The following is a 71,156-nucleotide window of genomic DNA, read 5'->3' on the forward strand; positions in this document are numbered from 1 at the left end:
TGACACGGAGTCGCAAGACCCTCAAATACCAGGCATGTGAAGCCGAACAGTTGTGGGTGCGGCGGCAGACGGGGGAAGGCCAGGGCCGGAGTGCTTCTGCGTGGAAGCTCACGAGGCATGTGAGGGGTCGCCCCCACGCCAGTCTCTGGCGGCCACCCGGTGAGACCCTGAGCGGTGTGATCTGGCACCAACACAGATCTCAGCTATCACCCTCGGCCTCTCCCGGCCAACCCAGTCGACTGGCTCCCAGACTCAAAAGCTGTGGAATCCGAACAGGCCCAGTTATACCAGACAGCTGGGGTCGAGCCCCAGGCCCCAAGACCAGTGGAAGTATCTGTCCTGCACTTGACCCCTGAGCTGTGGAGACACCAAGGGGCAGAGGGACCCTTGGCCTCCCTGCCCCCTCCCAGGGAGAATCAGCCAGACGAGCCTGCCGGGGAGGCGGCCGTGGGGTTGGCTGTCCAGTTGGACTCCTCGGGCTGCAGGAGAGAGGGAGCTCTCTGGAGTCCTGGGACTCCTGGTGGGAGGCAGGGCCTGGCGGGAGTCCGGCTGTCGGAGCTACAGGGTCTCTTGTGGCTGGAGCCCGTGGCCAGGAACAGCGCGTGCTTTACCACGGGACTTGCCCACCCTTCCTGGCCTCTCTGTCCTGCATTTTTGGCCCCTGGAGGTCTCAGTATCTGAGGTGGTGTCCTTTCCCTGGGTCCTCACACTGGGTTCCCAGCTGCCCTGGGGGGCTCTGGCAGCTCGCATTCCAGACTCCGATTCTCTGACCGACCCAAGGCAGCTCCTCTGGTAGCTGTCTTCACCAGGACCAGCTTCCAAGTCGTGTGTAATTGTTTTCTTCCGGCATATTGGGGACCCAGGCCGCAGAAGCTGCGCCCGCATCCCCCCACCCCGACCAGGTTCCAGTGTGTGGAAGGCACTTGCTTTGCAAATGTTTGCTGACTGAATGAACGGGCCCCCCCCCAGAGGGAGGCTCCTCGGGGCACTGACCAGATGTGCTGTTGAGTCATAGGCATGGGTGACCAGAGAGAAGGGCCTTTGGCCCCATCCAGGGAGCTGGTCACTACTGGGGCACGTGAAGTGACCCCTCTTTCTCCCTCAAGTTTCTCCCAGTCCCGCCTCCCCCTGACCACCTGGGCCTGCTCTGGAATCTCACAGCCCCTCTGGCTCCGGCCCTGGTCTGCCCCATTCTTCGATGTTCGGGCAGGGAGGGGGGATCTGCTTCACAGTGGTGGCCTCTGTTGAACCCCTAGGGTGTGGGACACCCAACGTAGTGAATTAGATTAAAAACAGACCTGAAGGCACTTCTTAGAAGACCCTTCCAGCCTATGGAGGGCATGTTGTTTAAGAGCTGATGTCTTCTGTGTGCCTGCCCACCAGCTGTCACTCCCAGGTCGCCCCTGCTCCCCTTATTTTTTGCACGGGCTCTGCGGCACCTTGGTCCTCGCGACCGCTCCTGGTCCTGACCGCCAGGTGGCAGCATCTGTAAAGCCCTGGTGCCATTCTTCCGCCACTCTGCCCGCAGGGACCGAAGGTCCCCACCCCTGCGATGTAGGGGAGAGGTGCGTAGGAATGGTGATGCATACTTTGTAAAAGAATAGATGTTTCCTGGAGGCAAGCAGCCAGAGAGGAGGGATGGGGTGATCTGGGCAAGGGGCAACTGGGAACAGGTCACAGCCGGAGCATGGGAGAGAGATGGGGGCTGGGGGCTGCCGATGGCATGGGCAGGGCCCAGCATGGATGTGACGGCAGGGAAAGGCTGTTGGGAGGACAGGAGGTGCTTCTCTGTGGTTTTCAGCTGCATTCCCCACGCTGGGCCGTGCACTAGGTGCTCAGCAAACATTGGCTGAGTGGCGATCACCCCGTGATCACCTCAGCAGTGGTGATTGCCAGCATGATGGCTCTAGAAGTTCCCTGGAGAGTCCCCCTGAGCTGCCGCTGCCCTAAGGGCCCTGTGCCCCAATTGTGCCCCCATCTCAGGACATCTGCGCCTCCTCCTCCGAGTCTTTCAGGAAGAGGGTGCTCGGGGGCCCTCCAGCCTGCTCACGGCTAGGACGAGGGCACAGCATGCCCCTGCAGACCCTCCTGCACACATGACTTGAAGGTAGTGTGAAGCTGAGCACCTCACTGCACAGTGGGCCCTGGCCGTTGTCCGTTCTGGCACATTCCCTCAAAACCTGCAGCCCCGGGCGCCTGGGTGTGAGAACACCACCTTGCCCAGTCCCCGCTTCCCAGCGCAGGGCCCAGGGTTAGTCCAACAGTCTGGGAAGACAGAAACCAGAGGGCTGAAGGCTGTGCTTTTACGACTGGCCCCCTGGCCCCACGCTCAGTATCTGCTCCCGCGTGGGCCACGGGCAGGGGCAGTGGTGCGTTCGTTCCCAAGCAACATCAAGGCACGGGAGTTGGTTTTTCAAGTCTGCTGAGTGGAAAGTCAGGAGTGGCCGGTTTTAGTGGCTCGGAGGGCGTCAGTCTCATCGCGGGCCCACGGAGCGAAGGCTTCCCTTCCCCTTCCTCTTACGGTAGCCAGGCGGAGACCGACCGTGGGGAAGGACCACGGCAGCTCCACGTCTCCTCCAGAAACATCAAGCAGCGTGCGATCTGGAGTCAGATTCCCCGGTACAAGCGTGCGACCCTGTGTGACCGGGGCCAAGCACTTACGGCGCCTGTCTCGGGTCCAGGTCTGCCTGCCAAGCGGAGCCGGGCCAGCTCCGCCCCCTCGCCCGGGAGGACGAAGCCCGAAGGCTGCAGAAGGCACTTAGCTCACCGCAGGGCCCGTTGTAGGACGTGGGGGCCCGTGAGCAGTGGTCACTGTCCTCACCATCATCACAGCTCCATGGTGAAGCCCGGAGAGTGGTTCTCTGAGATGTGGAAATCTCAGCGAGTCCTGGGCCTCACGCTTTGGATCCTGTGGTTGCTCCCCCTGCCATCTGCTGGGAATAGACCTGAAGGTCAAGGGCAGCATTTGGGTGCTGGCCTGAGGGGTGGCCAGGGCTCTGCTCCACCCACTGACTCCGTACGGATTCCCACGTGTAAGAGCAATCTCTGTTTCCGTAGAAAGTTCTAGGAAGAAGGCCCAAGGTTTGGAAGCCCGGAGAGGGGAGCCTCCCTCTTCCTTCTTTCTCGCGTGAAGATTTGACCCTTCTGGGCAAAAGCATCCCAGACCAGGGGCCAGCCATCCGACACCACATTTTCTAAAATGTCTAAAGCTCTTGTAAGCAATATAAGTGCAGGGTGGATGAGTCTGGGGTCCCAGGAAAAGCACGGGACAAACAGGAGGCCCAAAGGAATTGCATGACTGAAAAGTCACCAAAGTTCTCTCTGCTTCACCTACACATGGAGCAGGGAGGATGAGCCTGGCCTCACTTAGCCTGTAACTACCAAGGGTAAAATGGCATGACATGAAGGCACAATGAGAGGACTCAACTGATTCCAACCAGGGCGGGCTGCACAGAGGAGGTGGCGTGTTAGACGGATCTACGTCGATGACTCAGAAGATGATGGGCAGCGAAGAGGAAGAAAGGCCTCACCTGTGGGAAGAGCATGAGCACAGGCTCGGAGTACATCTGTGGCAGAGGGGAATCTGTGGCTGGAGTCCTGGGGCTGGAGCCGTACAGAAGGCCATGGGCTTGGGAAAACAGGCAGGGCCCAGGTGGGGCGTGAGGAGTTGAGACCTGGTTCCTTAGGCTCTGAGAAATCCCCTCAAAACTCTTAAGAGGTAAGGGGTGCACTGAGGCGTGTTTATAGCCCCCCCCAGCTGCAGGGTGGAGGTTGGACGGGGAGGGTAGTTTGGAGGCAAGGAAGTGGGCCGAGATCCTGGGCCAGATCTGGGGGCACAGAGAGCAGGGGCCTGGACTCCAGGGACCCCTTGGAGCCACCTCAGCAGGCAATGGCACTGGGGAGGCCGTGGCTCACGTGGTGGGGTGGGTAAGGTACCCCGCAGAGGGTTAGGGGTTTTACACCTACCGTCCCTGACTTGTCAGAAAGATGACAGGACACGTTAGCTGCCCATAAACCCCAGACTCTCCTCAGAGGCGGGCGGCCGGCCCAGGATCCCCGTTGCTTTTGGGGGACTTGTGATCAGTGTCCCCTGTGTGTCCCCAGAATACAGGGACCATGCAGTGAGGGTGCTGGGGGCCAGGCCCAGCTCCAGTGCAGTGGGCAGGTACAACAGTGACCGGCCCCAACCCACCCCGCCCGGTACACACGGCCCGCACTCACAGCTCGGGGAGCAGAGCCTGCCCGGCTGCACGGGCCAGCTCGGGGCGTCGAGCGATGGAAGATGATGAGAAGCCACATGGTGAAGGACCTTGACGCAAGAAGTCAGAGATGCATGCAGGTCCATCAACTGGAAGATGGCGGGTGCCGGTGGGGGGGGCAAGTCAGAGGGCAGAGCTGCGTTCACCAGGGCATCTGCTCCGCCTTCTTGAGGTTCCCGCCTTCCCGGACATGCTGCGACCCAAGCGTTTTGGAGCCTACGATCCCTCGAACGCACCAAGCAAGTTGCCATCTCAGTTCTCAGATGGCTTCCTCTCTTCACCAGGGCGCTGCCCTTCTCCCTAGTGTAGGCCACTCCCCAACCCCGTCACCCCGTCCTCCTGCCCTGCTCGTGGGCACAGCACTTACCGCCATCCTTGGGCACAGAAACTCAGTGCGTGATCTGCCTCTCTTCCTACACCAGCTCCACGAGGGCGGAAACTTGCTCGCAGCTCCCCAGCACCTACCACTGCCTGCACACCCAGGGCACTCGATGGCTATCTGTCGGGCGGATGGATGGATGGATGGACGGATGGGTGAGTGGCTGGGTGGGAGAATGAATGAATGAATGTCCCAAAAGCATTGTACGCTCTAACTCCATTCTGGGATGCAGTGTACAGTTAGATCAGGCGCTGGGCACCTCTGGGTACAATTGACCTTTGGGGCTGGAACGTTCTTCGCTGTGGGGGCTGCCCTGTCACTGCAGGAGGTTTAAGGCATCTCTGGACGGTAGGCACCCGCCCGAGTTGTGACAACCCAAACTATCTCCAGACATTGCCAAATGTCTTCCCGGGGTGGGGGTGGGGGTGCAAAATGGCCTCCAGCTGAGAACCGCCGAGTTACATATGCACCTCTCCTGTCAATGAGCGACTCCCGCAGCCCCCTCCCCAAGCCCCCACGGGGAGCAGGCCGCTCCCCAGGTGACCTCTCCGCCCTCGGGAGAGCCACGACGAGGAACCGTAGGCTTCGCTGCTGCCGTTTATTGTTTTATCACATATGTACATTCCACAGGAGACCCGTCCTGCGTCCACCAAGGCCTCGAGCTTCTCACTGGCCGACCCCCAGGCACAGGCCCGAGGCCAAAGCCGGGGCCCTGGGGTGTCAGACGTTCAGCAGGAGGGGCCGGTGCTCCTCCTCGGCGGAGTCGCTGGGAGGGATTTCATAAACGACAAACAGGGAGGAGTACAAGCAGCCCAGGAAGGACACCAGGCTAGAGAAATACATGACCCCGTTGGCGCTGCCCACGGCCGAGGTCAGAGGCCCCAGCACCAGGGAGACCAGAATCTGGGCCAAGAAGTACTGGCAGCTCAGCAGGGAGATGTCCACGCCCATGCCCCGCCTGGTGCCGTCCGCACGGGACCCTGCAAACTGATCCAGAAGGAGAAACCCATCAGCGGGACCCCTGGGCCGCAAGGTGACCCAGCCCCACGTTTCCTGCTGGCCCAGGGGCCCCGAGCGGCCCACGCACGGCAGGCTCACATTTTCCAGCGCCGACGACATGTGCAGGGAGTTCAGCCAAGAGTTGAATAATATTTGTGTTCAGAGAGATGAGAGCAATGAAAAGAATCCGTGACTAACGGGGGCAGAAGGGCTGCGTTCCCACAGGCCCTCCGTCCGGCCTGCAGAGCCCCCGGCCTTGTGCTACCTCTCTCCTGAAAGACAGGCAGCTGCCAGGCTGGCTGGCACTCCGCCGCCCGGCTCGTCCCCTTCCCTCACCTCCGCCGGCCCACCTGCCCGTCACACACCCTGAAATCGCCTCTCACAGTCTCCATGCCTGGCCCTTCGGGCCGCTTTTCCGAGGTGCTTGTGACCTCCAGGGTGGACACGCCCCCTTCCCTCCGTGCCAGCCCTGCGCCCCACGGGGGCTTGGTGGTGAAGATGTGCTCTTTGAGCAGCTGCTGCAGGACTGACGCTGGCAGGAGGCGGGGTGGGTCCCCTCGCCCTGCTCCCCAACACAGGCCACCCTCACCCACTGAGGCAGCAGACGGGCGCCACCCCCACGAAGCACAGTGTGTGGACCCCCTGGGGGCCGGCCTCCCCGGCCCCGCATCCAGACGCCGGGGTGGGCCCCTCTGGGATGGTGCCAAGCCCCCGCCCTGGGGACGACTGTGTCCTCGTGGCACCTGCAACGTGCTCCGTGGGTGCGCCCCGGGTGTGTCCTGGGGAGAGTGTGGGCCCCTGTGTCTAACGCACAGTCGGCAAAGCCACTGCGGGGGTTGGGGGGGGGGGGTTGGTCACAGGTGAGCCCTGAGCCTGCAACTGAGCAGAGATTGACAAGAATGTGAGCTTCTGGAAGACTCTACGAGCAAGAGGCCCAAGGCTTCCAGGGGTGCTGACCAAATTCAGTTAGGGTGTCCCGAGGCTCCGGGTGTCCCTTCGCTCAGGGTGGGACAGCCTTCCACCAAGAACTGGCCCGTCTGTTTTCCCCAGTCAAGGCGTCTCTGGGGCTGCAGGGGATGGTGGTCGCGGAGGGGGGGGGTGGCCCCAGCCAGCAGGGGTGACACCACCCCCGTCCCCTCTGCACCTTGGTCCCCGAGATGCTGCAGGCACTCACCCGCCAGCCGTCAGAGCCTCTGTCCCCCCCCCCACCACCACCCCGGGGGGGGGGGGGGGAGGTACGGTCCTTGTGGCCACTACCTGTCTGTGTGGCTGGGAGTCCGGCAGCTGGCAGGGAAGGGGCCGGGAGGGGCGGCCATGGCTACCACCGCAGGCCCGGGGTCTGGCTCACTGTCATGTCTGGGGCTCCAGGCAGATGTGACTTTTCACAAAAAACATCGTGCTCAGAGCTGGCCCCAGCTGGGTTCATCAGACATTCCGAACCCCCTAAAACAACTCGGGACGCCTCCTGGGCCGGGCCTGGGGGAGGTGACGGAAGCCCCAAATTAAAAGGGGGGGGTGCGAGAAACCCAGGTATTGAGGTGATCTTTTAATGCAGTATTTTAAAATCTCCAAGTTACTGCAAAAGAATCTTTGATGGGAGCACTGCTGGCCGCAAGAAGGAAGGAAGCCCTGACACGCGCTACAGCGTGGATGCGCCTTGAAAACATGACGCGAGGGAGAGAAGCCAGACACAAAGGCCACCACACGACACGGTTTCGTTTCCATGACACGTCCCGCGACCGGCAAATGTGGAGAGGCACAAAGTGGCTTCGTGGTAGCGGGCGGAAGGATGGCAGAGGGGGACAGCTCATGGGTATAGGGTTTCTCTGGGGGGCGACGAAGATGTTCTGAACTGATCGTGGTGGCAATGGCCCAACTCTGGGGACACACCCTGGGAAATGGGTGAACTGCGTGGTTCTGTGCGGTGAACCCTAGCTCGGCCAAGCTGTTGGAGGAAAAGCCATGCTGAACAAAACGTCTGAATTGTCTGTAAAGACAGGATCGAGTCTCCTGACTTTTCCTTTTGCCTCGGCCCCTGCCACGGCTTGGCCCAGGGCTGCCGCCTACCCTGTCTTTCAAGTTCTGGTCTTCTGTTCGTGGTGAAGTTTCGGCACCAGTTCTCTCTCTTTTTTAGAAATACTGCGTTAACCTATTGTTGACCTTGATCCCTGAGTTTTTTGTGTCCCAAGTGAGTGCCTCCCTTGCCTTGCCCGAGCCCCCCGTGCTAACAGGTGACCCCGAAACCTGCCCGAAGGGGACACAAAGGGGTGGGCCTCCCCTTCCTCCCTCCCCGCTGCCCAATCCCTCCACCGCCACCCCGCGAACGGGGCGCCTCCCCGGGCAGCTCCCTGCTCAGGTTTATGCTCTGCTGTCACCAGCTGGACTTTCTTAGGTCTGAACGGGCCCCTCGTTTCCTGCGTGGGGCTGCTCCGGGGGCCATGTCTCAGGTGGGCTTTCTCCAGGCCGCTGGGAGGGGCGAGGCCAGGCCTAACCCCGAGGCACTTACCTTTTTGTTCTGGTAGTAATCGCACAGGAGTGAGTAGGGCAGGGTGCACAGGGTGGAAAACAAAATCCCATAGGTTACGCAGAGGGACAGGACCACGTAGAGGTTCCGGGACAGGGTAGCGAGCCCGGTCCCCAGGCCAAAGGCCAGGTAGGCGATGAAGTACAGCGTGCGGGTGCTGAGGCGCTCTTCCAGCTTCTCGAGAACAGCTGCGGCCGGAAAGGAACATGAGCGGCACCACAGGGCCCGGTGGCCCCGCGGACTCCATCTCCCTGCGCCACCTCCCTGGGGCGGGCCCTACCGCGGGCTGGCAGTTCGCCCCAGAGCGGAAGGCCTGGCGGGGGCGGGGGGGGGGGTCGGCTCTGAGGGCACCCGGGCCAGGGTGCTCCAGAGGGGCGGCAGGCCTTGGGGTAAGGGGGCCGCAGGTGAAGGGATCTTGGGCTGAAACGCCGAACAGGCTCGGCGTGCGGGACAGAGAGGCAAAACCAAGCCGGCCGGGAAACGGCTCCTGGGACAAGCCCGGCCCACGGCCTGCCCGGGGGCCTCCTGGGTTTTATATTCTTAGATGGTTTTAAAAAAAAAATCAAAAGGTGGGGCGCCCGGGTGGCTCAGTCAGTTAAGCGCCTGCCGTCGGCTCAGGTCATGACCCCAGGGTCCTGGGATCGAGCCCCGCATTGGGCTCCCTGCTCCGCGGGAAGCCTGCTTCCCCTCTCCCACTCCCCCCCCCTTGTGCCCTTTCTCCCTATCTCTCTCTCTCTCAAATAAATGGATAAAACCTTAAAAAAAAAAAATCAAAGGACACAAGTATTTTGTGACACATGAAAATTACGTGAAATTCCAATTCCCGTCGAACATAATGGAAGTCTTACTGGGACTCGGCCACGCACACTCGTTGGACAGAAGCAGCTCATCCGAGGCGGCTTCCAAGCCACCAGAGTGGTGCCCGGCGGTTCCCCGGAGGCTGTGTGGCCCGCGAGGCCGAAAGCGCCCACCCCCTGGCCCTTGACGGAACCCGGGGGCTGACCCTGAGGTGAAATTTGCTGGTGGCCCCACCAGCACCCAGGATCCCCGCTGGGATGGTAGCCGGCACCCTGCAGGGATCCTGCTCAGCTTCCTGTGTCCCCTGGGCCCCCCACTGCCAACCTCAGGGTCACCTCAGCCTCTGGGCTTGGCTCTCCCCCCGTGCCATCCCACCTGCCCCCCACCCCCGTCCTCGCCCGCCCTCCCACCTCTGGACCAGTTGCCACATGAATCCACGTGGGAAGGATGGGGGGGTGGGGGTTGGCAGCAGCACACCTGCCTGGGGGTGACCTCCATGTTTGTCCCGGGCCCCCCCCCCCTTTGCCCTCCCTCCCGGGCCTGGCCTTTCTGCCCGCTGGCTCTCTCTCGGGTCTGGAGAGACACCCAGTCCCCCCCCAACCCTCCCTCCCCCGGGCCCAGCACCCGGCCAGCCCCAAGAGGTTGTTCACACAGGGAGGCCACACCCTGTGCAGCCTGTGAAGACGCAGACCTCCCTTCATCCACGCCCCCCCTAAAGCCACACTTCCCATGAGGGGACCCCAACCCCGCTTCTCCCGGGGGGGCGGCGGGTACCTGAGTAGAAGGCAGCGCTGAAGGCGTAGATGCACATCCCCCAGCAGCCCATGGTGACTCCGCTGTTGTATTTCTGATATTCCTCCGACGTGTGCGGGGCTTTGGGGTCTCCCTGAAACACCACCTCACCCATGAAGTCCGTGTAGAAGAGCAGCATCCCCTCAAACGAGAGCCACCCTGGGAGGGGGAAAGGGCTGGTGACCGCTGGTGCCGCCGCGACCCCTGCTTTCGCCAACGGGTGCTTCGACCAATGATCAGAGTTATACACGGTTTTCGTGGATTGGGAGCGAAATGAAGAGATGACCTACAGCCTCACCACCCAGAGATCACTTTCCCTCTGTTAAAATTGGGTAGGTTCTTTTTTTTTTCCTTCTTTTTTTTTTTTTTTAAAGCCAATACACATCCTTATAAACACAGGCTCTGTTGCATGAGAGGTCGTGTTTGGCTCTTTCTCCAAACACTGTGGCCACGAGGAAAGCCAAGCGGTCACTCCTCCTGGCTGCCTCGTCCTGCTCTCCGCCAGCCTCTCGGCAAGGGGACAAGAAGATGCCGGTGGAAACACAGCCGCAAGCACGAGGGGATGGCGTGCCACTGAGGGGAACACGCCAGGGGAACACGAAGGGCAAACGTGGCTAGAGGAGCATTCTGCTCCAACGCCGATGAAACCGCAGGGTTCCGTACACTCGACGTCCGTGTCAGTTCCGTCTTCGGTAGAGGAAGGGGGGTGGCATTTGCGGGACCTCTTGAACCCCAATAATTATCATGCACAGTCCCTATGCCATTAAGTCTTCCTCAACGGCCCATTTCAATGGCAGCAAAGCACTGCACAAGGTGGACACGCCTTTCATCAATTTAACCCCTTCTTGCATGGCTGGACATGTACGGCCCCCCCAACCCCGCCCCCCAGCGTCTGGCTATTATACATCATGCTGTGATGAGTACCTGGGACATAGATTCTTGGTTACAGTTCTGATTACGTTCTTGCAAAGAATACCAAGTAGGGTCACTGGAATCAAGGTGATGGGCATTTTTAAGATTCTTGCCTGTTGCCAAATTGCCTTCCAGAAAGACACCCTGATTTACATCCCACAGCGTTTGAGAGCCCTAGAGTACCTCAAGTTGTTAATCATCCTCAGAGGCTCAACAACCCGACAGCAAGGAGATACGGAATGGAATGAAATGTGAGCTCGGGCTTTTCCATGGCAACCCGAGTGCCAAGGGTCGTGGGCTCAAGGCCAGTGCCAGGCACCCGCGGGCACGTGTGAGCGTCTCTCTGTGTGTCTGTCTCGGCTCTAGGAGTAAGACAGCCTGAGGCCCAAACGGGCTTAAGACACAAGACCCACCAACGGCGTCTGTCACTTAACTGTGAGTGGTCTGAAGAGCTTTCGGGAATGGGAATTCGGACTCTGGGGAGACCAGGTGTCCGGCACGGGGGGCGGGGTGTGCCTCCATCCAGAGCACCTGGCTTACTTTGGGGCTGCCTGGAGGAGGCATCTCTCTGGCCCTTCCTGGAGAAAAGCCCTCCGGGGCAGCCCCACCCCACACCCTGCCCTTGGTGGCATCTAGGGGATCTAGATGCACGGGAGATGTCCCCCGGGATGGGACGTGGGGCTCTGGGGCGTCCTGGGAGGCCGGCGGGGGAGGGAGCTCCAGGTCAGGGAGCCCCGTCCCCATCACGGCCTCGTCGCAAAGCGAGACCCAGGCTGGGACGCGGACGCGCAGGGAGGTTTGCCGGGAGCTCACCCAAGAAGTGGTTGATGCAAAGATTGCGAAGGGCCTTGGGCATGTGGCAGATGGTGAAGCAGAGGTGCCTCATGGACAGGGGCTGCCCCGCCGGCTCGCCGGAGCCCGCCAGCTCGCTCTCGTACTTCACGCCGTTCAGTAAGATATTTGCCACCTGGAAAGGAAGCTCACACAAAGCTCCTCGTCAGAGCACCGGCCTCCGGCCCTCGAGGGGACGTGTGGATTTTGCTGCGACGACAAAGTGAATCCGAAACACACACACACACACACACACACACACACACACACACACACACACACACAGAGGCCGTGCAGCGCCACCCTGAACCTGAACGAGAGCCAACGTTAGGTCGTCTCATCACAGACCTGGAGCAGCCGAGAACAGCCCCATTTGGGGGGCGCCCACGCTGTGGCCACGGGACGAGAGATCTGGGCCACAGAGAGTGAGTGGATACCTTGCCAAACGGGAGACACATCTGAAATACGAGAACTACGGGTCGGTTCAAATCCAGATGTTACAAACATCCCTTCTTTTCCGTAAGAGCAGGGTATCAAAGAGACTTCTTGCAAGGTGACCGGGGAATCTGTTCCCAATTCTCTTGGGCCGGTGGGACTCGCACCTCCGCGGAGGCTGGGGCGGCCGACGGAGCAGGTGCCGGGAGCAAGAACACTGACCTCGGCCCTGGGCGCGGGGCTAGGGTTCTTTCTGGGGCCCAGGAGCACCAGTCCGTCGGCAAACCCACTCCCTGATCTGGTTCGCTAACCCTTGCTGGCACGAGAAGGCGTCACTCCTCGGTCGCCCTGCCTGGGTCGCTGGTGCAGACACCAGCCAGGGGAGTTAACCATTGTGCAAGCAGCAAGGGTGAGGAAGGAACGCTGCCCTGGCCCCGTGGGGGAGCCCGCGCTGTTGTCGGCTCCTGGATAAGCCAAGTGGGGAGACCCAGAGGAAGCTAACAGCCCAGGGCTCTGGTCCCACGGGCAGCCATGTCCACGGAGCTTGTCACCACGGCCGCCGGAGGAACTGCTGAATTGACACCTGCGTGCCCACGCGAGGCTACACGTGTTTGCGTGTAGCTCAGGACCTTTACTTTCCTCAAAGAGCTGGCTCATAGGGGCGCCTGGGTGGCTCAGTCGTTAAGCGGCTGCCTTCGGCTCAGGTCATGATGCCAGGGTCCTGGGATCGAGCCCCGCCTCGGGCTCCCCGCTCGGCGGGGAGTCTGTTTCTCCCTCTCCCTCTGCCTCTCCCCCTGCTGGTGCTCGTTCTTCCCCTCTCTCTCTCTCTCTCTAATAAATAAGTAAAATCTTAAAAAAAAAAAAGAGCTGGCTCATAAATGATACTCTACTGAGCAATGGACCTAGAAGAAAGGATTCAAACAAGAGTTTCAACCATAACTAAGGAACTGCATCTCGAAGCCTAGGATGACCCGCTATTGACAAAAGGTCGGGCGAGCGCTCTGATGTCATCAGCGGACGAGGCTAACGCCCTGGAGCCCTTAGAGAAATCTCTTTCTTCCGACGGTAATGGGACTGCCTAACCCTCTAGTGAGTTTTGGTTCTTCAGACCTTTTCCAGACCTGAGCCCAGGAGGTGTCCCGGCCAGAGGACAGTCACTCTCAAGAGACGGTGAAGGCAGCACGGGGATGACCAGCCACCGCGCCCAGAGAAGGGCGCACCAGACACACGGGCGCCCTTGAGGATTCAACCAGAGAGAAAAGGAGCAGCCACCTCAAAATGTGTCTCCAGTCAGCCTCCCCCGAAACCGGGCGTCCGTCAGTCCTGCTGGGCGCCGAGAGGGGGGACGCCTGGCTGAGGAGCAGACCCTCCGCGGCCTGGGTGGCTTCAGGTCTCGGGGAGACGCGGCCACAGGCCGGGTAAGGCAGCAGGCCGCACCTCCGAGCTCCCCGCCGTCCTCGGGCGGCCGTCGGGGCCACACGGTTTTATAGAAACTCCAAGTTCTCCCTGGAACCCTTTCTCACCCTGTGACCCCCCTGAGGGCAGGTGGGCCCCAGAACTGCTCCGTTTGCTTCAAGTGACAACATAGCCTTTCTTTTATTGAAGGTGGCCTCCTCAAGAGAGCGGATTCTGATGGTGGTGAAAGTTCCACATACCAGTTGGTGGCCTTCCAGCCAATCTGACTTACACGAAATACAACGCAAACAGGCTTCCGGAAGTTTCTTCACCTGCACAGACCATGCCTCGTGCTGCCTTTTAGCGGCAGCCTCTGGGACAGCTGGCTGAGGCCAGACACGAAGGCCCAGAAAATCTGCCAGGCCTTCTTGTGGGGTGTCTGTCCCTGGGGGTGACTTAGCTCTGCCGGTGCCACATTCACACCGCCCCAGCGCGCGGTGGGCACGGGGAGAAACACGGGAGAAGGCTGCTCCTGACAAACTCACGCCAGGAACCTCTGGGCCTGAATGAACTACCGGGGGGCAAATGTGGCCGCCTTTCAAAGGAGTGTCCCTCTGATGGTGACCAGCGCGCTAAGCCGCCGAGGGGCCCCCGACAGACCCCCTGAGCGTCGTCCTGGGCGGGCGCAGCCTCTCCCCCCCGCACGCAGGCCTGGTCTGCCCCGGGAGGGGCTCGGGAGGTCTTTCCAGAGCGACAACCCATCTCTCCATCTAACTCATGATGGGGGACAGCACACGATGCCCTCTGACCCCTGCCCCACCCCACCCCCCACCTTCGCTTTTACCTGCTGACTGAAGGTCACGTTCCTCCTCCGGCTGGTTTCGGGACCCCCCGCTCCGGCCGCGTCCGGGATGGCCAAGGTCTGGGGTCTCTTCAGGATCCCGGCCGATCGCGGCTTGGGGGCGTCCAGGGAGCCCACCCTCAGCACGTCCCCGTCGGGGCCCGCGGCCAGGGCCCCCTCCCGCCTGTCCCCGAGGCCGCGGTCCTGGCGGTAGAAGCCGTCGGGGGCCCGCGGGAAGCTGACGCTGATGGCCGGCCGCGGGGCACTGCCCGGGATGGCCAGGTAGGGGGCGGGGCCGCCCGTGAAGCAGTCGATGAGCACGCTGTCGATGCTGGAGGTGGCGAAGGATGAGGCAAACTCATTGATCCCCGTCAGGGAGCCGCCCCTGCTGGTGAAGCTGCCGTACTTGGGCGTGAGGGGGCTGAGCGGCGAGATGGGGCTGGAGAAGCTGGTGTACAGGCTGGTGGCCGGGGGACAGGGGAGGGGCTCGCCGGCCCCTTCCTCGTACAGCAGCGGCGGGGAGGGCGGCAGCGGGAGGCTGGGGCTCTTCATGGTGGCCTTCTTCTCGCCGGGGGGCCGCAGGGGTCTCTCAGGGATGCTGACCAGGGTCAGGACGGTGGTGATACTCAGGGTGACTGTGGTGAAGATGTAGATAACCCTCAGCTGCCCGCCCAGGGCTCTTCCGAAGCTGGTTTTGTCCCAGTGGATGCCCCCGACCACATAGCCGAATCCTCCTCCGAGGCCTGGGGAGAGAAGCGGGGTTAAGTCCCCCCGCCTCCAGCAGGCAGGGGGAGGGGGACGGCCCTCGAGAGTCGTGGTTCTGTGTCTTACTCAGGTGGCCAAATCTGTTGGGGGGGATCCAGATCCGGCATGGGGCCCTCTTAAACCCCAGCAAAAATGCGAAGGAGAATGGGATTCTCAGGGGGCCGCCTCGGGGGCCCCCTCTCCTGCCCGGAGCTGCCGGGCTCCAGAGCAAGTGGCACGGTGCCTGCCCGTCCACGTCTGTCCCACTTACGGCCTTGCTGGACTACTGAATGTCTACACGGGGTCACAGCCCCCTTCGAGGAGCCCCAGGCCCCCAGTGTCAGTGTCGGGCAAATGTGGAAGATCTCATCTCCAACACGTGGACCACACACGTGTGTGTGTGTGTGTGTGTGTGTGTGTGTGTGGGAGGGGGTGGGAGGAATTCTCATGGCCACCCCGGTCTTGCTCGCCTGATGCCCTCATCCTCATGCACGGTCACCACTGGGGGAGTCACCCCCAGTGGTGACCAAGGACGGCCACCCTTGCTCTCCGGGTCGGCAAGCCGGCAGGAAACAACAGGGCTGCCCGGATCCGGCCCTCTGCTCCTGCTCGCTGCATCCCCCGGCCTCGGGGAACAGGTAAATGGCAAACTGATTCATGCAGCACGGTGTAAAAATGAGGGTGGTGCCACGTTGCCCCCAGCCAGCAGCGCCGCGTGCACTTAGCTCCAGAGAGAGTGCTGTTCCCCGCCGCCCGCTCCCACGTCCCCAGCACCCCCGGCCCCCCTCCCTGCTACACCACGGGCCTGCGGCCTTATCTTATTTTGAGTTCAGCTGCATTTCGAGCCCATCTGCTGGTTGGGAGGCGAGTTCTCTCCGTTTACTCCTGCTGTTGCTGTATCCAAACAGCTCATGCGATCTGGCCACCCTCCGCTTCGGGGAGAACCAGCCGCTTTTAAATAGCAACGTCTATGGCAAGGCCTGGGCTCAGACACACGCAGCTCAACCTTCCACGGACCCCTCAAGGTGGCACGTGGCCCTGAATCCACTTACTTAACGGTTTCCCCCTAGAACTCCCTCGTCTGTCCCCGACTGTCCTTACAGGCCTTTGAATTTCATGTCCCCCCCCTTAGTATTCTTAACTTCCCACGTTCCACGCTCCCAGTGAGCTTCCTCACGCCTCTTCTGAAGACACAATTGCTATTTTGTGGCCCTTAAATAAGGTCAGATTTGAGATGACCTTTATTAACCATTTTTTTTAAAAACAGTTACTGAAGCAAATATATTCTCACAGGAAAGAAATGGTACGTCGACTCAGCCTCGAAGAAACAAACAACCTGATTCAAACATGGGCAAAGGACTCACGTATCTATTTAGTGTCTCTTTTTCCCCAAGAAGACATACGGGTGGCCAGGAAGCACACGAAGGGACGGATGCTCAGCATCAGGGAAATGCAAACCCAAACCACAGTGGGATCCCACTTCACACTCATTAGGATGGGTTGTATCAAAAAACGAGACAATACCAAGTGTTGGCGAAGATGTGGGGGAATCAGGGCCTCTGTGCATGGCTGGTGGGGTGTAGAATGGGGCAGCCACCACGGAACACAGTGTGGAGGCTCCTCAGAAAATTTAGACTAGAATTACCGTACGATCCAGTAACTTCACTTCTGGGTTTACAGCCAAAGGAACTGAAAGCAGGGTCTTGAAGAGACATTGGCACACCCAAGTTCATAGCAGCTTGAGTCACACTAGCTGAAATGTGGAAGCCACCTAGTGTCCATCAACAGGTAGAATGGACAAGCAAGACAACCTCTATGCCCGATGGCGTGCTATTCTGCCTTACACGGGAAGGCCATTCTGACACCCGCCACAACAGCGATGAATATTGTCGGAAGTGAAATCAGCCAGTCACACAAAGACAAATATTGCATGAGGCCCCCCATATGAGGGACTCAGAGCTGTCGAAGGTACAGAGACAGAGAGAGTATACGGTGGGAGCCCGGGGGCTGGGCGTGGGGAATGGGGAGTTAGTGTCTAATGGGGACAGAGTTTCAGTTTTACAAGATGAGAAAGTTGTTGGGGGTGGGGGTGGACCAGTGGTGACGGCCCCACCACAATGTGAATGTTGCTTGACGCCACCGAACTGTTCACTTAAAATTGGTGGTAATTTTTTTATTATATGTATTCTAACGCAACAAAAAAAGAAAAGAGGGGCACCTGGGTGGCTCAGTCAGTTGAGCATCTGACTCTTGATTTTGGCTCAGGTCAGGATCTCACGGTGGTGAGATCGAGCCCCAGGTCGGGCTCCGCACTGGGCGTGGAGTCTGCTTGGGATTCTCTCTCTCCTTCGGCCTCTGCCCCTCCCACTAGTGCACCTGTGCGCACTCTCTCTCTCTCTCTCTCTCGCTCTCTCCAAAATAAATAAACCTTTTAAAAAAAGAAAAGAAAAGAAACAATACAGAAGACTATAAGGTAAAAAACGGGGTCCTCCTTGCTACCCTCCACACCCCAGCACTGGCCCGGCCGAGACCCCTGCAGAAATTCCCTGCCCCCCAACCACGCATGTGTGTAAATAGTGACAAGCAGTGGCATGTTCTAGAAGAAGCAACTGGGACTGGACAGACTGGGCAGTTGGCCCAGGGGCACACACTGAACAGGAGGAAAAGCCCAGACCAATTCTGGCCTCCCGCCTGTCCGTCCAGGGCCTGCAGACGCCAGGCTTGTTACGTCCTTCCCTTGACCCTTTAGAAACACTTCCTGATGCTATTTGAAATGGGGTTGTTTGATTCCATCTTATTTTGCACAAGGTACATGTTTTGTGTAAGAAAGCTGAAAGTACTGATTTTTCGAGACTACTTGGATAAGCAAGCATCATCCTGAATTCTCGTCCTGTGCCGCAGTCAGTTCTCTGGAAGTGTTCGAGTGCGTGCTCACTGAGGATCATCCTCACGCTCCACACCTCTCCCCTCTGCTCATCGCACAGGCTCTGTGGCTCTGCGGTCGTTCCTGCCTCGTGTCTCAGCTCCATAGGCACGTTTCTCCCGTTTGCAGCAAGCACGACTCGAGCGTGTGTGTGCGCGTGGCACGCATGTGTGTGACTCCTCATCATATGCAGACTCTGTATGTGCCCATTTACCTGTTCGCTAAAATGTGTCTGTGACCCCAGTCAATACGCACTCCACCCGCAGTCACACTCAGCTATGTGCAGAAGAGCAAGCACTTGGAGTTGCCCGACGCACTAGGCCCCAGCTGAGGCCAAACAAGGCGATGCCCTGCCTTCTTATTTCAACCCTCAAGACTGTGGACAGCCAACTTTTTTGTCATCTATATGATGCCACATTTCTGCAGGCTTTTTGCCTTTTTTTCTCCGCGGCGGGGGGGTGGGGGGGATGGGGGGGGCTGACATCACCGTTTAAAACGGTGTAGAGCTGATGCCCCGCTGTCTCTTGTTTGGAGGTCCCAGGAGGCTGTGCCGTGTCTTATAAAGAAAACACGTGTATCAGATAAGCTTTGCTCAGGCACGTGCCATGCATTGGCCACACGTTCCATATTAGTGAACCCATGATATACTTTCGAAGGTGTCTTTAATCAGAAACACATAAAACAAGTTTAGGGGCTGATGGGGTTGATGAAAATGGGACCAGAGGTTCACAGGACCCTAACCCTGTCCTTTTCCCAGGGGCGGTGACTGAGCTCTGGCCAATTCAGGGTTCGTGGTGACTTGGTAGAAAGTAACTCCTCGAACTATGAGAATAAGGCGCACGCAGAATCATACACACGGAGACTTACACATGCACACAGGTACCTATCCCTACAGTTCGTACACGTGTGTGCACAGATCAACACTACATAGTGCTGCTGAACTACATCGTCTGAAATATATATTTTCAATCACGTCAGTGTTCACCCCTATAGTTGAGGGTTTTTTTTTTAAAGATTGTATTTATTTATTTGACACACACACACAGAGAGCTAGCTTGCACAAGCAAGGGGAGCAGCAGAGCGAGAGGGAGAAGCAGGCTTCCCACTGAGCAGGGAGCCCGACGGGGGGGCTCCATCCCGCGACCCCGGGATCATGACCTGAGCTGAAGGCAGACGCTCAACGTCTGAGCCACCCAAGCGCCCCCGTGTATTTGAGTTTTATAACTCGGGTTCTGCATCAGGGCGATCAGAAGCGCCCACAGTGGGACGCGCAGCCCCCCACAGCCGCGGCGGCGGGGGGACCTACCTGCCAGCAGCGCGTGGATGTTGAGGCCGCGGTCCTGGTCGGCGGGGCTGCACACGTCCATCATGTAGGCGTGGCTGGGGTTGTCCGCAGAGTCAGCGCTGAAGTCCATGAGCACCACCCCACACACAGTGAGGAGGAGGCCCCACTTGTGGTTGTCGGCCGAGTCGGCCAGCGCCGTGCCCAGGTCCCTGCCGTTGAGCAGGAGCGAGAGGCCCAGCAATACCCCTGTGGACAGAGCAAAAGTCACGCCAAGGAAACGCGGAGCAGCTCTGTCCCCCGCCCAGCTGGCCGCTTCAGTCTAGAACCTTTAGGGCCCTGAGAATTCCTTTTTAACCAAACTTCAAGCACGGCCCATTGGAAAAGTCACCTGCAGACTCACCATGGTTTTTTGTTTTTGTTTTTGTTTTTTTTGCTTGGATCAGGGTTTTTATTTTGTCAAGCAGGGCAGGAATGACATACGCTTTATTAACCCGTTCTGAAAAAATCAAAGGGATAGACTGTCACAGCTAACTCAGGCCGGGTTACGGGGTGCTCCCTGCCACCATGCCCGTGAAATTATCTGCGTCACTGCTTTGGTCAACACTCTTTTAGATTTTGCTAAGAGGAAGCAGTTGGGGCCTTTTTTTCTTTTCTTTACTTTTTTTTTTTTTCCACTTTATTTCAGTTCCAAAACAACAGACCTATAGCCAGGACAAGAATGAAAGGGCGTCTCCTTCCAAACCTTGAGGTACATCGGTCACTCCAAGCACCCAACAGTGGCTGCAGTAGGAATCCTGAAACAGAGCAGGCCAGTGGTCACTGCTGGGGTCCCCTCACCCTACCCCGTACCCCGCGTTGGACAGAGACAGCCTCGTCACAGCCCTCAAACACCTGCACCCAAACGTCCCAGGGCGTCAAGCGAATAAATGATGAAACTCGGAGTACGCAACCCTGAGGTAGAAAAACAAAAGACGGACTCTTGGAATAGCTCAGCTTCTGCCCACATTTTCTACTTAGGCCCCTATAAGGCACTTAAGCAGCCATGACCTTCCTTGGGGAATCCAAGAAATTCCAGGACCTCCCAGACCCAAAACACATCAAGCGTTATTGCTTGGATCCTCCAGTGATAGCTCCATATCAGATGGCGGGAATCCTTGGGGGTCGGTGAAATGCCTCTCGTGTGGTCTGGTTTAGATAAAGTCACTTAAAATACGGGGTGTGGAGACCCTACCTGTGTTCTCCCACAGCTCCAAACTAATGAGCAAAACTTAACTCTTGCTCCTCCCTTGTCCCCTTGGGACCCCCTAGCCGCTTCAACTCAGGCTTCTGGAAGCTTCCAGAGGTTTCTGGAGGCCATTGGCCATCGGGGCTGAGCTGGGGCTCACCAAGGATGGGGCTGATGAACCACACCAGACTGTAGAGCTGGTCGGGCAAGCCCATCTGTAGGAGCACTGGGGTCACGTACGCGGTCTCCATGGCATAGCTGAACTCGATGCCAAAGAGAATACAGCCGTTGAAGAGCAGCTCCCGGAAGGACCTCTGGGGGTGCACGTCCCCAAAGTCCACCAGCTCGATCGGACATGGGGTGTTGGGGGGTGGGGGTGGGGAGGGGCGAATGCACTTCCTCCTCTTGGGGTGTCGTTTGAAGTTGTTGGCCCGGTGGCTGATATGCCGGGTCACGGACCCCGAGTAGCCCGAGATCTGAGACCTCCAGAAGTCCTGAGGAGCCAAACTGGGGAACAGGGCCTCTCCTGGAGGGGTGCTGCTCGCCGGGGGGATCATCGTAGGGGGGGCCGGTGGGTGTTCCTGTGGGGAAAGCCCGTTCAGGGGCGACAGTCACTCACCAGGGCCTCCACCATCAGAGTTCGTTTTTCCAGGTGGCCCCCCCCCGCCCCCCGCCTGACTGGCAACTGCTCATCCTTGTCATATGAGAAGGGATGAGTTCTCAGAGTCTAACGCTGCCCCCCAGAGTAGAGGCTCCTACTGCTTGTGGATGTGGCTCAGCCGGCGCTCTGTCCCTGCTCTGGGGGACAACCCCAGTCCTCAGGTCCCTGCACTAAAACTCAAGGGGACCAACCCCTAAAGAGGCTCCACGAGGACGGCCAGGCAGGGAACCTCCTGGAAGGTGGGAGCAGCTAGGCTCCCCATGGCTCCGAAGGGTGCCAGGATATTTTAGGACTTGCAGCCCATTTTCGGGATGAATTTTGCCCCAGGGGAGCAGAGAGGTGGGGAGACCAGACTTGGGGCAGGACCCACCTACAGGCACCCTGAGCACCTGTGCCTGGTCAGGGGACAGCCCTTCCTTCATGGGACAGAAAGTCACAGCGGTCACCCTGCCTATCACTATATCGCCTCCTCCCGGGAGGCTGGGGCCCTTGCCTAAAAGCAGATGCACGAGTTTAATTCCAGGCCTTTCCTTACAGCCCCCGTGGATGAGTGAATTTTTAGTCAAGTCAGGAGAACTGAGACTTTGATCGTGTTTGGAAATGCTCTCTTTAAAGAAATAAACCAAACACCCTGAATCCCACATGTCAATGATGACACCCTGAATAGGCATACTGTTTACCGCCCCAAAAAAGCGGGGGACAAAAAGAACCAGGGAGGGTGAGAAATAGACATCTTGCCTGAGAAGTAGGCCCCAAACCCAAGATGACATTCCCAACACTGATAGGTTTCCTAATGTTACAGGCTTTTTTTTTTTTTTTCAAAATTACATTTAAGCTTTAAAAATGAGGCCCTTATTTCTGATGCTAACTCATCACCTTCCATCACATTATCACTAGTCCATAAGTTCTTTATGAAGCATTCCGAAATGCCTCATCGCTCCAGATTTGTGTCCTAAACTGCCCCCCACCCCCACCCCCGCAACCACCACCCTATCTACTCGGGGACTGTCTTCCTTCTGTTGGGAAGACACCAGTGGTGGAAGTGATTTTCTTTCGAGACGCCCCAGCAGGATTCAGAGCACTGTGTTAACCCACCAACCCATCCATCTCTCCATTCCTTCTGCCTTCCCCCGACCCATCCATCCATCCCCATCCATACCACACGTCCACCCACTCCTCTTCTGATCTAGCCACCCACCCTTCCACCCTTCCAAACACCCATGCATCCACCCATCCATCCACTCACCTACACACCCATCCTCCCATCTGGCTGAGTACTAAGTACCAAGACACCAAGGTCACAGAGATAAAGGAAAGACAAAGTTTTTGCCCCCGAGTTGGGTGGAAAGTGGAGGGAAGGAGTTCTAAGCAGTGGGAAGCACCTGTGTAAAGGAGATGTATATGCAACAGTCGGGCGCCATGTCAGTGGGGTGAGAGATGAAGCCCTTGGGAAGGGATTAGCTGACTACGAAGGGTCTTGTGGCCCTGCTGAGAGATAGGATTTTTGTTTTGTTTTTAAGATTTTATTTATTTACTTGAGAGAGAGAGAGAGAACACAGAGGCAGAGGGAGAAGCAGACGCCACGCTGAGCGCGGAGCCCAACTCAGGGCTCAATCCCAGGACCCTGAGATCATGACCTGAGCAAGAAGGCAGATGCTTAACCACCTGAGCCTTCCAGGCCCCACTGCTAAGAGATGGATTTCATACCGAGAGGCCAGGGATGGACACACCCAGAGACCCAGTCTACTCTTACTTCTTGGACAGGTGGGGATAAGATGGCTTATCTTGTGACCTTAGAAAAATCCCACGCTATCTCTAAAAGAAGAACAGGTATACCTGAGAACTGTGTAGGCAAAGTATACTTCATTAAAAACGTAACTAGGGGCGCCTGCGTGGCTCAGGCAGTTAAGCGTCCGACCCTGGATTCAGCTCAGGTCGTGATCTCAGGGCCGTGAGATTGAGCCTCGTGTCAGGCTCCGTGCTCAGCAGGGGGTCTGCTTGCGATTCTCTCTCTCTCCCTCTCCCTCTGCCCTCCTCCCTCCCACCACACACACACACACACACGCTCTCTAACCTAAATAATAAATACTTTTTTAAAAACCCATAATTCATTTATGAAGATGAAGTCAAACTTAAATTTTTTTAAAAAAGCTAAACTTCTTGGTTCTGTTCCTCCTGTTCTAGCTCAGCCCATAGTAAACACTCCAGAAAAATCTTTCTTTGGCCAGTCTTGCCTTCAAAAACCCAGGAGGCTGTTAGCATTCCCTGGAGCTTCGCTCATTCATTAAAACCACAGAAACAAAGTGCCCATTGGAAGACCACATAATAAGACCACCCCCTTAAAAGTGAGAAGGAAGACCTTTAGCACAGGTGTGTGGGAGAGCTTGACCTGACCCCGCCTGTCTGGTCACGGCCCTACCCCCACCGCAGGGGCTACTCCCTCTCGGCCTCTCTACCTGCCCCTCGCCCCTTCTGCACAGGGCACTGCTCTTTCCTATCAGCATTCTATCCCCATAAAGTGAACTTAAGGGCAGGGCATTAGAAACCTTGCCTTTCGTTTTAGAATGAAGAACCATGGCCCACTTTGGAAGAATTTCAGATTTAAACAGCATACGGTGGGAGCATACTTTTGCAAAGGGGAACCTTTTTGGCCCTACTTAAAATGAACTATGTGGTTAACCCATGTCTCCACTGTGATGCGACCACTTCACCATCACCTGCCCACCACCCCCGGCTTTCAAACACAGCCTTCATCCTGCCCTCGCAAAAGGGAGACCACCACACCCCTGCCTTACCACCCAGCATCTAAACCAGAAACGAAACCTGGACTTCAGAAAGGCTTCCCAGAGGGTTCATTTTCAACTTGGGGGATCAGTGTTACTATTTTCATTTCAAGAATACATTTATTAAAAGCTGTCCATGAAAGTTTACTCTAAGAAGAATGTTTAAAATTCATTTTTGAATGTTATAAAAAATGAAAGTGAAATTTAAAATAATGAAATAGCATTTTAATACACAAAAACAAATATTTACCAGACCATCCTGCCATCCGGATCACACTCTGTGAGTATTAATTCAGTCCAAAAAAAAAAAAAAAAATGTATGTATGTGGCTGGACCCACAAAGTTTCTATGCTGTGCCCACTGTGTTTCTCGAATACAGAGGATGTTTCACGTAACAAATCCCTCAAAGTGGTATGGGAAGTTTAAGCCGCAAATGATTAATAAAAATAAACAATGCCCGTGTAATTTGGGGTCCCACGGGGCTACATCCCTTCCCCACTCTCCCTTCCAACAATTCCCAAAGTTAATATTTCAAGAAAACCTTCTTGAAGGTCCACTCCAGCAAAGGGCTGCGTGGACCCGAAGGGGTGTATTTAATGCGCTGGTTACTGAATCGGGGCCCATTCCTCACTTCTGCTCTCCAGAATCCCGCCTCTCTCCCTGACAACCAATTGATCCCAAAGACCCTGGCCAGGTGCACATTGAACTTGGGTTTCCTTAGCACCTGACTCTACTTCCCCATAAAAGCTGAAAAACATAAACAGTATGATAACCTCAGAAATAATTTGAGAAGTTATTTGTTGATGAGATCAGAATGAACTGAATTGCCATCAGCCTCCTGTTTCAACCGTGTCAAGAGAGCAGAAACCCTGGGCCATAAACTCATCCTAAACTTAATCCTGGGATGCTGACAGAGATGCCATCAGGAGGGTCCAGCCTCAGGCAGGAGGCGAACCGGAAGCTGATGACACCTGCCCAGGTGACCCGGGATCAGGCCTCCGGCGCCAAGAAGCACAGCGAAAGCCTGGGGCAAATTCCAGTGTGTGCTCTCCCTCCCAGCCAGGGTGAAATTAATCCGTCACCCAGCCACTACCTCCTCTGGGCCGAGGGTTCCGCACTCAGGGGGCGACACCGGGGGCTCCATTTACAGGTCAATTAGTTAGACATCAAGGAAGAACAAAGGTCTCCGTGCCAACCTCCCGTCCCGATCCTGGCACTCTGGTTACCCGGGGGCCTACGCCGAGTCGCTCCAGCGCGAAGCTGGGCAGCTGTGCCGAGGGCGCGGGAGGAAACGGGGGTACCTGTGGGTCGAGACAGGAGGCATCCCTCTCCGAGGCCGGGCTCCTGCCTGGCCCGCGCGCAGCTCGGGTCCCCGCCCGGCAGCCCCCGGCCCGCCGCTGCTGCTGCTGCAGCATCACCCCGCGGGGCGGGGCCGTGACGTCACGCTGCATCCCGCGCAGCCGGCGGCCGGTACCCGCAGAGCATCCTTAAAGCGGCACCGCCCCGCCGCGGCCCGCACCCCTCCCGCCGCTGGGGGTCTGCCACGAAAGCCCCAGAAACAGGCCCACCGTTGACTTCCAGCGGACCCTAGGCACTCCCCCCGCCACCCGAAAGGTTACAGTTTTCGTTTACGAATGTGTTGGTTAGGGACGACTATGGTAACACTATGTATTCAAATATTTTCCGCGGCCTAAGAGTTCTCATCCCCACCCCCACCCCCACACCGATTTTAAAAGAAATGCACTCATTCTTGGCAATTCCTAAAAGCACTGAAAGCTCCAGGCACTGTGCCCGCTATACAGAACGGGTAAGTTGGCCCAACCTAGAACTATTAGACTGCATTCACATATTCCCCTAATGTGTATCAGGGCCTGCTCTATGCTAGACACTGATCTAGGGACCGGGGATATAGCAATGAACAAAACACACAAAAATTCCCTCCCCTGTGGCACCACATTGTAGAGGGGGAGAGACACATTAAACAAGACAAATAACATGAATTAGTGACGTGCCTGAAGATAGTAACTCCCCAGAGAAGGAGCTAGAGTGTGGGGCTGGAGAGGGGGTGGCATTGCAGTTTTAAGTAAGATTGTTCATGAGTCCTTATGGAGAAGGTGACATGTGAAGAAAGACTAGGAGGCGGCCAGGGGGCTAGCCGTTCTGATATCTGGGGGAAGGTCATGCCAGCAGAGGAAAGAGCAAGTGCAAAGGGTCTGGGGTAGAAGTGAGGTGGGTTGAATCAAATAATGATACAGCAAATAGATATCCCGTAGTGAAATTATAACCACAGAAAATGTTACAAGGGGAAGCATGTGGCCCTGTGAAAGTTTATAATAGGGAGAATTTGATCTCATTGGGAGGGTCGGGTGCTCCTTGAGGACAAGGGACACATGGAAGCACACTAAAGCTGAGTAAGGAGGGCAGTGCGTTCCAGGCAGAGGGGTCAGCATGGGCTGAGCTCTTGTGACAGGAGAGGGCATGGCGAGTGCAGGACTGAGGAACCAGTGGGGCTGGGATGCAGAGGCCGGGGTGAGTGGGGGCTGCGGAGGCTGGAGAGGCAGACCGGGCCCAGCCAGCAGGCCTCATGGGCTGCTGTCATATTTTAAGAACAAGAAGAAGCTTAGAAGTGTTTGATGCAGGGAAGTGGATGGCATTAAACCGGATTCATATTTTGCAAAGATCGTAGAGCTCAGAGTGGAAAATGGGTTGGGGGGGACCAGGAGACCAGGTGAGTGCACCAGGTAGGAGCTTAGAGAATGGTCCAGGTGGGAGAGGATGGCGGTGGGGGGGGGCGGGGGCGGCAGAGGGATGAGGTGTGGATTGGTTAGGCATCTAGGAGGTAAAAGCAACAGGACTTGATAGATTGAGGGTAAGGGGTGTGGGAAGGAGGGAGGGAGGTGCCAAGTTTTCAGCTAGAGCACCTGGATGAAGGAAGGTTGACTCACTGGGCAAAGAGCAGGTTGGCTGGTGGGGTGATAGTCGCAGGTTGGCTTTGGGACAGAATGTGTGTGAGGCATCCAGGCCACTAGAGATCAGGGTCTGGAGCTCAGAGATGGTCCTTGGGAGAATCAGCACACAGGGGCAAACTGCAGGCACACCTTGGAAGGTGGGCAGGGAGAGACGGAGGGGAACCCGGGCAGGGAGAGATGGTGGGGAGAGGGTCCCCGCTGAAGCCTGGAGGAGTCTCAGCGGTAGTCTCTGGCCAGGTGGAGGAGAATGAGCCATCTGATAACTGGTTCTACCTTATTTTTCCCTCCAAACAGGAGAAATGGTTTGGAAAAATACCAATGTGCTTTTCTATTTTGCATTTACACCCAAATGACTGGCTCTTCAGTTAGCAGAAAGCTCACAGCTGTAACTGAAAACCCTCAGCATCTCAGGGGCTTCATGCAATCAATGCTTCTCTGGGACTCCAGTGAAGTCCAAAGGGGTGTTCCTGCTGGGTGGGGGGCCTCCACGCAGTCATTCAGGGACCCAGGCTCCTTCCACCGTGGCTCTGCCCAAGACAGGCTTGCAAGAGGTCCACATTCCACTCACTCACATGCCATTGTCTACAACTCAGGGACAAGACACACCCAGCAGCAAGGGAGGCCAGGATGTGTGGCCACTGCCTGGGATGCGGAGGAAGTGGGTGTGGGGAGTAGCCGGTGCAGCTGCTTCTCTAGCTTGTATCAGCTTGGGGGGGCGGGGGAGAGGAGGGGGGAGGAGGGGGGAGGGGAGGGAGGGGCTGGTAAGCGAACAAAAGCTAATAGCTCATTTCTGGTGTTCAAAATAGGATTTTGCAGCAAGAGAAAAGGCTTTCTGAAATCTAGGCATTGTGGAGAAAGAAAATACTTTAAAAAGGCTCCTTTGACCATTTTTAACCTTCCAAAGTTAGAACTTTCCAAGATTAGAAGCCTCCTTTCTTAACCCTCTGGGGGCTTCAGGGAGGATAGGGTTTCTCCCTTTGTGTGGGTGAGATCTCCCCCTCTGGTCAGCAGGTCGAGGCAGGAGGCCCCAGGTGGAAGGAGAGGGACAGACCTTTGGAGGAAGCACCAGAGAAGCCCACCCCGCTGGTCCCTGGGCAGAGCCAGGCGGTCTTGTGTCCAGGGGACCACGATCTGCCCCCCCCCACCCCCCCCCCCGCAGGGTCAAGCCTGGGCCCCACCCCGTGCTGGGAGGAGTATGTTCTGGACTCAGCTGCCCCACATCAGTGTGGTGAGAGGCATGGGGGCTCGAGTTGCCCTGCTCAGAGCCAAGCTGCAGCACCCCCACGGAGGGGGCCGGCCCTTCATCTGGGTGTGCAAAGACTGCCCCCGCCCCCCCCAGCAGGCGAGTGAAGACTGCCAGAGACACCCAGGGGGATCCACAGGCCCAGGCAGGGCACCTGCCGACTTCAGAGCAGAACCTGGGAAATCCGGGGTCCCTGGGTGACCAGTCTGTGGCCAGGAGCCCCTCCCAGGATCCCAGGAGGTCACGTGAGCCCCGCCCATTCCCGAGCGGCCTCCCAGACAGGATTAGGAAGAACCCCAAAGGCTGTTAGTACCCTAAAGAGACCAAGTCAGACACGAGGGACTGTTCAGATGAGCCCATCGGACTCAGCGTTACCCCAGGTGTGACCGAGTTGGTGCGTCCCTGATAACCCCCGCGGGGCACAGTCGGCGATGGCTTTTGAAAAAGCTCCGATCAGGAACAAATAAGTAAACCCCAGTTCGTCCGCACCCCCTCCTCCCCCAGTGCGGTGAGCTGAGCAAACCTGCGGGTCAGCCAATAAAGGAGGCTCATGAGCCGACCTCAGGCGGCGGCGAGGGCCCGCGGCGCACCTGCCATCCCGGGGTGACCACCAGGTGGTGGAAGAGCCCCACCTTTGCGGGCCTGAGCGCGGCCGGGAGCGCACGCCTCGCCGGGGGGCGCGGAGCCCCTGCGTGTAAATCCAGCGCTCCTCCCGCGCAAGGGAGAAGAGGAGATGGCTCTTTTTAAGCATGTTCTGACTTTGCAAGGATTTGTGGTTCCAAGACTGAACTGTTCTTTTTATTTATTTATTTTAAGATTTTTATTTTTTTATTTGGGAGAGAGGCAGAGGGAGAGGGAGAAGCAGCCTCCCCGCCGAGCAGGGAGCCCGATGCGGGACTGGGTCCCAGGACGCTGGGATCATGACCTGAGCCGAAGGCAGAGGCTTACCCACTGAGCCACCCAGGCGCCCCTTTTCTTACTTTGTGAACGCATTTTCCCTGCAAAGCACACAGCCCCGTGGATTTTATGAATAACATTATTTTTAATAACAGATCTTGTGCCGGGCCCTGCGTTAAGGCTTTTATGTACTTTAAACCTCATTTACTTATCCTAACTTTATGAAATGGGTATTCTCGCCGCCGTGCGTTTCTGATCCGAAAGCCTGGGGCTCCCTGAAAAGGCAAGGCCTCACCGCAGTCAGGGTGGGAGCAGGGACGGAAACCCCAGACTTCAGGACCCAGGCGCACGCCTTCCACAGCAGGGGCAGAAGGCCACGGCTTCGGTGTTTGCGGTCCGGCTGGGGGGCCTTCCTGCCGGCTTGCCCTGGTTGGTGCGTTTGGCACCTGCTTTCCACCCGCGCAGGGCTGGAGGCATGTGCCCGATCCACGCAACCAGCCCGAGACCCCACGGCTTGCCTCCGTCCTCCTTCTGCATCCCCCAGGGCTATGGCTTCGGTCCTCTCCGACCAGCCCTGCCTGCCCATCCGCAGATGACTTGTCAGGAGAGCTGCTTTCTGGCTCCTGGTTCCAGAGATGAAGGTACTACAGAGCCTCAAGTGTTTGTGCTTGCGTGAGGACGCATGTGAGTGAAAGCGTGTGCTTACACAAATGTTGTAGAGAAAAGTGCCTTAATTTACGTGGACTTAACGAGTTCCTTTTTTTTTTTTTTAAGATTTTTATTTATTTATTTGACAGAGAGAGACACACAGCGAGAGAGGGAACACAAGCAGGGGGCGTGGGAGAGGGAGAAGCAGGCTTCCTGCGGAGCAGGGAGCCCGATGCGGGGCTCACCTGAGCCGAAGGCAGACGCTTAACGACTGAGCCACCCAGGCGCCCCGACTTAATGAGTTATTGATGTCATCTGGTCAGTATTGCTTTTCACTCTTCAGGGAAGCCTCTACTGATGTGAGGTGCCCTACACACCCACACACACATATACACAGGAACGTGCCTACGTGCCTGCACATAAGCACGTGCACACCTCCCCAGTTGGCACGCATGCACACTCATGTACACACGTGCGTGTGCACACACAATTCCCATTGCCAGAGCTCCTCCTGCTGGGGAAGCAACAGCCACCCCAAGACTCCGCACTTGAACCCAGAAGGTACGTTTCCATAAAGAAAAAGTCCCAAAATTAACGGTCCTCTAATTACAATGTATAGCGAACACCAGGAACACGGGACAACCCAATTCTTTTTTGTCCCTTCCGTCAACACGAGGCAAAGGGCCACACAGACTTGCAAATGCATTTATGTGATCTACATACAGCGGGACCTGTTGCAGGTGTGCGGTTGAACTTGTGTCCGCACAGGTATGTTGTGGGTTAAAACAAACAGATTGTGACGGGCTGGCTTGGGAACTTGATCATACTGTTTCTGCAGTGAAATGAATTCTGATTTCTAAACACGTGCCCTCCTTATACAGCCTGGGGAACCAAACCCTGCATTCGGGACTGTCCAAATTGCAGGACAAAGGGGTATTAGAACTACAGGGTTGTAGTTAGAGTCTGAGCTGAGCCAGAGCAAGAACCCAGGGTCTGGATACCAGGAAGTGCCAAAGCCAAAGGGTGTCAGACTCAGGCTCCAGAACCAAGACCAAGGCAGCCATACCCAGGGTGGCTGTGGACTCCTCCTCGTCTGTGAGCCTCATCTGGACACAGGGTTGCCAGAGAAAATGCAGGATGCCCAGTTAAATTTGAATTTCAGATAAAGTGAATAATTTTTACATATAAATATGTCCCAGGTGGTATTTGGCATCCTGTACTCTAACGTGCTCCATCCACAGCCCTGTTGGGACAGCTCCCGGAACCTGGCAGGAGAAACTGCCTCTGGGAGCCCGAGGCCCAAGCCGATGACGCTGCCAGGTGGTCAGGACCCTGAGCTCTGGCTGATTTCTGCGCCTGCAAGCCTCCCTCTGCCAAGCTCAACTTGGATTTGCTGTTCCCCTGAGAGAAGAGTGAGCCCAGCCTTCCTAGAGAAGTCCCCGCCAGCCTCTGGGTGGGTCTTGAGAGAAGAAACTTCTGGATAGGACATCTCTGGGATCTTTAACGTTCCAATGGCTTTTGTGCTTTTTTATCTCTTTATCGAGTTGTTCACTGTATTAAAATTCTGTATCTCCTGAATAGAGATTTCTAACATTTAACCATATATATATATATATATATATATATATACACACACACACACACAACTAATACATGTAAAACATGAACATTTCAAATTATTTTACTCTTTTCTTAAGAATGCCCATGAATTAATAAACTTCTATACAGTAAACTTTATCATGAAATCTAACAGAACAGTGCATGAGACAAAATGAACAGCTCAAGCATTTATCGCGCGCGGCTAGGTCTGGAGCGGACTATTTGCGGGCTCTCTAGAAACCCTTCCCGTGCCATCGCTGTGACTTGCCTTCCTCCTCTCCACCCTGCCAGGAGGGAAGCCGCATTTTGATTTTCATGTTCATTGCTTTCTGGCTTATTTCTGTAGCTGTAACCTCTACACATGAGTCTGTTTCGGTCCCCCCAAAAGCTGGTCTTATATTGGGAAGGTGGTCCCCGGAAGCAGGAATGAGAGGGGGAGGAGAGAAAAGCTAATAACAAAGATGTAAATGACCAGGTAGGTCACCCACGTTGGGGCCTCAGAGAAGCCCTATGATTGTCCTACTGGAGGATGGGAGCTGGGACATTTATTTACCCACTCCCTGCCCCCCACTGGCTGAGGGATGCTCTGGTTTGGAGGCATTCACTGCCCTGCACTGTGGCTGTGCAGCTTTGGAGGAAGAGCAAATCCTCAGGGTGCTGGAGAAATCCCAGCAGCTCGGGCTGGGAACTGTCTGTTGTGCTCCAAGCGAACGCAGGTGAGCCAAGGAGATGCACGGCAGGGCTGCTCAGTGTCCGGCCGCTGCAAGATGCAGCGCTGGCCCCAGGCTTAAAGCCATGCACTGCTTCCTCATCTGGGTATCTTACTACCGAGAAAAAAAAAAAAAAAGGCAACTGAACTAAACAGTGCATTTGGTGGCACTCTGCTTCGAGCTCCTTGGCCCCGGGGGGATGGGGAGCAGCTTGCAGAGTGGTGCCCCTGAGTAGCTCCGTGCTGCAGGGTGCATTCCTGGAAGCTACGGTTCTGTGTCGCCTTCTTGTTTTGTGTGTTGGAATCGGAAGTACATGCTCATTTGTGTCTGGGCTTTTCTGTTCATTTTGGTTTTGAGAGTTGTCCAGGCTGTTGTGTGTGGTCTGGACACACCCTCAGTATCCATCCTTCTGCTGACGTGTGGGCTGGTTCTCTTTTAGGGCCGTTATGATCGGGCTACTACGGGCATTGTAATGCACGTCCTTGGTACACATATGTACACATTTCTGTTGAGTATATATCCAGAAGTGGCATCTGGGGGGAAATATATGTTTGCCTTCAGTAGATGATTTTAAACAGTTTTCCAAAAGGTTGTAAGCGTACCCTCCTCACAGCAGTGTGTATTGTTCAGCCAGTTGGGTACTATTTATCTTTTGCTTTTTGCCATCTGGTAGAAGTACACTGGTGTATTAGTGGTAGCTATGATTCACATTTCCCTATGGCTAATGAGCTTGGGCATCTCTTTGTAGGTCCACTGGTCATCTCAGGATCTCCTTCGTAAGGTGAAGGTGCCCCAAGACGTTTCCCCATGTTTCTATCGGGTCATCTGTCTCTCTTCTTGCAATCCACTTAGATTGTCCGTGTGTTGGCTGTTCCTCTTTCCCAGTGGAAGCAAGCATTCAAAGTTACACGTTTCCCCGTGAGCATGACTTTAGATGCATCCCACACACTTTGACATGCCGTTTTTTTTTTTTTTCCATTATTTGAGTTAGACCTTTTGGCAAGACATCCAAGTGACAAAATATGGCTCAGAGTTAGACACATGGGCTGGGGCTTCTCCACGCTTGGAGATGGGTCTTGAGCGAGGGAACAGACACACTTCCCGGTCCCAGTCTCCTGCTCTTAGTGGGGCTGGAGCAGGGGAGGCTGATGGGGTCCCTTGATGCCCAAGTGCCATTTAACGACTGTGTGTCCACCAGGGAGCCTCCTGTTGTACCTCCCTGTTCTCTAGCCCATACCCCCTGCCTACGTCATCGCTCCGCTCAGACGCACACCTAAATAGGCTCCTCAAACTCGCCAAGTCCGTAACCCAAACCCTTGACTTCCTCCCCCAGATCGGCTACCATGGAAAACTTAGACAGCATTTAGGAACCCGCTGTGATTTGGGATATAAGTATTACTTGCTTCTGCAGGAGCCCCTAAGGTAGAAGAAGATCTATTCTCCACAGCACAGATGGGCTGACACTTTTAAATACCTCTGGCCATTTCCCACATCGTGAAGCCTGAACTTTCAGCCTAATTTTCAAGGGCCCTCCATCATCTGCTTCCCTCATCCCTCTCCTCGACCTGCACACTCTTCACCCCGGCCCACACTTGTGGGCAAAATATCCTCTGCTCTTTCCCAGCTCCGGGTCCGTTCCTGGTGATGTGTTCAAATCCTCCCAATCCTTGATGTTTGGCCTTTTCCCCTCACTCTCATCTGTCTCCTCGGATTTGTGTGTCTACCGCATGTGACCTAGTACCTAAAAACACAATGGGGCGCCTGGGTGGCTCAGTCGCTAAGCATCTGCCTTCTGCTCAGGTCATGATCCCAGGGTCCCGAGATTGAGCCCCACATCGGGCTCCCTTCTCTGCAGGAAGCCTGTTTCTCCTTCTTCTACTCCCCCTGCTTGTGTTCCCTCTCTCACTGTGTCTCTCTCTGCCAAATAAATAAATAAATAAATAAAATCTTTAAAAACAAACAAACAAACAAACAAAAAAAACCCACAATGGCTTCCGCTGCTCAGCATTCTTTCAGTTGTGTTTGTCTTTTGTCCCTGAGCAAATCTTTTGGCCCCGTGCTTAGCACACTCTCATTCTCGGTCAATACTCTCCACTTGTTAAATGACGGACTGATTTACGACATCAAAGAACGAGTTATTCTAGCTTCACAAAACCTCCTCTCCTCTGCAGGGCAGTGGCGGGGGGGAGGGGGGGGTCGTGGCGGCTCGCTCCTGCATTTGATTTCTGTACACACACCGTGGCTGGCCAAGGCCAGGAGACCTTCCCATCTTTTGGCTTCCATGTCTTCTTGGCCACAGGGTTGCCTGAAATAAGCCCCAGGGAACAAAGACAGGCTTCTGTCTTCTTCTCATGGTCTTGGACAGAGGTTCTCACACTTCGATGTGACTCGGTTCCACCTGGGGTGCCCTTAGAAGTGCTTGTTAGGATTCCCCCAGAGATTCTATAGGCCTGGGATGGCAAGTTGAACAAACATCCTGCTGCTTCTGGGCAGGTGGCACGGTGACCACACCTGAAACACGAAGCTCCTGCGAGCTTTGGATGGGTTTAACAAGTGAATGCTCTTTGGCTCTTGGAACTTCTTTTTATACACAGTCTCTCCTGTCCTGGCTTTCAATGAACTCGCTGTGCTACATTTCCTTGTAGGTGTCCCTCAAAGATCATCAAAAGCTTGCGCTGGTTTGGAACAACCACCTCTGGGCTCCTGGGTATGCCCTACAGAGGCAAGTTCAAGCCTACGACCCAGGTCTACCTGGGCTCCTAATACCGTTTACGCTTCCTTTCAGTGACTGATCCAGCTACGGGATTCCAACCAGGTCGGGGTCTTGGCTATCCAGACTTGATGACTTCAACAGCTCTGGGGCTGAAAAGGAGTTAAAAGACGGCTCCAACTCCAGTGGTTGGCATTTGGCATGGTGCTTTCTCCCTGAGAGAAAACCTTCTGGTTTAGATCATGGTTGGGACTGGCGCTCGGTTATCAAACGTAGCTCAAGAGAAAGGAGTGCTTAAATGTTGGTCTAAATTTTACATCTAGAAGCTTAGGGGAAGAAAGAGGTACATGTTTATATAGTTTGCATATGCAAAGGAAAGGTCTAGAATTATACCCTTGGAACTACCCTAGTGTCTACCCTTGGTGGTGGTATCTGGGTGCGACTGGTGACCTTGACCTTCTAAATTCAGCCACGGAGGGACTCCTCGTTGGGGCCGTTGTTGTTTTACAATGAACATCTGCTACTTTACAACAAAAATAAGTTACAAGAGCAGAAAACCCAGCACAGTCTCTTTCAATAAATATCCGACAGAAGTCCTTGGTGTTCTGCCAAACGAAAGTAGTGAAGCACGACATCAACCCCTCTCTCTCGAGCTACGGCCCTCACCAACAACTGGGATGTTTTCGAACCAAGTCCCGAATCTCCTCATGAGGGAGGAAGGATCTTGGAAATAATGACGAGCTTGGAAGGGTCCTATCAAATGGTTCCTGTGGTCCAGGGAGGGACTCCTGCAATAATTTATAGGGCTGTAGAATTGGAAAGATTTCTGGGTGACCCTGGGCTCCTATTTTTGCACAATTTTAAGGGCATTGTTTCCTGACTCCTAATTAGGAGTCAAAGCCTCCCCAGCATTTCCCATCACTGTGAGCTGTGTGAATGGAGAAGGTGTCTGGGTGATCCTGAAAAGCTAATCAAAATTAATTTGGCTTTTACCTACAGCACCTGGTGTTTATAAAGAGTCTCACCACAGAAATGGCCACTGAACCGCACGTAGGTGCTTTTGAACTTGGATGGAACAAAAGATCGAGCTCCTGCTAGCTCGCTCCCTGAGCCTTGTCTCCACGTTTGAACGCCAAAGGCTTGTCTTCGTTGAAGCTTGACCGGCAAGGTCACGCGGAACCCCCGCCCCCAAATCTCCACTCTGCCCTCCTACCTCGATGTTCCTTCTGTCCATGAGGCATTTGGTGTTAATTAACCCGCTTTGTCTTCCCCTCAGCGAACCTGCCTCCCGGCACATTCATTGCCTCCCTCCCCGGGCTTCACTTGGGCCGACAGTTCACTTGCCAACAGACAGACACCTCATTATTTACCGAGCTTAAATCAGGACTGTTTTTCTGTTTCTTGGAAACCTCTCTCAAGAGCTCCATAATCTTTTCTCTGATGAAAATAGTTGCTCCTGTTGAGCGAAATTCCATTTACGGCCCCAACACAGCCTACGTTGTTCTCTTTCTTAAAGAGATTTTTTTTTTTTTTTACTCCATTTAACTTGTTTTTCAACTCAGCTCAATGGATCAGACTTACCCATTCAGGAGGGACCTGCTCAACAGCAGTTGTCTCTTTCAAATAAAATTAGATTCTTTACTCAAGGGCCTACATTTTGGAAGCAGCCAACTTAATAACCTTGAGGTTGCCACTGAGCAGCTATAGGGTGTTGATGAATCCTGCTTGGCCTGAGCAGGCTCCCCATCCTGGTCAAGGCTGAATATATTGCAAGTCGCCCCAAGGATGCTGTCCCCTGTTGCTTCCTCAGAGAAATACCCCTGGAGACTGTGCCACCATTTGCTGGTTCCTATGCAGACGGAGAAGACACAAGGGGCCAGGGAGGCCTCTGAAGGTGGAGAGGACTTCTGTTAAACCCTCTGAGGAACTGAGGGGACTGATCTCCAAGGCAGGAGCACAGAGAGGATTCTTTGTCACACAGACCACTGGACACGTCATTTCAGGGTAATTCCATGGCGTAAATCGTCTTCAAACACTCTGCTCATTTCTTGTGAAGATTCTTTCACTCTTGGAAGATGAATAGCCGTCAAGGTGTTTGGTGAAACACTGAGAACATGAAGTTGTCGGGCATATTTTTCAAGAGGTCTAATGTGTCATAGTTAACATTTTTAATTGCTTCCAGGTCAATTTTTGGGCATATTCCAATCACGATCGAGGGCTTTGGGGCTTACAGACAGCTTCACTCCTGTATGACCAAGTCCCACATGGGAAGATTCTACATGATATAGTGAAACCTTGGCACTTCAGAACAAGGACACTGGGACCTGGAGAGATGAAGTCACGTGCCCATTAAATAGCAAATCCAGCAAAAGATCACCGAGTTGTCTTCGCCCCCTGGAGGCCCTTATTTGTCCCAGGACACCAGTGATTCTCAGCTTCTCAACCCAAACAGACCCAACGCGCTTTATTCTGATGATATTCACAGATAATATAACTAATTCCAAGCCGTCAGCATAATACCGTAATCATCATATAGAGGAGGAATCAAACAAGGCCATTTCCTCAACCACCGAATCCTTGGTTACAGAATCACCTTGACATTCCCCTAGCCCCATTCCCTGTGCATGTCTGGACATTCCTGGCACAGGGTCCCTCTCTCAGAGAGCCCCCCATGAGCTCAAGGAATTATGTGTGCTTTGCTACATCTCTGTTTAAAACTTTTCTCCCACCTAACCAAGTGCATTTATAGGTGCAGCAGTACCTGCCTCCTCGGCACACCACCGAAGACCCCCCAGGAAGCAGCGTCCCCCCCCCCACTGAGCGCATGGCTGGGCACCTTGCCCGCTGCCCTAGTCTCTCCGAAAACTGGATGGGTCTCTCTATGCATAAGGACTAGAACCAGATCTAGTCTGGCAATGAGCCGACTTCGGCATTCAGAGCACAGGAAGAACATCCCCAGGTGGGTGTGACCATGTCACACTTCCAAACTTGATTTTCTCCCGTGTAAGTACCTGCAGCTCCCAGTTCTTTCTATGTCATAAAAAATATTTGGCTAAAAAAAAAAATCATCTTTGGGGGGTTTACGCACATCTTTCACATCGTTTGCCATAGCCATTTCCTTCTGTCAGCTGTGCTTTGAGATTAACCGGTGAGCTCTTGATCTCATAAACCCGCCAACATTTAACATAATCCGCATGATTCCGCAGACCAATAGATGCTAATTTCCCCGGAGCTCATATTGAGTGATTTTAAAAGAATATACCCGGCCTCCACTCAGGCCTCTCTTAGAGACTTGCCTGGGCTCTGCTTACCACGTCTACTGAGCTTTCTGCTTTGTCTTCTCCAGCCTCGGGCCCAGTCAGGGCACAGAGAAGCGCTCACCTGGGAGCCCATCTTCCCCCGTGCAGCTCAGCTCACCCACTTTAGGGCCTCGTTACGCAGCCCTGCAGAGTGGATCCTTGTATCCCCATCCATCTACCTGGGTGAGCTCCTTGAACTTCAGGAGCAGATCTCTAGCTGTGCACCTGAGTCCCTGGGACTCAGAACAGGTGCTTGACACGCTGTGAGTGAAGGAGCCAGCCTGAAGTGATGTAGATCCTTTGCTTTTTGTCCAGATGTCCTCACCCCAAGAAACCAGTTCTAAGCGAGGGAAGGGCTTCCTCTCCATCCTTGCTCCACGCTGACCATCTTTTATGGATTCTCTCTCCACCTTCACCGACTGGTCGAATCCATCCTACCTACTTCATCAACGGTCCCCACACTTCCAGAAATTCTGAGACATTCTAATCCTGGATTTTTCTGGAAAAGGAAAATTGGGGGAACATTGGCTTTGGAAGTACAGTGATAGGAGGAAGATAAGGTAACCAAATCATGATAGAATTCAAGTCCACCTGCCCGCCCCCACCCCCCCCCCCAGAATGCTGGCTTCTGACATTGAACTTCATGCCTTGTCACCTGAGTGCTGTTATTCCTTGTAGGAAGGACCGGTGAGAAGCCTCAGTGACTGAATTTTCCCTGTAAGTGTGGTCGGAGTCCCAGCGCGGAGCCAAGTGAACACAGCGCCAGCTCTGTCGCTTTTTATAAAAAAAAAAAAAACTTGTAAACACCCCTCATCTTCAGAAGCGTCACGTTGCCAGCCTGACACAGACTTTCCGACTCACTTCTAAGCCCCATTGCTGCCAGTTTTCCAGTTTGAAAATAAGGAAGCGTCATAAAAGGCTTCATTTCCATTTGCCTTGTGGGGGAGGAAGGGACACGTGGTGAGTCGGAAGCTATGAACAAAATAAGTTTATAAAAATTCCCAATAAAGCGGCACCTCAGACGAAATTAGTCAGACTTAACGTGGCAAAGTCGCCAGCCCCGCCTGGGCTGATGTAACAGGGAAAGGCTCGGCTGGGACAGCGGCGGGACAAGCTTGGGGACACACGTGGACACAGGAGAGGAAACTCTCGGGCGTGAAATTGCAGATCCTCCAAACAAACGATTACAGTAAGAGAGAGCTCAGCACACCATTTGTGCCACTCGCCTGCCATCCAGAAACTCGGAACAATGACAAGAAAGTAGATGCAAACTAATAATTTCTATTTAGGATCCATCTTGTATATAGTGGAGGAGATCAGGACACACTACCGCAAAATGTGCCGCTTTGATACAGGGATGATTTTCAGTCGTAGGCACCTGCAAAACAGCAAATGCTGGGAGGAACTTCCTCTGGACCCTCCCTCTCTTGCCTGAAGGCAGGTCTTCCTCGAGGGCCTCGGCTGTCCTGGCCCCTCGGGAGTCCATCAACCGGGGAGGAGGGACCCGAGTCCCGGGAGAGGACACCAGAAGTCCACACCACACCGAGACAGACTTTGTCACAAATGATCACACCTTCCATCTGTTCTCCCAAGGCCCCCTTCCTCTTTCCTGAAAATCACTTAATTCCCTCTTGAGAGGCCCACCTCCTGCTTCCCTTTCCCTACTAAGATGCTACATACACTTTCAAATCTTACCTCCTTTCTGGGTACTCACTTTTTCCCCCTGTGATGCCCTGTGTGTGTAATACTAAAAATTAATACATTTGTATACCTTTTCTCCTGTTAATCTGCCTGTTGTCTGTTTATTTCATAGACCCAGCAACGGAGACTAGGGGGGTAGAGGGAGTGTCCTTCCTCCCCTACATTACATCCATGTGGGATTTTTACACACAGACACACACACACACACACACACACACGCACACACACACACTTAAGCAAAAGACAATCAATTTTATAAAAGAAAATTAGAGGCCAGTCTCCCATGTAAGTGAATATACCAAGACCCTAAATAAAATCAACTGATATGATAATGTATTGAAAATATCCAAGGAGGGCGCCTGGGTGGCTCAGTTGGTTGGGCGACTGCCTTCGGCTCAGGTCATGATCCCGGAGTCCTGGGATCGAGTCCCGCATCGGGCTCCCTGCTCGGCGGGGAGTCTGCTTCTCCCTCGGACCCTCTTCCCTCTCGTGCTCTCTGTCTCTCATTCTCTCTCTCTCAAATAAATAAATAAAATCTTTAAAAAAAAAAAAAGAAAATATCCAAGGAATGTAAGGATTTTTTCTCAAAATTTTCAGTTCCGATGCAATTTACAGACCATAAAACTCACCTAATTAGTGTGTACAATTCAGTGGTTTTCGTATATTTGCAAGGTTGTACAACCATCACCACTGACTTCTTCCAAAACATTTTCACTGCCCCAAAACAAATCCTATACCTACTATCAGTCCTTCCCCACTCTTCCTTCTCCTCTTCCCCTAGAAACCAAAATCCACTCTTTGTCTCTATGGATTTGTCGAGTCTGAACTTTTCCTATCAAGGTAATCGTTCAACACTTAGCCGGATTCTTCCACTTAGGGTAATGTTTCCAAAAATCACCCACTTTGAGGCTGATATCAGCACTTCGTTCCTTCTTACGGCTGAATGATATTCCATATCATAGTTCTCCATTCATTAGCTTATGGACATTTAGGTTGTTTCTACTCTGTGGCTACTATGAATAATGCTGCTGTGAATATTTGTGCATTAGTTTTTGTGGGGGGGGGCGTATGTTTTCAATTCTTTGGGATATAAACCCAAGAGTGGAACTGATGGGCCATGTGGTAATTCTATACTTAACTTTCGAGGAATTGTCAGCTTCCTCTCCAAAGGGGCCGCACCATTCATTGCATATTCCCACCAACAATGTGTGAAGGTTCCAATTTCTCCACATTCTCATCAATACTTGTTTTTTTTTTTTCTGTTTTAAAAATTGTAGCCATCCTAGTAGATGTGAAGTTAGTATCTCGTTGTGTTTTTTTGTATTGATTTGCATAATGACTAATTTCCCTGATGACGAAGGATATTAAGTGTCTTTTCACGTGCCTGTTGACCATTCTTCTTTGGAGAAATGTCTGTTCAAGTCCTTCGCCCATTTTTAAATCGTTGAGTTGTAATACATTCTGGAGCATAGAGCCTTTCTTATCCGATATACACTTTGTGAATTCTCCCCCATTTTTGGAAGTTGTCTTTTCACTGTCTTTATAGTCTTTTGATGCACAGAATTTTTTGATTTTGATGATGTCCAGATGACCTATTTTTCCTTGGTTGTTTGTGCTTTTGGTCATCCTACGAAACTGTTGCTTAATCCAAGGTGATGAAGATCCATACCTATGTTTCCCTCTTAAGAATTTTATAGTTTTAGCCATAACAGCTAGATCTTTGATCCATTTTTGAGCTCATTTTTGTATAAGGTGTGAGATAGGGGTTTGAGTTTATTTTTTTGCACATAGATATCCAGTTGTCCCAACACTTACCATTTGTCGAAGAAATTATCCTTTCCCCATTGAATGGTCTTGGCACCTTCGTTGAAAATTAATTGACCATAGATGTATGGTTAATTTATTTTTAGACTCTCTGTGCTATTGTATTGGTCTCTATCTATTGTGTCTCAGTACCACACTGTCTTGATTACTGCAGCTTTGTAACAGATTTTGAAATCGAGAGGTCTACGTTCTCTATCTTTGTTCTTTTTTTCAAGATTATTTTGGCCATTCTGGGTCTTTTGAAATTCCATATGGCTTCTCTCATTAAAAAAAAAAAAAAAATAAGCAGTTGGGATTTTGATAGGGATTGTGCTGAGCTCTTTTCTATACCCAGAGAAAATTATGTTTCAAAATGAAGGCAAGATAAAGACATTTTAAGACAAATAAAAGCTGAGATGATTTCCCATCGGCAGATCCACATGAAGGGAAATATGAAAGAGGATTATTTTAGCAGAAGGAAAATTATTTGAGAAGGAAGCATGGAGAAACAAGAAGGAAGAGAGAGCTTCAGAAGAGTGAAACTGGGGGTAAATCTAAATGAATATTGATATATAAAATAATGGTATTTTATCTAATGATATGTAAATAATGGTTTGTTATCGGGGGGTCAAAACATATGGAAATATAAGTGGAATTAAAATATGTGACAACAAGAGCACAAAAGCTGAGAACAAGGTAAATACAAAGTGTTGTCCTATCTGAGAAGGGGTAAAATTACAACTTACATTAGACTTTAGCAAATAAAGGTTTACAAAGTGTAATCTCTAAGCTAACCAACAAAAGAGCAGTACAAGAATTTATAGCAAGTTAATTGGGGGGTAGGGAGAAATAATAAAAAAATAGCTGAACCAAAAGAAGAAAACCAAAGGGAGAAAAAAAGAACACAGGTAGGACAAATAGTTAAGAGGGTAGACTTAAGCCCAGCTCTACCGGTATTATGTCAAATGTAAAAACGCAAAATACATGGTTAAGAGACTATAAGTAACTATAAGATGATCAGACTGGATAAGAAAAGCCTTCCACTATATGCTGCTACCAAGAGACGCACCTTAAATATAACCAAATAGAGAAATTGAAAGTAAAATGGATATAAAAAACCACACCGTGGAAAGGCTAACCGTAGAAAGCTGATGTAGCTATTTTAACACAAGTGCCCTTTGAACAATATGGGTTTGAGCTGCTCGGGTCCATTCACACACAGATTTCTTTTCAATAAATACAGTCCAGTAGTGTAAATGTATTTTCCCTTCCTTATGATTCTCTTAATAACATTTTCTTTTCTCTAGCTGACTTTATTGTGAGAATACAGGATACAAAATATGTGTCAATCGACTTTATCTTATCAGTAAGGCTTCTGGTCAGCAGCAGGCTATTAGCAGTTAAGTTTTTGGGAAGAGTCAAAAGTTATGCATGGATTTTCTACTGCGCAGGGCAGGGTGGGGGAGTGGGGACTCCTAACTCTCAAGTTCTTCAAGAGTCAGCTGTAATAAGCACAGTAGACTGTATGTCAAGGAGAATTGTTACAGAGGAAACTTTCTTAATGAGAAAAGGGTCATTCCATCAGGAAGATTAAAAAAAATGCTAAATTTTAATGCACTTAATACAATAATCCCAAAATATATTGACAAAATTATGGGAAATAGACAAATCCACCCTTACAGTGGAAGATTTTAACACACCACTCTTCATAATGAACTTGACAAAGAAGGTAAAATAATCATTAAGGATACAGAAGATTTTATTAACCTAATTAACAAATCTGACCTAATCGGTACTTACAGAGCTGTCTCCAACATCCCTTTCAAGTGTACCTGGGGCACTGACAAATATTGATCAATTGCCACACCTGCATGCAAGTTGTAACACATTTCGAAGGATTCAACTGCACACAGAATGTTCTCTGAAAATAGTGGAATTAAACTGGAAATTAATAGCAAAAAGTCAATAGAAAATTACCCCCGCCCCGGAATCTGGAAATTAAATTATCTATTTCTAAATAACTAGAGTCAGAGAAGGAAGCGTACTACAAACAACTTGAAACATATTTTGAACTGAATGAAAATGAATAAAACACACCCGAAAACCATGTTGAAGGGAAGACTTATAGTCTTCATTGAGCATGTGGCATAGAGAAGAAAGGACTGACAATGACCTAAATATCCAACTAAAAAAAGTTAGAGAAAGAATGGAAAATTAATGCCCCCAAACCAAAGGACATAAATGATAAATGTAAGGCCAAACATTAATGAAATAGAAAACACAGGTGAAAACAAGAATCTGCAAAGCTCGAGCTGACGCTTTGAAAAGATTCCCGTGGGAGGAATTGTCAAGAATAAAAGAGAGAATGCCCAAGTAACCAGCATCCGGAGGGAAACAGAGGCCATTGCTATATTTCCTACAGATGTTAAAAAGATAAAAATATATAACTTTATGCCAATGAACTTGAAAATTAAGGAAAAAATTCCTAGAAAAAAAACGTACCCCAAATGTAGGTATCAAAGAAAGTGCATCCATCATTTTAAATCTTCCCACAAAAAAACTTCAGACCCAGACGCCTTCATCAGTAAATTCTTTTGAACATTTAGGGAAGATAAAACACCAATCAAAAAAGAAAGAACACTTCCCAACTCATTTTGTCAGCATCAACTCAGTGCTAAAGCCTGACGAGGGTGTTAAAAGAAAGAAACATTTCTCTTGTGATTATTGTTTATAAAGTCCTAAGCAACAATCCTAAACTAGAACCAATTTCAGTGATTAGATATAAAGGTTAATATATCACGACCAAACTGGGCTTGTTTCAGGAACGCAGGGTGTGTTTGCTATTCAAATTCACTATCTTATCAGAAAAGGAAAAGTCATAGGATCATCTCAATATATGCAGAAAAATCATTTGATAAAATTTAATGTCCATTCATGATGAACATTGTCAGCAAATTGGTTAATAAGAGGGAACTTCTTTAATATTATAAAGGGTATGTACAAAAACCCTACAGTAAATATTGTAGGTCCTAGCCAGTTCAGTAAACCAAGAAAAAAAATGATATGAAGATTCAAAAGCAGGAAGTAGACTGTCGTTATTCATAGACCTCATGATTGGTTGGGTAGAAAAGATTTTAAATACACCAATAAACTTTAGTAAGGTCACTGAATGCAAGATCAGGGTAAAAAGTCATATTTCTCTATTCTGTTAACAACTAGAGAGTGAAATTTAAAAATAAGATAGCATTTACAAGTTTCAAGGAACATCACAAACACAGAAAACCTAACCAAAGAAGTTCATGATCTGTATGCAGAAAACTACAGAACATTATTGAGATTAAGGAAATAAGACCTAACTAGCAGCAAAGAGTATCAGCAATAGCCAAACTATGGAAAGAGTCCAGATGTCCATCGATAGACGAATGGATAAAGAAGATGTGGTCTACATATATAATGGAATATTACTCAGCCATCAAAAATGGGCAATGTCCACACAGAAAAGTGGATAAATTTTTTTTTTTTAATTTCTGTTGCCATTTGCAATGACGTGAATGGAGCTAGAGTGTATTATGCTAAGTGAAATAAGTGAGAGAAAGACAAACACCATACAATCTCACTCATATGTGGAATTTAAGAAACAAAACAGATGAACATAGGGCAAGGAGGAAAAAAGAGAGAGGGAAGCAAACCATAAGAGACTCTTAACAATAGAGAACAAACTGAGGGTTGCTGGAGGGAGGTGGGTGGGGGAGGGGCTAGGTGAGTGATGGGCATTAAGGAGCGCACTTGTTATGATGAGCACTGGGTGTTATATGTAAGTGATGAACCACTGAATTCTACTCCTGAAATCAATCTTACACACCTAACTAGAATTTAAATAAAAACTTTGAAAATAAATACATAAAATTAAATTAAAACAAAAATAAAAGACCTAAATAAATGTTCATGGATGAAATACATAATTTTGTAAAGATGTCAGTTCTGCCCTAACTGGTGTGCAGATTCAGTGTAATCCCAGTGCAAATCTCAGCAGGCTATCTGTGTGTGTGCGTGTGTGTGCACGCACGCTCAAATTGAAAAACAGATTCAAACATGTACATAAAAATGCAAAGATAAGAATATCCAAAGTAATCAGGACAAAAAAGTTGGAGGACTCACTCTATCAGATATCAGGATACTTGAGTTTCTTTAGTCTTTTGCTGTTACACAGAGTACTGCACAAAATTGGTTTTGCCTGTATCATTTGGGGGTCTTGGCAGTGTATTTCTACAGGAACACAGTGTGTTTGGGTGACTTTTCCTATGACTAAAAGCCACTTGCATTTTTAGTGTGTGCATTGTGTGTTCATCCCTCTAGTCATTCTTTTATGTGGATATTGCCCATTTTATTTCTAGAAGTTTTTTATGTATTAGGTATTAAAATGAACTGTATGAAATTGCTATTTCTTTAGGTCAAAATGGTTAAATACCAGCAATTTCAGGTGGCTTAACTTAACGTATTAATCCATTTGTCTGCAATAAAGACTGTAAAGTTTCCTGAACTTTGTTGTTTGTGTTTTTACTTGGCTTATGATGCTTTCAGCCATGCAAATTTTATCACTTTTATGTAAACACATTAATCAATCCTTTTATTGCTTCTGGGATTTGAGTCATAGTTAGAAAGTTTCTTGGTGAGGGCGCCTGTGTGGCTCAGTTGGTTAGGCGACTTCCTTCGGCTCAGGTCATGATCCTGGAGTCAGCCTGGGTTTGAGTCCCGCATCAGGCTCCCTGCTCAGCGGGGAGTCTGCTTCTCCCTCTGACCCTCCCCCCTCTCATGCTCTCTATCTCTCAAATAAATAAAATCTTTAAAAAAAAAATTTAAAGAAAGTTTCTTGGTTAAAACTCCTAGTTCATAAAGAAACTTCCCCATGTTTTCTTCATTTTACATCTAAATCTATGATCCATTAGGAATATATTTTGGTGTATGGTGTGGGAATGGGCTCAATTATATATATTTTTTCATATACCTTCAGGTATCTCAATAACATATATCAAATTCTTCCACTGATTTGAGATGCCACCTTAATCTATACTAAATTTCTATATTCATTTGGGTCTTTTTCTGGATTTTCTATTCTGTTTGATTTGTCTACATATATACGTTCATACTGACACCACATTGTTTTCATTATAGGGGCTTTAATAAATGTGCTTTAATATCTGGATGTGCTAGTCAAACTCCCAACACTGCATTTCTTTTTTTTTTTTTTTTAAGATTTATTTATTTGAGAGAGAGTGTATAAGCAGGGAGAGGGGCAGAGGGAGAGGAAGAGAGAATCTCGAGCAGACTCCCCACTGAGTGGGGAAGTCTGACGTGGGGCTCGATCCCATGACCCATGAGATCACTACCTGAGCTGAAATCGCAAGTTGGTCACTTAACCAACTGAGCCACTCAGGTCCCCCCAACACTGCATTTCTTTTCCTGGTTTTTCTTTGCTTGTTTGTTCTCCTTCATGACATTATAATCAACAGCTTCAGAAACCAACATGATATTCTCACTGCGGTTGTGCCATAAATCAACTTAGGGAGGATTGGGTTTTCTATTTCCTCTCCAGTCAGTTTTGACAAGCCATAATTTTTCCAGAAATTTGCCCATTAATCTCAGTATTCATCTTCTTTGGCATGACGTTTTTATAATATTGTCTTTCTACATTTTACATTTCTGCTGATTTGTAGTTTTGTCCTTTTTTCATCCTCTGTGTTATTTTTTTTCCTTATCTTGTTTTTCCCATGAGCAATTTTCCAGTGGGTGGGTTATTGATTTTCTTTGAATCTTCAAAAGGTAAACGTTTGTCTGTCCTGTGTGTCTGTCTCTTATTTTTCAGTGGGTGTTTCGCTCATTCCTTTCCACGTTTTCAGGTTTCCTGTTACGGGTGTTCAATGTTATAACTTTGCTCCAGGTTTTAGCTCTCTGTCACGGACATTTTGATACATTGTGTTTTCTTGGTTGTTATTTTCGAAACATTCTGCAATTTCATTTTATGCTTCTTCATTGACTTAACAGAAGTGTTTACATTTCCAGGTGAAAGGTCCTTTCTTTTTTTATTTGTCATTAATTTTGTACTTTTATGGTATTAAGGTCATTTTGCAAATGAGGCCCAGAGAGGTTAAGTGATTTGCCCAAATTCACACAGTTAGTAAGAGGTGGGGCTGGAATGGAAACTCAAAGTCCATTTCCCTTCCACTGCCCTTCCCTGCCCCTATGGCTCATGGGTAGATATGCTATTTAATCATTACCAGCACAATTCCAGCAGGTGTCATTATGAGACAGTGAAGCTTAATTGATAAAACTGTAAAGGACTATTAACATTTAATTTCTGTGGGTAGGAAATTAGAATGTCAGTAGTAATAATTAAGTGGGGGGGGATTTTTCTTGATATAAACTCATATTACTCTTGATCTGGGTTCCCTCAAAAGCAGAGCCGGAGAAATGTTTACCTGGGAGTGTAAACCCAGGAAGCAGCAGGAAGGGTCAGAGAAGCAGAGATAAAAGGGAGGGAAGCTGAGTTAAGGATGTGTTGCCCAGTTGGCCAGGGGTCTCTGTCTGGTGGGACTCTCTGAGGAGCCTCACGAAACGAGTCTCAGAACTGTCCTCCTGGGGAGGACATGTACCTACCATCTCCTACCCACCATTGATCAGGGGTAGACCACGGCTCCATCTCCCCACACCTCTGGGTTGGACGGTGTTGGGGGCGGGGGTCAGTGCTGATAGGCAACCCCCCTGCATCACCTGCTACCAGAGACACCTCACTCAGGCTTGAGGTAGGGCTGCTCTCCAGCCCACAAAGCTGATAGAAGTCAGCTCAGAACCACCTGGGTGGAGGAAGAGGGGAGGTGGAGAGGATCGGAAGTGGAAGCCAGAAGTGCCTGATACATGTAGATACTCAAAAAATTTTTCTGATGCAAATCTTCAAAATTGCCAGTCTAGTGGAAAGTATGGGTCCCTATTTTGAAAGGAATGACCATTATTATCAAAATGGATATGGGGAGCTTAGAGTTTCATTACGACCGGGGAATATGTCATATTTAACTAAGTTTGCTTTGTTTTTGCTTCTGGGTGTGTGTCTGTCAAGGGTGAGAAGTTCAGACTACCAGCAAAAACTTGATTATAAATGATGGAAGAATAAAATGAAAGGATGAAAATCTGTCTTGACAGCAAACTAATCCTGAAACCTAGGAGCTAAGTTATCCCTGTTTCTATAAACACGCTCATTCTTCCCTCAACTAGTTTCTCCTGTTAACCACATGTAGAGACCCACATAAACAGAGGACTCGGTGGCGTGGACACACATTTAAAATAGAATCTCGTATTCTATACATTTATCCTGAGGCTAATTATTCTAACTTTCAAATCCCAAGTTAATGTTTAAAAATCTACACATATCTCTGTGGTATTTATGACTCATTTGTACTGTTAATGCAGGCCGGGAGATATATAACGTCCAGCAAATAGCTTAATCCACACTCCACAGACGCGCAATTTCCACTCTCCACTCAGAGACTTGAGGCAGTCTGTCTGATTCTCCCCAAGAAAGAAATGCCCAGGGATCAATTCATCCATATTAAAACAGAGAAAGTTGCTTTTCCCCTGACAGAGCTCCCTGCTGGCTCTGGGGCACTGTGTTGAGATGCTCTAACATATACAAGCAGAGTGTTGTGTTCATCAGCACACGACCCTTGAAGACGAAAGCAAGAGGGTAGCTGGGAGCTGCTGGGAGACCCTTGGGGTGCCCACCCAAGGGCTCCCAGAACGCCTGCTGTGCTGGAACTCACAGGGAATCCTTCTCCCTCTTGGTTTAAACTTAAATTTGTGTCTTTCCGTGTGCACAAGATAACGTTTTTGCTGTTCTGAACGTTTTGAGGAAGAGCTCCCGTGCGATCCAACACGGGCTTGGGTTCATGAACATACGTGGACTCCAGGATACATTTAAAAGCAGATGGAAGTTTTCCTTTTCCCTGGCTAGTGTCCCTGTGGAAAATCACAGAAGCCCCAGCTGCGAACATCCCTTAGAGGGAAAATGTCATCACTGTTATTATTAATATTACTGTAATAATCGCTTCTCAAGAACTCGGTCTTTCATGGAAACCAATGAGTAAATGAGAGGCTCACAGGGGAAAAGGAAAATCTCTGGGCTGCCTTTGACATGTAGCTGCTGAGCTTGGTGAAATCAGAGAAAAGCCTACGGAAGACCTTGTCCCACGCCCGCCCTCCACCAGTCACCCCGTTCGCTTCATCCGGAGATGGTCCAAACAGCACAGCCAACCTCAAAACACCTCTGGAAGCGACCACCCTAGGACTGAAAGGGTAACAGTGCCTTGTTGAGTCTCCGGGTGACACTCACTTATTGACTCATGTGTGTCATCGTTCAGATGAATAAGACTTTCCTGGATTAAATCAAATATAACTCAATTGCCCGGCAAGGAGGAGCAATTTTCATTTACAGAAAACTATTACGGCCCATAAAACTCTTTACCCGTGATGCTCACCAATTACTGGTGACCCAGGACGGGCAGTCGCATGCTTCCTGTGTGCCCATTGCCACAGGGGCAGCCAGCCTTCCCCCCTCCATGGCATGGAGCCCACAAGCTGGATATTGCTCATCTCTCAACAGCTTTCTGATCGTAACAAAGGCTCTTTCTTCTTGTCACACTAACGAATGATGCCGGTCATTCAGAAGATGTGTGCATTCATTTCAAAGGTCTGAGTAACAACCAATAGAAGTTTGACTTTATGGAAGCATTGATTCTCACCGGTACTGTTCCCCAGACCCAGTATTGCAAAAACGGGGCGCGTTTTTCTGTGCTGTGTTCTAGGAGACAAATTGAAATGCTTATGTGATCATTCCAATAAAGGCATCCTCGTTTCTTTCCCGCATAGGAACTTGGACGGGAGAAACCCAATTATATGCTTCCTGGAAACCTGTACCTGATTTGCTTAGCACCCCTGACCAGAGAAATCTCCCAGCCACCAAGATTGGGGTGCCACTCACCAGCTTCACCTGTACTCTTGGACCTTGCCAAGCGATCTCCATCATGCTCACCTGCCCAGCCCTCCCAGCAAGGACTATTTCTGTCTCCCCTCTCTCAGACACCCAGCTGCCCTCCTTCCCACTTGATTTTAGCAGGAGACTTGGTTTCCTATTTTATACAGCAAATGGCAGCCAACAGATGCTCTCTGCTACCGGCCATCAAACCCACAAACCCCTTCGTATTTTCTTCTACCTTTTCCTCCTTTCCATCCTCCTATCCAAGGCCAAGTTCGCTGCACGCCGACCTGCGGCCCCTCCTTCTCTAAGCTCTCCCTCTCTTATCATCGACTTTTCTTATACCCTCAACGTCTCCCTCTACTACCCCTGTGCACCCGGGTTCCCAGCGCCCCCCCGGCTCGTCCCCATCTCTTTCCTTCACTGCCTGACTCCTTGGCTTTGGTTAGATGGACGTAAAAAAACACCCTGGGGACAGCAGAGTGACTTGTAGGAGGAGTTCGGTCAAAGGATGACCTCATGGAACAAAGCCACTCACCTAAGCGGTGCTGCGCTTCACACGAGCGAGAATTAACCCTCCCGTCTTGTCGGAGCCCCTGTGATCCATGCGAAAACAGCCGACCTTGTATCTTAACTAAGATGTTGTCTACCCTCACTTCCACGGACCCCTCAACCCACGGCAGTCAAGCTTTGCCCACCTGTCCTCAAGGTACACACTGAAACCATCAGTAGATGCGGTGGGCACGTATTGGTCCCTGGCCTCCCAGCAGGTTTGGACCCTGCTGCCCGGAGTCTCCCACTGGCCATCACCTCTCCCTGTGGCTCTGCCTTGGATTCTCCACCGTTTCCTCCAGGCCCTGGGCTGCCCCTCACTGTTGCTCACTCTTCTCTCCCACTCCTCTCCCCTCCCGTTCTCACCGCACACCCTCCCAGGGTAGTGGTCCCTGCTGCCATGCGTTCGACCGCAGAGACAACGCTCTGGCCAGTTTATACCACAGTGGAATTTATTAGAAGGACATGGAGCAGCCCGTAGGATAAAGTCAGAGGGGAAGAACCAGACTCACAAGAAGAGCAGAGATGTAGGAACAGGAACAAAGTGACGATTTCACCAGGCTGTTCCCTCTAGGACAGCATAGCTCCGGCCATTTGAAACTTTGGTGTAATCCTGCTAAGGATTCCAATTTCAGGGAGAAAGTATTTGACGGATCTAACTTATGTCATGCACCCAGCCCTTTCAAGACTGTATCCAATAAGAGAGGACTAAGTTCCCAACCGGTGTTAGCACGCTGCATCAGAAGGGGGAAGAAGGAACACCAGGGGGGGCTCCTGGGTGATGCAGTTGGTGAAGTGTCTGACTCTTGACTTCAGCTCAGGTCATGATCTCAGGGTCGTGAGATCAAGCCCCACCATGGCCTCTGCAATGGGCGTGGAGCCTGCTTAAGATTCTCTTTCTCCCTCTCCCTCTGCCCCTCACCCCCACTCACACTCTCTCTCAAAAAAAAAAAAAAAAGAAAGAAAAAAGCATGAATGCCAGGCCAGCAGCAATGACAGATAGTCATTCCAGTCCACTCCCGGACTGCCTAGTGCCCACACATCCTGCTTTATATACAAATAACTCCAGATATGCCTGAATTAGAATACAGTCACTATCTATGCAAATGGAAGTCACCCAGCTCCCAATAACTCATACACCAATGTATCCAGCTTCAAACTCAGGATCTGCAGGAAAGTCTGCTCTTCTTCTGGTTCCACCACGATCTCATGTGGACATAATGCAAACTGTGGATTAAAGGGGAAACTTAGCCCCTAAAACCTGTACCACACATAACCGTGAAGTAAAGAAAAAAAGAGGTCAGTTACTTAGAAACCAGCACACACACATACGGGCACACAGACACACGCCTGTTCTTCTTCCTTCCCCTGGCTGTCTCCCCATTCCGAGCTGGTTGGGGTGACTCAGACCTTCACTGTGGCAGATCTGATCCTGTGGTCATGTCGTCCTTCTAGATGGACTCAGTTATTTTTTTCCATTAGACCCTCTGGGCACACAGTGCCTTGAGCCTACGAACATTATTTATTTATTTATATTTATTTTTTAAGATCTTTTTTTTTTTTTTTGGACAGAGATAGACAGGGAGAGAGGGAACACAAACAGGGGGCGTGGGAGAGGGAGAAGCAGGGAGCCCACAGAGCAGGGAGCCCAACGCGGGGCTCGATCCCAGGAGCCCGGGATCATGACCTGAGCCGGAGGCAGATGCTTAATCGACTGAGCCACCCAGGTGCCCTGAGCCTACAAACAGTTCAAGCATCTTTGGACATGATTAAAATTTGAAAGAAATATTGGCCACAAAAAAGACGGAGAAGACAGAACATCAAATGAATAATAACGTCAAAAGCAAAATTGTAAAACCCTCTTCAGAAATTTAATAGCAAATATACGTAATGTGGGATGAGTGCATGATGGGAGGCAGCGGGCCCTCCAGCAGCAGGAGTGTGGAGACTGCCCTGTGCAGGGCTGCGCCCCTCTCCCCCATCAGTGTTTGCCTCTGGCAGGGGGAAGAGCTTTAGCTTGCAGACTCAGGGCCACAAGCCCCCCCAACCCCACACTTGTGGCAGCAACCTGATTCCCCTCAACAAGATCCATCATTTCAGCCAATATTAGAAACCTGCCCGCTTTGGGAGGGGAAACCTATTTGTCCAAAGGCATAAGATGTCAAAAATAGCCTGGGAGAGTCTCAGGGTAGAACCATTACTGTGTCTGGAAACTAAAACCCCTAAACCAACAGAGCCATGGTCACAGAGGGGATAGGAAGAAAATATGGGGTGCCACCAAGAGAGGCGTCACTCCCACCTCAATCCCGGGGTCCCCAGACATACATATTTCAGCCACAAGGAGAAAAGCATCGAGCATGGACCTCTGGATGGGGGTTGGACGCCCTACCTCCTGAAGGACAGAGAGCTTCATAGGCTCTTGGCTCCCCCCTCACGATGCCATGTCTGAGCTTCAGAGGATCATTCCCCCATCCGTATCAGTCAGGAATCTCCAGAGAAACAGAACCTTTATATATAAATATAAATATCTCCTCCCTCTCTCTCTCTCTCTCTCTTTCTCTCATCTTATTATAAGGCGTTGGCTCACTGAGAAGTCCCAAGATTTCAGTCAGTGAGCCAGAGCCCCAGGAGAGCTGATGGCAAAATTTTCAGTCCATATGCCAGCAGGCTCAAATCCCAGGAAAAGCCAATGTTTCAGTTTGAGTCCAGAGGCTGGAAGAAGACCAATGTCCCAGGTCAAGGACATCAGGCAGGAGAAGTTCCCCCTTACTCATGAGTGTCAGCATTTCTGTTCTCTTCAGGCCCTCAACTGATTAGATAGGGCCCACCCGCATTGGGGGAGGGCACTCTTCCTTACTCAGTCTACTGATTCCAGTGTTAATCTCATCCAGAAACAGCCCTCACAGGCACACCCAGAATAACGTTTGACCCAATGTCTGGGCACACCATGGGCCATCCAAGTTGACGTGTAAAATAAACCATCATAATATCTTAGAGAACCACCAGCAACTCCTGATGGTAGGAGGGTGGGCTGTGAACTCTGAGGGTCAGAGCCACCGAACTGTAGCCTGGCCCTGCTGAAGAGCCTTCTCTCACTCTCCAAGCTGGTGGCTTTTTGAGTCACCCAGTAAATCGGCAAAAACAGGTCATACAAATATGCCATATGTGTGGCCTCCAAAACCCAAGCATATGCCTCTGTCATACCTGATGGCAGGGGACCCAAAGCGCAGCAGCCATCCCTTCACATTGGAGGGGAAGTCCCAGCATGTGCCAGACCCCCAGACCCCCAGAAATTTCACAGAAGTGGGGACCCTTGCACCTTCACAGGGCTTAACCTTCCACCTGCAGACATGCGTGTTTATGAACAAGTTCCCTGTGACACCTGCTACCTCCTACAGTCTAAACGGGGAAAGTCGGCGTTGTGGCTGTTTGCCTTCCATGCCCCCCCTCCCCCACCAACCATAAGTGAGTTCAAGATAAATAGTACTTTGTAACACAGGACGCAAGGACTATATTACAAGGCACACTTATCGTAAGGGAAAAACTGGAAGGGCACTGTGAGCAAGAAGAAAACTCAGCTTCATTATTTTATAGCTGGAGATTTAAAATATGTATGCCTCATGTTTATGGGGCTTTTGAGAAGCCTTTTGTTCTGTCCCATTGACTTGAGTTAATGAGGGTAATGAACTTGGAAACTGAAAAGAATTACTGCCTGGGCAGCTCTTCCAGGTTCCCGACGTTTCTTTTCATGTGGTCTATTTCCTGGTGGCAATAACATTTGTTTACCTTGAAAATGAGAGAAGACACTTTTATGGCAGCATGTCTCCATGGTGCCTCGATACTCGCTCACGAAGCTCCGCACATCCCGTCTCTGTGCGGAGCCCGGGAACCTGGTGAAAGCAGCGGACTCAAACAGAAGCAACATTCAGTCGTTGAAAGGGGAAAAGGACAGATTTATGCCCGTCGCATTTGTCCTCCAGAATGCAAAGGGTAATAACAGTCTCAGGAGAGAAGTTTCTAGTGCAGTGCACTGAATATTTTGTCTGGGTTTTGAGGTTAGGAGTTTGGGAACATTAGCTCCTGTGATGAGATTCTGGCAGTCAATGCACCTGCATTTTTAACACTTCTAATGTTTCACCTATGAATACTACCCCCTTCTTGCAATAAGCCAAGTTGTTATGAACGATCATATGTTAACCTTTTCCCGATCTCCACTGTCCAGATCCTGTGAAAAAAACAAAAAATGTTCTCAAGGGAGGATGGGAAACAAAATTTCAAATACAGGCTCCGTGTTGATACCATTGGACTAACACTACACGGCTGTCAGTCGCCCTCCATCCCCAGAGAAACACGGAGATCATGATGGGCACCTTCAATCCACGTTTGCCCAGGGCCAAGCAGCAACTATCTTGTTCGATTCCTGGGAAGAGTTTGAAAATGTTAATTTTTGTGATGAGTATATTTTTAGACATTGTAATAAAAACAAAATAAAATCTGTTAGATTTTCTGCTTCGTTTTAAAGAGGGATATGCTAGAAGGATCTGAGCTCCTTTAGAAGTCCGAAGGGCTCTGGTTTCCAAAATAGTTTACATCTGGGACAATAAAGTTTCTGGGGAGCACATCAGAGTACCCAATGGATAAATCTTGAGCAGTACCTAGCAGTGGATAACATTTGTTAGAAGGGAGACAGGCGGCCTTTTTTTTTTTTTTTTAAGAATAAAGTGGAAAATCCCTCCCTCTGACTAGAAAAGCCAGCAGCACATAGACGTTCCCCATTTTGTGTGCCGACTATAATTCTTCCCATTTTTGTCTTCTTTCTCATGTTGAAAAACGAGTTAAGGACAGCCAGGAAGCATAGAAAGGAAAATTGATGTCTTTTCTCTGATGAGTTGGGGGCAATTTGAGAAGAATATTCTCACTAAAGGAGAAAAGTTACTGGCAGATTAAAGAAGTGGACGAAGGAGCTCGTAGCAACGGGACCCCCAGAAAAGCATCCTCAGAGGAAGGCACAGAACAGAAATACTCTGGCCAAGACTCCGTGAGCTCAACCGGCAGAAATTAAGCGTGAATGTAGGGAAAGCACAGTGTCCATTTGTTTTAAAATCTGTTGAAACAGTTGGAAAATGTTTTATTATGAGAAATCTCAAACACATATAAAAATAAGAGAGGAGCGTCTCAATCCTCATGTGCCCATCGCGAGGCTTCAACAATCCTCAACGCCTTCCCCTCCATCACGTGATACGACTCCCAGGTATTGTGTCATCAGTAAATTTTTCAGTGTATATCTCTAAAGGATAAAGACCTTTTTAAAAAAATTACTGCATTATCACACCAAATAATTAACCAGAATCCCTATATTATCAGGGCTCAGATCTTACCATTGGTTCATTTGAAGCAGGATTTTCACATAAGATCCACACACTGCCATTGGTCTCTTAAAAATGGGCACGGTTTTGGGGGAGTGGATTGGGGTGGCTTATACAAAACACGGTATGTGGGCATCATTGCACACTATTGCAGAAACTTGGTTCTCTGCATGGATTCTTGGGTGAATGGGTCAAAGGTGACATGGCTCTTGGGCTCCAAGGCTCAGGGAAGGTGGCTAAATAAATAGTTTATTTATTTATTTGAGAGAGAGTGAGGGGGGAGGGGGAGAGGGGGAGGGAGAGGGACAAGGAGACTCCATGCTGAGCGTGGAGCCTGATGTGGGGCTCGATTCCAGGACCCAAGCCGAAACCAAGAGTCGGACGCTTGACCGACTGAGCCACCCAGGTGCCCTTGAATACATTTTTTTAAAAGTTCTATTGGATTATGGTTTGGACTCAAATTCCAAGTCCAGAGCGCTTGGCCAAAGCTTGTGGTGTTGTGTGTGGGTGAGGAGTGGAGGCACCAGGCCAGAGGGAAACTCCCCGGATTACCGTCTTATGTGACCCTGGAGAAGTCACTTAACCTCCTAGGGCTTGGTGTCCTCATCCGGCAGGGGATCTGGGGAGGAGTTAGCATACGCGAAGTGCCTCGTACCGACCAGACAGAAGCGTTAGGTGCCGTGACGGGCTCGCCACCTGCCCAGGTGTGGCCTGGCCTCTCGCCCCTGCGGGCTGCTGGAAGGGCATCTGCTTACTTTCCAGAAACTTACCAAGCTCATGCCTTTCCTCGAAACCTGATCATCCCCCGCAGTGTCCGTCCCAGCCTCTGGCTGTTCTCATTGTCAACACTCCAAAATCTCACTTACCTTCCATTCTTCTCTTCCTTCTCTCGACTTTGTCCATTACAGCTCAGTGGAGAGCCTGCTTCTCCCCCTGCTTGTGTGCTCTCTCTCTCTGTCAAATGAATAAATAAAATCTTAAAAAAAAAAAAGAATAAAATGCTCAAATATCCCTGATCTCATGCTTATACTTTGTTGCTAAGGAAGACAAATAATAGACTAACTACCTGAAGAGTATAATATGGAGAGAGGTACCAAGTCTACTATTATGTAGCATAATATAATGTATGATGTGACAAGTTCCGTGGAAAGGTAGATCAGGGAGGGGCTGGGCAGTGCTGGGGTAGGGGAGAAGGTTTATCATTTTAAATGGATATGAAACAGATCTGGCCCAGATTTTTTAGTTTTATTGGCTAAGGGAGGGAGTTTAGACTATTTTAGGTATAAGAGGAGCCACTGACGTGTATAAGCAGGGCAACTATGACCTCTGATTTGCTGTTTTAAAGGTCGCCTTGGCTGCAGAGCAAGGAATGGATCATAGCGGGGAAAGCAAAGAGTTAGAGACTGTTAGGAGACCACTGTGCTGCCCAGGAGAGAGGCCAGATGGAGATGGAGATGGAGAGAAGCACCCTATTCTGAAGCAGGGAGGGGAGATGAGCATACTTTGGAAGGAGAACTGACAGGGGTTTTGGATGGATTGGTTGTGGAGTGTGAGAGAGAAGAATCCAAGATGACACCTGGATTTTGGACGTGAACCACTGGGTAAATGGTGATACCACTGACTGAGGGGGAACAAGTCTACATTGAGACCGACCATGTTGTTTGTGGTGTACAGATTTCACGCAAACAAACGTCTCTCTATTTACAAGTGAGAGCCATATTTCATTATAATCTGCCCAGATGTGGAAGCCTTCCTTCTCCCTGGCATTTCTCTGCATTGTATCCAGTTCTTACCTGACGAACGTATGTATCTTTGTGTGTAGATGCAGGAGGCAGATCCAAAAACTGTGATAATGTCACAGTAATAGAAATATATAATAATAAATATACTAATAATAGAAATATGTAAATCCCAATATAAAACATATATTACAGTATATATAATATATAACATTTTATGAAATATATAAAAATTTTAAATATGCATTTTAAATCTCAAATATATATATTTTTTTTAATTTTTAATTTTTTTAAATATTTTATTTATTTATTCATGAGAGACAGAGGGAGAGAGAGAGAGAGAGAGAGAGAGAGAAGCAGAGGGAGAAGTAGGCTCCCAAGGAGCAGGGAGCCCGATGCGGGACTCGATCCCAGGACCCTGGGATCATGACCTGAGCCGAAGGCAGATGCTTAACCATCTGAGCCACCCAGGCGCCCTCAAATATATATTTTTATGAAATGGTTACAAAGTCATAAGTTGTAACATAGATCATTTCATCAGATCGGTCTGGTCATATCAAAATCATTTGTTGATGTTTGGAAATTGCCAGTACAATTTTTGTTTGTTTGTTAGGCATGCCTATCACTAGGCATATGACACCACCAGCGGGACCAGCAGGTCCGAGATCTGAGCTGTCACTGGACATGAGGAATGACATTGTCGGGAAAAGTTGTAAGAAATTGGAAATGGGCAAGAAGAGAATACTGGTGTCTCCAGTCCTTCCGGCTTATACGCACCCTTGTTTTTGAGCTAGGTCGCAGCTCTGTATGTTGTAGAAACTGATAGTAATATAACTGATCTTTGTACACAGAAATGCAAATGAATATCTCCTACGGAGATATGATAGACTATTGTCTTGGTTATATTGACCTGTTTTGCATCCATTTGCCCATTTATTTATTTCAGCATTTTTTATTTTCTACGTAGTGTGTTCTCTGAATTCTCCTTTGAGCGGATTGTAACATCTTACTGGTTTCTTCATAAGCTAATCAGTTAAATAAACTTTGACGGGCATTCATCTAATATTTGTAAGAGTTAAGCTGATTTACCATTTAAAAAATTATTGTTAAGAGCATCAAATTTTTCCAAAGATTTCTAGAAAGGGGATGGTTATTAGATTGTCTATAGTCTCCATAACTAGAGATTTTTCTCTTAACATCAATGATATTGATGCTGAAACCTCTCTCAACTTCTACTGAACTAACAGCAATTACATTACAATTGTTTCTAGCAACCTTTACACTGCCTGAGATTTTTTAAAAATTCAACACTTTTGTCCTAAACATTTTCTTGAAATGTCATTTTAATTAACTGGCTTAATTTATTAATTTTTTCTTCATCCTCAATCCATAAACTCTGGAAACCTCACGGGCCAAGTTTCAGGATTCGGTAAGTTGGAATAACTCAAAAGTTTTCAAGTTTTTTCATACTTTGTCTTAAATGACACACATTCACATACAATTTTGTAAACAGGCTAGTAGTTCTAATCTTGAAATTGATAAAGTTTTTCCAAATTGTTATACATCATTTTCTTGTTCCTATCATGTCTTTTTCCTCCTTTTCCATAGATTCATCTACAACTAAGTTCAAGCAATTTATCATTCACTGCATTCATGTTGACTTTAATAGTTGAAACACTTCTTTCTTATAAAGTTAAGAAAAACAGTGAGTTCTTTTTATGACATCATTTATTAAAGTACCATATCTAAATGATTTTTTGTTTTCCAGACTGTTTACGTCCATTTTGCAATTTATTAAGATTAACCTTCAAGGGGGGGCCTGGATGGCTCAGTCATTGAGCATTTGCCTTCAGCTTGGATCATGATCCCAGGGTCCTGGGATCAAGCCCCACGTCGGGCTTCCTGCTTGGCCGGGACCCTGCTTCTCCCTCTCCCACTTCCCTTGCTTGTGTTCCCTCTCTAGCTGTCTCTCTCTGTCAAATAAATAAATAAAATCTTTAAAAAGAAAAAAAAAGGGTGCCTGGGTGGCTCATATGGTTAAGTATCTGCCTTCAGCTCAGGTCATGATCCCAGGGTCCTGGGATCGAGTCCCGCATCAGGCTCCCTGCTCCTTGGGAGCCTGCTTCTCCCTCTGCCTCTCTCTCTCTCTCTCTCTCTCTCTCTCTGTCTTTCATGAATAAATAAATAAAATCTTAAAAAAATAAAAATAAAAATAATTGTTTAAAAAAAAGAATATATAAAAAGAAAAAAAAAGATTAACCTTCAAAGCTTACTACGATCTCCTGCTGGCTCTCGCAACTCCAGGAGGTCCAAATATTCCTCCAGCTTTCATTCTTTCTATTCCTACCTTTTCAGACACATTATTTGATTTTTTTTATAGTCATTCAATACAGGGTAGGAAATAGTTAAAGTAATGCACTTGCTGTGAATCTTTCATCATAATGATCCCAAATAATTAAAAAATGTCTATTAAACAAGGGGTTTCTTCACGTGTTTTAAAAAATGGATCGTAAAATACATCCAGTCAACCCATTCAGACGCCACTGGATATCATCAAAGGAGTAATGCAAGAGGTGTGTTTTCAAATGTCTGTATTTATAGTGCCCTAGAAATGACCTCTTCAGCTTGTTAAACTTAGCATGAGCTATTTCAGATGTCAAATTAAAAATATCGGAGGGGGACATAGTTTTACAAAATCCCGTCAATGGGTGCCTGGGTGGCTCAGTCAGTGAAGCCTCTGCCTTCGGCTCAGGTCATGATCCCAGAGTCCTGGGATCAAGCCCCACGTTGGGCTCCCTGCTCAGCGGGGAACCTGCTTCTCGCTCTACCCCTTCCCTCTGCTTGTGCTCTCTCTCTCTCATGTTCTCTCGCTCTCTCTCAAATAAATAAATAAATAAATAAATAAATAATAAAATCTTTAAAAAAAATAAAAAAACCAAAATCCCATTAAGGAGAATGTGAACAAATGTGTGGAAGCCCACAGCAGTACACCATTCTTCCTAAGGGTATTTTATGATTTATTTGACCTGTTGATGGACATCCAGGTTCTAGGAAGTTCTCCGCTGTCATCACCAATGGTGCAACAAACATCTGCACGTTCGCATGCCCCTGAGCAGAAATTTCTCCAGGTTTACACTGTAAGTGGGATTTCAGGGTGAAAGAAATGGGCATTTTTAACTTTACTTGGTATTTTCGTCTGCTCCCAAAAGGGATTTGCAATCCCTCCACAGTGTCTCAGTGCTCCTGATTCTCCACGTCCTCAGAGACACTCGGCCCCCTCAGACTTCTTGATCTTTGCACATCAGGTAGGTCTGCATCGCTGGTGTTCCTCTGATTACCAGGCATGGTGCCAGGCAGTTAGTTAGAAAGGGACCTGGCCCCATCTTAGAGGTCACTGCTGAGTGAAGGGAGGCAAGTCCAGGATGACTTCCAGGGACACCCACCTATGTTGGGCTCACTGTACTTTCCTGTTCCCGGTACCGAGAGTCCTCCCCAGAGGGGGTGTATGTGGTAGAAATGATCTGGAAGCCACTCTCCTTGCATTCTGGAAAGGCCTGAACTCACTGGGGAGACAGAACTGGCTGTCCCTGATTGGGAAGAGTTCCCTGAGACTGGTCAGAGGATTGAGAGCAAGTCCATTCCTCCCGGAGGCAGCTTGGGCACTGGGGCTCCAGTCTGGGGCAAGGTGCCAGTGTCCAGGAATGGCCAGGAGCAGAGCGGGTAGGGGAAAGGGGGACTGGAGTTACAGTGCCCTCAGATGACTCTGCCTGGAGCACTGTGACAGGAGGGGGGAGCATCAGGAGCTCCAAGAAGGAATGACACTAACTTTCCTGCTTCCCTGGCAGGATGGAGGCTTGGCGCCAAATTTGATGGAAGAGGAAGAGGGAAATGGATGTTCCCGTGCATCCGTGTGTAGGTAAGTCACATGGTAAACCAGCAGTCTCCATGCGTTGTAAAATGTGTGACTCTACAGGGGAACAGAGTGCGTGGGCAGCACAGGGGCACTCAACTCAGTACCAAGGTCAGGGGAGATCGGAGGGGGGGGCGTGTCCCTGAAGGGGGAGGAGGAATTGGACCAGAGGGTCAAGTTAAGGAAATTGGGCTGCTCTTTGCAGTAATAAATAAAGGGATAGCAAAGAGTTGTTTTCTTTCTTTAAGGAATGTGACATGGGTAAATTTGCATTCGTGAAAGATTATCCCGCCTGCAGTGAGGACAATGGATGAGAGGGCAGAGGACTGGAGTGAGCCAGGGAGACTTGGCAATGATGCAGGTGACAAAAGACGGTGGCCTGGATGATGGGAGGTGATCAGGACAGATTCCCGAGGCCTGATGGGGGGCCGGGCTGGGAAGCCAGGCCAGAGGCTCTGGAGGAGGAGCCCAGGGAAGAGCAGGTGCAGGTGGGTGGGTGAGGAGATGAGAGTTCTGTTGGGGCACGTTCCATTCAGGAGACTTGGACTGCAGGGACCTCACAGCATGTGAGGGACCCGGTCTGAAGCTCAGGAGCAGCACCGGGCACCGACAGCTTAGTTTAAGGGTCACCAGGTTGTGTGATAATAAGTAAAGCTCTGGGGGTGATGACATTATCCCGGGAGAGTGAGAAGGAAAGGAGGTCTGGGACAAGCATGGCTGTTTACATAGTTTTAAGATATAATCAAGTTCCATTTTGCAAGGGCTGCCTCTACCTTCTTATTGCCATCCCAATATGCACCTTTATAGGATGGTGCAACGAGAAGGAGGCAATGGAAAGTTCTGGAAAGTATGTTAGAGAAAAAACCTGACTGGGCTGGGGGTGAATTTGGTGCAAATAGGTTAAAATATCCCAACACTATATTTATAGTCCTTTCCCCCAACCTTGTCTTACAGAGCACTTCATATAAAAATGGCTACTCCAGCAGCTAGTACCCTCTTTCTGTTACCATGAACATCCTTACAAATCCTAGAAAAATCGAATCGCAAGCTCCAATAGCCACATGCACTGCTGTTATGAATTTCCGGCTACCTGTTGTTTCAATCATTGAGACTCTTAGCTCGTGGGTAGCTTATAAAGTTCCTAATTAAATGGGAATGGGAAAATACATTTATTATTTATTTATAAGCAAACAGCCTTTGATAATGAAGCTAGGCATCTTGATGACATGCACTGACATGATCTTTTCAAATCTGGGCTCACCAGGAATGGCTTTAAAAGAAATGGGATCGGGATCGACTGCTTTTACAAACACATCAGAAATTACATATTCAAAAGGTGTTTTCCTCTTCAAAGCAGGAGATTTTAGTCAAGTGATTACACCCTTTGAAAGGACATGACTGAAATTCCTTTTGGGGGCAAGACTCTCCTGACTATCTGCCTCAGGGGCTCATGCATCTCTTTGGAGGAGGATGAGGGGGCTTGAATTTTACAAATCAGCCAAGTTGTCATTTGGAGCCAAGTTTGATGAATAAGAGGAAAGACTGAGCCAAGTAATATCAGATCAGCAAACTTGCGGTATCCCTTCCCCTACTCGAACCTGCTCCTCCCCAATTCTCGCCCACTCATGAAGAGCATCACCCTCCACCAGCCTGAAAACTAACTTCTTTAAAGCATTTATTTATACTTTAAACCTATTTGCACCAAATTCACCCCCAGCCCAGTCACGTTTTTTCTCTAACATACTTTCCGGAACTTTCCATCGCCTCCTTCTCGTTGCACCATCCTATAAAGCAGGGGCCACCACCTTCCGGTGAGGTTCTAGGCTCCACTGCCTCCATCCCATCCACATCCCGCACACAGCCTTCTTCTTACAAGGCCCGTCCGGCCAGCCCCTCCTTGGCACCCTCTCCCAACTCCCACTGCCATCATTAACAGCCAGACATGTTCCCAGGCCACTGCCAATGCTGTTCTGTCTGCCCTTGGACCCTCTTCTCCCATCCTCTGTGTACCTGGCTCCTACAGATCAGTATCAGTTTCCTGGGGCTGTTGTCACGAAGGACCACAAACCGGGTGGTTCAAAACAACAGAAGGGTCTCACAATTCGGGCAACCAGAAGTGCAAAACCAAGGTGTTGGCAGCGTTGTGTTCCCTCTGAGCCCAGTAGGGGTGGATTCTTGCTTGCTTCTTCTAGCTTTTGGTGTCGCCAGCAGAGCTTGGTATTCCTGGGCCAGCAGATGCCTCGCTCCAGTCCCTGCCTCTGTCTTCAGAGGTGTTTTCCTCTGCGTTTGTCTCTCTTCTTCTAAGGACACTGGTCACGTCAGATGAAGGGCCCGCCCTAGTCGGGTATCACCTCATCTTAACCAACTACATCTGTAATGACCCCATTTCCAAATAAGGTCACACTCACGGGTACTGGGGATTAGGACTTTGACATATCTTTGGAGGGCGGTGGGGCCATAATTCAACCCGTAACAGCAGCCTTTATGTCTCGGGTAGACCCCACCCCTCCCCCAAGATGATTGAGCCAACCAGGGCCGTTCGTCTTCAGCTCAGCCCCTGGCTGGTGTCTTTGGCCAACCTTCCTTCATCTTAGATAAACTTGTATATTCTGTTGACTTGTCTTGGTGTCTCTCACTCGAGTGCTGGATCCAAGCGCCCACTGTTCCTCCAGAGCCTGGGAAAGTACAGATGTTCCAGAAACTTTTATTAATTGACCTTCAACCTGAGTTGCAGGCTAGAGGGAGTAGCAGAAGCCCGATATCGGACGACATAAAGTCCCAAGACTGTAACCTACATCCATCTCCTGTCCTCTTCAGTGATTTCAAAGCTATTATTTCACGTAATTCGCCTGAAGCAGCCCAGCAAGATAGGCTAGGCAAGTCTAAATATCCCTATTTTACAGAAAAGAGCGCAGAAACCAAGCTTATACTGAAAGGAAATGCCATGGTTAAGACAGGATCGCAGATCGTTAGAGCTGGAGGGAATCTCATCAGACATCGGGCCTGATCTCATTTTACGCATGAGAAAACAGGCTGGAGAAGTGACGTGATTCGCTTACTGCATCTTAGCTGCTTACTAGGAGAGCCAAAATTAGATTCCGAGTCCTTCCGTTTCTAATCAAATTCCAAGAAAATAATTCCAAATTCTTAGAGAATGGTAGGGTCGCTGCAGTAAATCAATGTGTGACCTCCCCATGATGATGCAGTAGGACGACACTCATTTGGAATCTGTGGCGCCGGACCGCCCGGGTGGGAATCCGGACTCCACCCCTTCGGGGTTTGGTAAACTTGAGGGACTTCATAAATTGATTAAGGTATCCATGATTAATGGGATGTCTATCCTGGTTGAACCTACTTTTTAAAAGAGAATGCCTGGAAATCTTTAGCCCTCAGGCACAAATCTCTGCTGCTGGTGCCTCACATAACCACCTGACACAAAAGTCAGCACTCAATAAATAATGGAACTCAGGCGTAGCTGACCTTGGATGTGGGGGAGGTTCTGGAGCAAGAGGGACTGTCCCGAAATTCCTCAGTTCATTCTACAGATGTGATGCCTTACCCATTCCCCACACGTCTAAGGTTTTCATAGCCCTGAAGACTTGTTTTGGGGAAATCTGGCAAAATTATAATGATAGGGTAATAAGCTCCATTATTATCAGTTTTCAGGGAGTTAGAGTGGATCATTCCAATGAAATCAGTGGCCAACAGGTTGCTGTGGCCAAAAGCCCATAAAACACATGAAGGATTTCAGCAAAGCTGAAAATATGTCCCCACTTTTGTCTACAACCTAGGATACCATATGCATTTTTAATTATTGTATGTCAAGAGAATATCTTGAAGAAGAACCATTGAAATAATCAGGAGAATGAGAGGCTGATATTGGGGTTAGAATAAGAAGGTTAGGATCTTTGTTTGCCTAGAAAGAGGACAGCTGCAGGGAAAAATAGAGAATAATTTCTTGATGGATTTTGTGTTCATTAGACAAATGTATCAAATGCCTACTTGGTCCAGGCACGTCTAGGTGCTGGAATTTACCAACATGCAAGACAGAACAAGCCCTGTCCTTGTGGGGTCACTGGATATTAATATACATTTGTTTTTTTCCAAATTTTGGAAAATTACATTGAAAGACAATCTTATGAAGCCCGGAAGGGGTATATTTAGAACAAACAGAAGAATCCATTCACAATGCCCAGGACTCTAGCGGTGCCTGATGCATAATTGGTGATTTTATCTAACAAAAGAAATGCTGATGTCCTTAATATCCTTATTCTATGTGACATTAAAACTCCAAGAAAACTCCAGAAAAAGTACGCAAAGGACAACAGGCCATTGAGAAAGAAGAGATAGAAATGACCATTGGAATTAAATGCAAATTAGAATAGATGCAATATTAAATGCGAATTAAAACCTAACAGTGCAGAGTTGTTAGTCAAGTTTAAGAGTTAGCTACTTGGGTAGAAAAGGCTAAGAGATCCTGGTAAGTCCACACAAGAAATATAATGACTGATGAGTGAGAACTGGACATCGGGAGGATAGGAAAACCAACACCTGAAAAATAGTTTGTTGCGAGACGCTCCTTGCATATCAGCTCATTTAGTTTGCCCTGAGATTTCTGTTGTGCAGGCTCACAAACCCATTCCTTGGGACCACCATGGGGAGGCGGAAAGATGCTGAGTTGAACTTTTGGCATGCGGCCCAGCCGGGCTTTCTTATGTAACAATCGCCTGAGCTAGTTAGTATGAGAACTTTTGAAATAAAAGCTAAGAGTGGCCAAAACAAATATGTGGCCAGATTAAAACCAACTTGGCCAATGTTTCTCTAACATTCCCGCTTTATAAACATAGAAAACAGTAATAAAATAGAAGGCTGTGTTTTTGCCACAAATCAGTCTGTGATCGCTGTTTGCCCGTGTCTGTTACATTGTCTTCACTATCAAAAGCTTGAGCATTCCACAGAGTCCACTGAGAGCTTTCGAAACACTAACCCAAACAAAACAAAAGTCAGGGATGGAGAAAGGCATGTTCGCTGTTCTCTGTGTGGGTGTCACAGAAGTTTTCTCTTTCATAACTGTTGTTGGATCTTTCAAGCAAACACCTAGAACTCTCCCCTCTCCGGAAACCAGGTATTTGTGGACCAGGTGATGTACTTGATTAGCATGCTGTGCCTTTATTCCCAGAAGAAAGGGAATGGGACAGAACACTCTGTCAAATAAACAATTGCCCAAGGTCTTGGGCAAGAGAAATTGGGACAGGAAGCAGACAGTGGACTCTTTGCCCCAGGTAACTGCCTGATAAGGTAAACACGCCGTGTACAATGAGTTCCTGTCCTCCTGTGATAAATATTTATATGCTGAACCCTGTGTTTGAAAGCACTAAACCATTTCTCAGGCTGAACATTGACCTTTGGATGCAAAACACAGGGCTAATTTTACAGGTGATGTAATTAATTTGTGTGGCTCAAAGCCGTAGTGGGAACAAGAGAAATTGTTGTTTTGGTGATTGTTTAAGAAGGATTCAGCTGGTGTGCACACCTTTCAGGGAACAGTGTCGACTCACAGTCTGGAGCTCTTCTTAGTCACACCTGGAATTCAAGGCTTTTAGGAAGATGGCGATGTGGAAGTTTATCCGCAAAAGGATGCAGGTTTTCCAGATGTTAGAAGAGGTGATGAACTCGACCCTGAGTTTAGGCATGGCCTCGTATTATTTCTCAGAGCGCACCGAGGACTTTATTTTTAACATATGGGTTTAGCATGGCCCCAAATTTCTGTGACCTAGACGTATTTCACATTAACATTAATAAAATATACAGGCAAACCACTCTTTCATGGTGAGCTAAATTAACTCCATCCCCCCCAAAAGTAAAAGGCCAATGACAAGTGAGGAAAGATATTTTCCACAAAACAGCACCGTCTTTCTAGGCGGTAGAAGCTAGAAACCAGGGTCCGCCCTCCTCCCTTCCCTCTGTCTCACCCCCGTGTTCTGTGGATCTAAAGCCCTTGTTGCACCCCTGAAAGATCTCAAATCCACATACTGCTCCCATCACATTTTGCCAATTCCCTGGCTTCTCCAGCTTGTTCTCTGCACGGGTGTTCCTGGGCACTAACTCACAAACACCAAGCTCAAGGTCTTTCCCCCACAGCGAGCCCTCCTGGGCCTCTGTTTCTTATTAAACAGCACCCTCTCCAGTTCTACTCACGGGACCTGGGACTACTTCTTGGGTCCCCCCTCTCCCTCCCCTGACCTACCCTTTGCCAGCCCATGTGAATTGTCCTTCTGGAAAACCTTGGAGCCAACCACCCATATCACAGGGTGTTCATTGCCTCCAGCCTTTCTCAGGACACCTTCACCTCCCACGTGGACCACAGAAAGGGCTTCCCATGACCTCTGGGGTCCACTCAACAGCCCTAGCTTCATCGTCCCCAGAGAAGCCAGAGGGACCTTTCCCAACCACAGACGTGATTTTCAATCACTTCCAGGCTGAAAACCATTTTTGACTTCCCTCCACCCTGAGGATGAAGATAAAGATCCCCATTCCACTTTCAGGGGCCGAGCCACTAGCCCCCTGCCGCCCTCAAGGTGGTTACTCAGAGCTCTAGCCACACCAACACCCAACACAGAGCCCAGTCAGCTCTCCACACCTCCCCCCCGCCCCCTTTAGTTCACTTCTAAAAACTCATCAGCTTCTGAGATTAGCTTACTTACTAGCCTGCATGTCACAGGTGACCGGTGAATATCTGTGGGATAGATGAACGGGTGAAAGAGCCAATCAAGGAAACTTCTGGGTGATGGGTGGTGAACTCATCCAAGAAAATGGCAGAGCTTAAAGAACCACAAGCTACGCACCTAGACCTTGGATGGCTGTCTTATAGCTGTGGACAAAGAGTCTAGAAAGGCAAAGTAAATCATTGCCGGACACCTGTCTGACTGCCTCACCTTAATCTGGAACTCTAGTCTCTGCACCCACCCCCACTTCCCTTCACTTGTCGTCCTTCGCCTTCCAGCTGGAAGCACATTCCCTCCTGCGTCTGGACACACCCAGCTCCTCTGGGCCGCAGGCCTGCGCGTGCTAACATCTCTCCAGCCCCCGCCCCTCCCACCACAGCTGCTCATTTCCTGCTCACTCCTCCTTCCAATTGCAGCTCCAGTGTCACTTCTTGAGAAGAACCTTCCCGAGCCCTGGACTAGATCAGATCCCCTCACAGCACACAGGCCCTTGCCTCTACATGGCTTATCCCATTTCGTAATCACATATTCGGGTAATTCTGCCTTGACAGCCTCTCTTCCTGCCCCATGAAAGCCAGGATTGTGGGGTTTTCCTTGCCGCGTCATGCAGGCCAACCTCTGACACGGCAGCTTGTCTAAAGAGGTGCCCAATGACTGTTTGGTGATTTTTATGTAGCAAAACAAGTGCTGATACTCTAACATCCTTTATATATGTGACCCTAAAACTCTAAGAGAACAGGTGGGCAAAGGATTTAGCGGGCAATTCAAAAAGAAGAGACACAGGAGTGCCTGGGTGGCTCAGTCAGTTGAGCATTCGACTCTTGGTTTCAGCTCAAGTCATGATCTCAGGGTAGTGAGATCGAGCTCTGCATCAGACTCACTGAGTGTGGAGCCTCCTTAAGATACTCTCTCTCCCTCTTCCCTCTGCTCCTCCCCTGCTTGTGCTTTCTCTCTGTCTCTCAAAAACTAAGGCAAACAAACAAACAAAAAACCATGCTGAAAAAACTGGATATCCACATGCAAAAGAACGAAGTCGAACCCCAACCTAACATTATATGAAAAGTTAACTCAAAATGGATCAAAGACCTAAACACAAGAGCTAAAACTATAAATCTCTTAGAAGAAAAACAAGAGAAAATGTTCACGACACTGGGTTTTGCAATGATTTCTTGGATATGATGCTAAAAACACAGGTAACAAAAGAAAAATAGAAAAAAAATTAGACTTCACCAAAATGAAGAACTTTGGTACATCAAAGAACACTATCAACAGAGTAAAAAGGCAGCCCACAGAATGGGAGACAAGATCTGCTAATCGTACATCCGATAAGGGATTAATATCCAGGATATATACAGAGTTCCTAAGACTCAAGAACAAAAAAACAAACTACCCAACTCGGAAACAGGCCAAAGACTCGAACAGGCATTTCTGCCAAGAAGATAATCCAGTGGACAAGAAGCACGCGAAAAGATGCTCAACGTCACTAATCATTGGGGAAATGCAAATCAAAACCATAGTGAGATACTACTTCACACTCAACTTACACTTCACGCTGCTTCACTAGTTTAGGATGGTTATTATAAAAATAATGAAAAAATATGGAGAAACTAGAACGCTCATGCACTGCTAGTGGGGATGGAAAATAGCAAAGCCACTGTGGAAAACAGTATGGCAGTTCTTCAAAAAATTGAAAATAGAATTACCACAGGACTCAGGGGTTTCACCTCTGGGTGAAAAAGAATGGAACCAAATTGAAGTCAGGGATACAAAGAGATCTTTGTACACCCAAGTTCATTGCAGTGCTATTCACAGTAGTGGAAACAACCCAAGTGTCCAACCGCACATGAATGAGCAAAGAAAAGGTGTATCCATTCAACGGATGCTAAGGATTCAGGTGTGTCCCCTCAAAAGTCCTATGTTGAAGACCCCAAATGGGATGGTATTTGGAGGCGGGGCCTTTGGGAGGTGCTTGGGTTTCGATGACGTCATGGGAGGGGAGCCCCTTGATGGGATCAGTGCCCTTGTAAGGCCAGACTCCAGACCACTTGCTCTCCCTCTCTCTGTCCCCACCACTGAGGGCATAGACAGAAGGTGGCCTCTAGAAGCCAGAAGAGCATTCTCACTAGAAATCAACCATGCTGCAATCTTGATTTTGGACTTTTAACTTCCAGAACTGTGAGAAGATGCATTCCTGTTGTGTGAGAAGATGCATTCCTGTTGTTTGTCCCCCAGTCCCTGGGGTCTCATTAAGGCAGCCCGAGCTAAGACAATGGAATATTATTCTGCCTCACAAAGGAAAGAAATTCGGACACACACTTCAACAAGGATGAACCTTGAGGGCATTCTGCTCAGTGAGATGAGTCAGTCACAGAAGGACATCTACTGCATGATCGTGCCTACATGGGATACCTTGAACAGTCAAAGTCAGAGACAGATGAAGTAGAAGGATGGCGGGTGGGGGCTGGTGGAGGAGGGCG

At 50.1% G+C, this 71,156-nt stretch overlaps 1 protein-coding gene across 4 annotated transcripts; it reads right to left on the bottom strand.

The window, feature by feature from the left end:
• Window positions 1–5,358: 5,358 nt before the first annotated feature.
• SLC45A1 (solute carrier family 45 member 1) lies at window positions 5,359–25,192 on the bottom strand. Of its 4 annotated transcripts, XM_028108132.2 has the most exons (9): window positions 25,088–25,192; window positions 20,503–20,923; window positions 19,819–19,911; window positions 19,139–19,363; window positions 14,169–14,908; window positions 11,477–11,630; window positions 9,734–9,910; window positions 8,144–8,349; window positions 5,359–5,625 (listed from the first exon to the last, which is right to left on the bottom strand). In XM_028108132.2, exons 2-9 carry the CDS (start codon window positions 20,897–20,899, stop codon window positions 5,359–5,361), a joined length of 2,259 nt encoding a protein of 752 aa, XP_027963933.1. In that variant the 5' UTR covers window positions 20,900–20,923; window positions 25,088–25,192. The 4 variants fall into 4 exon arrangements, with proteins under 4 accessions (XP_027963933.1, XP_087879178.1, XP_087879180.1 ...); XM_088023052.1 differs by lacking the exon at window positions 25,088–25,192 and having other exon boundaries at window positions 11,450–11,630; window positions 20,503–20,899; XM_088023054.1 differs by lacking the exons at window positions 19,819–19,911; window positions 25,088–25,192 and having other exon boundaries at window positions 20,503–20,899.
• Window positions 25,193–71,156: the final 45,964 nt, after the last annotated feature.

Source organism: Eumetopias jubatus, unplaced genomic scaffold (genome assembly GCF_037043125.1).
Source record: "Eumetopias jubatus isolate StellerSeaLion01/CBP00866 unplaced genomic scaffold, mEumJub1_p1.0 scaffold_4, whole genome shotgun sequence".
Taxonomy (NCBI): Eukaryota; Metazoa; Chordata; class Mammalia; order Carnivora; family Otariidae; genus Eumetopias; species Eumetopias jubatus.

What these genes read in the sequence shown, in the direction of transcription:
- SLC45A1 (XM_088023052.1), bottom strand. Translation starts at nt 20,899, where the DNA reads ATGATCCCCCCGGCGAGCAGCACCCCTCCAGGAGAGGCCCTGTTCCCC. An exon ending in GTTCATCAGCCCCATCCTTG is followed by an intron (nt 19,912 to 20,502) that starts GTGAGCCCCAGC and finishes GCTCTGTTTCAG; the next exon opens with GATTCCTACTGCAGCCACTG. An exon ending in CCCGGCAAACCTCCCTGCGC is followed by an intron (nt 9,911 to 11,449) that starts GTCCGCGTCCCA and finishes TCCCCCTCCCAG; the next exon opens with GGTGGCTCTCGTTTGAGGGG.